At 45.6% G+C, this 72,089-nt stretch overlaps 2 protein-coding genes across 8 annotated transcripts; one reads left to right on the top strand and one right to left on the bottom strand.

The window, feature by feature from the left end:
• The first annotated feature begins 25,032 nt into the window (after window positions 1-25,032).
• On the top strand, window positions 25,033-31,210 carry LOC109778835 (serine/threonine-protein kinase GRIK1). Its single transcript, XM_020337418.4, has 12 exons — window positions 25,033-25,329; window positions 25,521-25,936; window positions 27,047-27,121; window positions 27,204-27,248; window positions 27,619-27,693; window positions 28,516-28,603; window positions 28,728-28,837; window positions 29,330-29,425; window positions 29,974-30,040; window positions 30,414-30,529; window positions 30,608-30,686; window positions 30,804-31,210. Exons 2-12 carry the CDS (start codon window positions 25,547-25,549, stop codon window positions 30,941-30,943), a joined length of 1,281 nt encoding a protein of 426 aa, XP_020193007.1. The 5' UTR covers window positions 25,033-25,329; window positions 25,521-25,546; the 3' UTR covers window positions 30,944-31,210.
• A 73-nt stretch (window positions 31,211-31,283) lies between these two features.
• On the bottom strand, window positions 31,284-36,034 carry LOC109778834 (chaperone protein ClpB1). 7 transcript variants are annotated; one of them, XR_002236695.4, is made up of 10 exons: window positions 35,664-36,034; window positions 34,651-35,485; window positions 34,173-34,339; window positions 33,743-34,083; window positions 33,359-33,638; window positions 33,086-33,283; window positions 32,785-32,962; window positions 32,072-32,140; window positions 31,843-31,956; window positions 31,284-31,495 (listed from the first exon to the last, which is right to left on the bottom strand). XR_002236695.4 is itself a non-coding variant. In XM_040386484.3 (8 exons), exons 2-7 carry the CDS (start codon window positions 35,480-35,482, stop codon window positions 32,789-32,791), a joined length of 1,992 nt encoding a protein of 663 aa, XP_040242418.1. In that variant the 5' UTR covers window positions 35,483-35,485; window positions 35,664-36,034; the 3' UTR covers window positions 31,284-31,495; window positions 32,785-32,788. The 7 variants fall into 7 exon arrangements, 2 of the variants coding, with proteins under 2 accessions (XP_040242418.1, XP_020193006.1); XR_002236694.4 differs by having other exon boundaries at window positions 31,703-31,956; XR_006662126.2 differs by having other exon boundaries at window positions 31,664-31,956.
• Window positions 36,035-72,089: the final 36,055 nt, after the last annotated feature.

A 72,089-nucleotide genomic window follows, 5' to 3' on the forward strand; every position in this document is an offset into this window, starting at 1 on the left:
GAAGGGATGATGCAGCACAGCAGCAGTAGGTATTTCCCTCAGTGATGAAACCAAGGTTATCGAACCAGTAGGAGAACCAAGCAACACAACGTAAACAACACCTGCAGACAAATAACAAATACTCGCAACCCGACGTGTTAAAGGGGTTGTCAATCCCTTTTGGGTAACGGCGCCAAAAATTGGCACGAGGATGGGAGAAAGTTGTAATAGATTGATAGATCGAACGCCAAACAAAATAAATTGCAGCAAGGTATTTTTGTATTTTTGGTTTAATAGATCTGAAAATAAAAGGCAAATAAAATAGATCGCAAAGGCAAATAATATGAGAAAGAGACCCGGGGCCGTAGGTTTCACTAGTGGCTTCTCTCGAGAAAATAAAATGGTCGGTAAACAAATTACTGTTGGGCAATTGAAAGAACTTCAAATAATCATGACGATATCTAGGCAATGATCATTATATAGGCATCACGTCCAAGATTAGTAGACCGACTCCTGCCTGCATCTAGTACTATTACTCCACACATCGACCGCTATCCAGCATGCATCTAGTGTATTAAGTTCATGGAGAAACGGAGTAATGCAATAAGAACGATGACATGATATAGACAAGATCTATTTATGTAGAAATAGACCCCATTGTTTTATCCTTAGTAGCAACGATACATACGTGTCGGTTCCCCTTCTGTCACTGGGATCAAGCACCGTAAGATTGAACCCACTACAAAGCACCTCTTCCCATTGCAAGATAAATAGATCAAGTTTGCCAAACAAAACCCAAATATCGGAGAAGAAATACGAGGCTATAAGCAATCATGCATATAAGAGAACAAAGAAGACTCAAATAACTTTCATGGATAAAAAGATATAACTGATCATAAACTCAAAGTTCATCAGATCCCAACAAACACACCGCAAAAAGAGTTACATCATATGGATCTCCAAGAGACCATTGTATTGAGAATCGAACGAGAGAGAGGAAGCTATCTAGCTACTAACTACGGACCCGAAGGTCTACAAAGAACTACTCGCGCATCATCAGAGAGGCACCAATGGAAGTGGTGAACCCCTCCGTGATGGTGTCTAGATTGGATCTGGTGGTTCTGGACTCTGCGGCGGCTGGAATTGATTTTCGTCGACTCCCCTAGGGTTTCTGGAATATAGGGGTATTTATAGAGTAAAGAGTCGGTTCGGGAGGCACCCGAGGTGGGCACAACCCACCAAGGCGCGCCCTGGTGGATTGTGCTCCCCTCGGAGCACCCCCCCAGGCGCTTCTTCGGCCCACTGGATGTCTTCTGGTCCAAAAAAAATCTCCAAAAAGTTCCGCTGCATTTGGACTCCGTTTGGTATTGATTTCCTACGATGTAAAAAACATGCAGCAAACAGCAACTGACACTTAGCACTATGTCAATAGGTTAGTACCAAAAAATGATATAAAATGACTATAAAATGATTATAAAACATCCAAGAATGATAATATAACAACATGGAACAATCAAAAATTATAGATACTTTGGAGACGTATCAGCATCCCCAAGCTTAACTCCTGCTCGTCCTCGAGTAGGTAAGTGATAAAAACAGAATTTTTTATGTGGAATGCTGCCTAACATGTCATATCATATTCTTTTCTTTATAGCATGGACATTTGGACTTTTATATGTTTCAAAGCAATACTCTAGTTTTGACATGATGACTTAAATACTCAAGCATATCAATAAGCAACCATGTATTTAAAAATATCAATGCTAAAATAAGTTATCCCTAGCCCATCATGCTCAACCATTGATCCATTCATGAAACACACTCGCATATTAGCTACACCAAATACTCAAGTATGATCATAGTGCCTCTTAGTTAGTGCTTTTATAAGAGAAGATGGAGACTCAAATTCAAAATAAAAATTGCATAAAGTAAAAGAAAGGCCCTTCGCGGAGGGAAGTAGGGATTTGTAGAGGTGCCAGAGCTCAAAGCGAAAAACTTAGAGATAAAAACATTTTGGGAGGTGTGCTTTTCCCACCAACAAAAATGACTTAGAGTTTCCAACACTTTCCATGCTAAATATATCATAGGCGGTTCCCAAATAGAAAATAAAGTTTATTCCTTTTTCCACCATACTTTCACTTTCCATGACTAGCCGAATCCACGGTTGCCTTCCATACCAACACTTTCCAAGGAATTTATTATTTGCCAACATAAAGTAAATTCATTTTTCATTCCGGGACTAGGCATCCCTAATACCTTTGCCTTCCTCTCGTGCAATGACAAGTGAATAAACACTCATCGTGAGAATAACACATCTAGCATGGAAAATATTAGCCACCCCTCACCTCCTTGCGAGCGGTACGAACACACAAAAGAGAAGTTTATTTTGAAAATTAGAGATGGCACATACAAATTTGCTTAGAACGGCAAAAGAATACCGCATATAGGTAGGTATAGTGGACTCATGTGGCAAAACTGGTTTAAAGGTTTTTGGATGCACAAGTAGTGATCATACTTAGTGCAAAATGAAGGCTAGTAAAAGATTGAGAAGCGACCAACCAAGAAAAGAATAATCTCATAAGCGAGCATTAAGCATAATTAACACCGAATAATGCACCACAAGTAGGATATGATTTAATTGCATGACTATTGACTTTCGTGCTTGCATAGGGAATCACAAACCTTAACACCAATATTCTTACTAAAACATAATTACTCATCAACATGACTCACACATCACATCATCATATCTCAAAACTATTACAAAGAATCAAGTTTATTTTGTCCAATGATCTTCATGAAAGTTTTTATTATATCCTTCTTGGATATCTATCAGTTTGGAACTAATTTTCATGTGTTGCTTTTTGTAAGCTCAAACAAATATAAGTGAAGACCATGAGCATAAATTTTTCTTTCTCTCAAAATTTTACTAACTATCAAATAAATCTAAGTGAAGAAAGAGAGCATTTCTTCAAAAATAACTAAGCACACTGTGCTCAAAAAGATATAAGTGAAGCACTAGAGCAAATCCATAGCTCATAAAGATTTAAGTGAAGCATAGGAACAATTCTAACAAGTCATGGCATAATTTTGGCTTTCTTAAATAGGTGTGTCCAGCAAGGATTCAAGACTTAAAAAGAAAAACAAAACAAGAAAAGACTCATATCATACAAGATGCTCCAAGCAAAACTCATAGTATGTGACGAGTAAAAATATAGCTTCGAGTAAAATACCGATGGTCGTTAGAAGAAAGAGGGGATGCCACTCGGGGGCATCCCCATGCTTAGTTGCTTGCTTCTCTTTGGATAATAACTTGGGGTGCCATGGGCATCCCCAAGCTTGGGCTCTTCTTACTCCTTATTCCTTCATCCATCGTAAGATAACCCAAAACTTAAAAACTTCAATCACACAAAACTCAACAAAACCTTCGTGAGACCCGTTAGTATAAGAAAGCAAATCACTACTATAAGTACTGTATCAAACCAATTCATATTTTATTCTTGCATTATATCTACTGTATTCCAACTTTCCTATGGCAAAAACTCATCAAAGAAAACCATAGAATCATCAAAACAAGCACACAACGCAAAGAAAACAGAATATGTCAAAAATAGAACAGTCTGTAGCAATCTGGATATTTCGAATACTTTTGTAACTCCAAAAATTCTGAAAAATTAGCACGACCTGAGAAATTTTTATATTAATCTTTTGCAAAGAGAATTGGTATTTTAGCATGCTCTGGTTAAAAATGAGAATTATTTTCGTGAGCGCAAAAGTTTCTGTTTTTCAGCAAGATCAAACAACTATCACCCAAGAAGATCCTAAAGGCTTTGCTTGGCACAAACACTAATTAAAACACAAAAAACACAATCATAACAGTAGCATAATTGTGCAAACACTCAAGAACGGAAAGCAAAAAGCAAAAATAAATTGTATTCATTGGGTTGCCTCCCAACAAGCGCTATCGTTTTATGCCCCTAGCTAGGCATAAGATTTCAGTGATGCTCACATGAAAGATAGTAATTGAAACACAAAGAGAGCATCATGTAGCATGTGAAAAACAAATTTAAGTCTAACATACTTCCTATGCATAGGCATTTTATAGGAGAACAAATTTTCAAGACAAGAAAAGCCTAGCATATGCAAGGAAGGAGAAAGAAACAATAGCAATCTCAACATGAAGAGAGGTAATTTAGTAACATGAAAATTTCTACAACCATATTTTCCTCTCTCATAATAATTACATATAGGATCATATTCAAATTCAATAATATAGCTATCACACAACATATTCTCTACATGATCCACATGCATGCAAAGTTGACACTCTTCCAAAATAGTGGGATTATCATCAAATAAAGTTGTGACCTCTCCAAGCCCACTTTTATAAAAAAACATAAGATTGATCACTCTCCAAAGTAGTGGGAAAATTATTACTTAAAGTTGACACTCTTACAAACCCACTTTCAATATTATCGCAAACATATTCATCTTGAGGCTTAAATAAATTTTCAAGATCATAAGAATCATTATCACCCCAATCATGATCATAACAATAAGTAGTGGACATAGCAATATTAGCATCCCCAAGCTTGGGGTTTTGCATATTATTATCACAATTGACATTAATAGAATTTATAGTAAAATCATTGCAATCATGATTTTCATCCAAGGAGCTATCATGAATCACTATATAAATTTCTTCATCACAATTTTCAGATTCACGAATCTCAAGCAAAACTTCATAAAGATATCTAGTGCACTCAACTCACTAGCAATTGCTTCATCATGATTGGATCTTTTAAAAAGATTAGCAAGTGGATGGGGATCCATATCAATAGATTTTTAGCAAGCGAAGATGCAAGCAAATAGAAGGCACATGGCAACACAAGCAAACATGAGATCTGACGAGAAAAATGCGAACGAAAAAGAAGGCGAATAAAACGGCAAATTGTTGTGAAGTGGGGGAGAGGAAAATGAGAGCAAATGGCAAATAATGTAATTGCGAGGAGATGAGATTTGTGATTAGGAACCTGGTATATGTTGAAGATCCTCCCCGGCAACGGCGCCAGAAATTCCTTTTGATGTCTGCTAGGACTAAGTCGGTATTTCCCCAAAGAGGAAGGGATGATGCAGCATAGCAGCGGTAGGTATTTCTCTCAGTGATGAATACAAGGTTATCGAACTAGTAGGAGAACCAAGCAACACAACGTAAACAACACCTGCAGACAAATAAGAAATACTCGCAACCCGACGTGTTGAAGGGGTTGTCAATCCCTTTCGGGTAATGGCGCCAGAAATTGGCACGAGGACGAGAGAAAGTTGTAATAGATTGATAGATCGAACGCCAAATAAAATAAATTGCAGCAAGGTATTTTTATATTTTTGGTTTATTAGATCTGAAAATAAAAGCAAAGGAAAATAAATCGTGAAGGCAAATATATATTAAAGAAGAGACCCGAGGGGCGTAGGTTTCACTAGTGGCTTCTCCCGAGAAAATAGCAAACGGTGGGTAAACAAATTACTGATGGGCAATTGAAAGAAAATCAAATAATCATGACGATATCCAGGCAATGATCATTATATAGGCATCACGTCCAAGATTAGTAGACCGACTCCTACCTGCATCTACTACTATTACTCCGCACATCGACCGCTATCCAGCATGCATCTAGTGTATTAAGTTCATGGAGAAACGGAGTAATGCAATAAGAACGATGACATGATGTAGACAAGATCTATTTATGTAGAAATAGACCCCATCGTTTTATCCTCAGTAGCAACGATACATACGTGTCGGTTCCCCTTCTGTCACTGGGATCAAGCATCGTAAGATCGAACCCACTACAAAGCACCTGTTCCCATTGCAAGATAAATAGATCAAGTTGGCCAAAAAAAACAAATATCGGAGAAGAAATACGAGGCTATAAGCAATCATGCATATAAGAGATCAAAGAAGACTCAAATAACTTTCATGGATAAAAGGATATAACTGATCGTAAACTCAAAGTTCATCAGATCCCAACAAACACACCGCAAAAAGTGTTACATCATATGGATCTCCAAGAGACCATTGTATTGAGAATCAAACGAGAGAGAGAGGAAGCCATCTAGCTACTAACTACGGACCCAAAGGTCTACAAAGAACTACTCGCGCATCATCGGAGAGGCACCAATGGAAGTGGTGAACCCCTCTGTGATGGTGTCTAGATTGGATCTGGTGGTTCTGGACTCTGCGGCGGCTGGAATTGATTTTCGTCGACTCCCCTAGGGTTTCTAGAATATTGGGGTATTTATAGAGCAAAGAGTCGGTTTGGGAGGCACCCGAGGTGGGCACAACCCACCAAGGCGCGCATGGGCCTCCTGGCGCGTCCTGGTGGGTTGTGCTCCCCTCGGAGCACCCACCAGACGCTTCTTTGGCCCACTAGATGTCTTCTGGTCCAAAAAAAATCTCCAAAAAGTTTCGCGGTGTTTGGACTCCGTTTGGTATTGATTTCCTGCAACGTAAAAAACATGCAGAAAACAGCAACTGGCACTTGGCACTATGTCAATAGGTTAGTACCAAAAAATGATATAAAATGACTATAAAATGATTATAAAACATCCAAGAATGATAATATAACAGCATGGAACAATAAAAAATTATAGATACATTGGTGACGTATCAGCTTCTAGCAAGAACCGTTCTTACCTACGCATCAAAAACACAACGGTGATTTATCAAGTTTGTTGTTTTAACCTTCAACAAAGACCGGCTGCAGTCAAATTCGATTCAACTAAAGTTGGAGAAACAGACACCCGCCAGCCACCTTTATGCAAAACTAGTTGCATGTGTGTCAGTGGAGCCGGTCTCATGAACGTGGTCATGTAAGGTTGGTCTAGGCCGCTTCATCCAACAATACCACCAAATCAAAATAAGACATTGGTGGTAACGATCACCGCCCACAACTCTTTGTGTTCTACTCGTGCATATCATCTACGCATAGACCTGGCTCGGATGCCACTGTTGGGAAACGTAGCATGCAATTTCAAAAAATTTCCTACGCTCACGCAAGATCTATCTAGGAGATGCATAGCAACGAGAGGGGCAGAGTGTGTCTACGTACCCTCGTAGACCGAAAGTGGAAGCGTTTGACAACGCGGTTGATGTATTCGAACTTCTTCTCGTTCCGACCGACCAAGCACCGAACGTACGACACCTCTGAGTTCTGCACACGTTCAGCTCGATGACGTCCCTCGAACTCTTAATCCAGCAAAGTTTCGAGGGAGAGTTCCGTCAGCACGACGGCATGCTGACGGTGATGGTGAAGTGATCCGCGCAGGGCTTCACCTAAGCAGTACGAAGATATGACCAAAGGCGTAAACTGTGGAGGGGGCACCGCACACAGCTAACAATTGTTGGTGTGTGTTCTAGGCGCCCCCTCTCCACGTATATATAGGTGGGAGGGGGAGGGGGACAGCCAAGGGGCGCCCCAAGTAGAAGGAATCCTACTTGGGGGCCTTGTCCAATTCGGCCCCCCTTACCATATTTTTCGGAGGGGGAAGGAAGGAGGAGGGTGGAGGGAAGGAAGGGGGGCGAATCCCTCCCCTTCCTTCTCTCTTTCCCTCTTTCCTTCCCCTCCTATTTCGGCCTATATTGGGGTACAATAGCCCATGTTGGCTGCTGCGTTTCCCCTCTTGGCCCATTAGGCCCATATAGTTTGCCGGGGGATGCCCGGAACCCCTTTCGGTGACCCGATACGTACCCGGTATCCCCGGAACACTTCCGGTGTCCGAATACTATCGTACTATATATGAATCTTTACCTCTCGACCATGTAGAGACTCCTCGTCATGTCCGTGATCTCATCCGGGACTCCGAACAACATTCGGTCACCAAATCACATAACACATATAATACAAAATCGTCATCGAACGTTAAGCGTGCGGACCCTACGGGTTCGAGAACTATGTAGACATGACCGAGACACCTCTCCGGTCAATAACCAATAGTGGAACCTGGATGCTCATATTGGTTCCCACATATTCTACGAAGATCTTTATCGGTCGTACCGTAATGACAACATACGTTATTCCCTTTGTCATCAGTATGTTACTTGCCCGAGATTCGATCGTGGGTATCTTCATACCTAGTTCAATCTCTTTACTGGCAAGTCTCTTTACTCGTTCCGTAATACATCATCCCGCGACTAACTCATTAGTCACATTGCTTGCAAGGCTTCTTATGATGTGTATTACCGAGAGGGCCCAAAGATACCTCTCCGATACTCGGAGTGACAAATCCTAATCTCGATCTATGCCAAGCCAACAAACACCTTTGGAGATACCTGTAGAGCATATTTATAATCACTCAGTTACGTTGTGACGTTTGATAGCACACAAGGTATTCCTCCGGTATCCGGAAGTTGCATAATCTCATAGTCAAAGGAATATGTATATGACATGAAGAAAGCTATAGCATTAAAACTGAACGATCAATATGCTAAGCTAACGGATGGGTCATGTCCATCACATCATTCTCCTAATGATGTGATCCCGTTCATCAAATGACAACACATGTCTATGGTTAGGAAACTTAACCATCTTTGATTAACGAGCTAGTCTAGTAGAGGCTTACTAGGGACATTGTGTTTTGTCTATGTATCCACACATGTATCAAGTTTCCGGTTAATACAATTCTAGCATGAATAATAAACATTTATCATGATATAAGGAAATATAAAATAACAACTTTATTATTGCCTCTAGGGCATATTTCCTTCAGTAATGATATCATCAGCACAAATAAGAATAAATAGTGTGATGTCATGTTTAAGATAAAAAGTGTAAAGGGTATCACCTTTGGAGGGAGTAAAGCCAAGTCCCTGCAATTTTGAAGATAACCGATAATACCAAGCTCATGGCTTGTTTCAAACCATATAAAGCTTTATCAGGCTGGCACACATAGTCTAGATGGGCTAAATGTTCATAAACATGTGGTTGCCTCATAAACACCTCCCGCAGAAAATCAGGAAATTGCCAGAAAATTTAGGAAAAGGGTATTTTATACTAGAAAAACCCAAAAGATAGAAAAATATGGGAAGAGTCTAAAAAATAAAAGGAAATACCAGGATGTTGAGAAAAATATGGGCATTTTTCTAGAGACTCTTTTCTTCCTCTTCGGCATCCTTTCTCTTATCCTCCGCTCTCATGAGACATTCAGAAGCCCAACAAATACTGACAAAAATAGGGGATTTTTTCTAGGAAAATGGGAGGAGCCATCTAAGTACCCTGAGACTCCTCCTTCTCCCTTTTTTGGTGGTGTTTGCCTCAGATCTTTCACCACCTCAAGAAATGAGTCTCTCTTCATCTACAACACCCATGCATGGACTCGCGAAAGCTGGATTCTCACCCTAAGGGTAGGGTGACCTCAAGGCTGGTTATCAGGAAAATCAAGGAGTATCAAACACGTAGGGATGTTCGAATCAATAGGGGAGGATGCTCCAGAGATCAAGGGGGCTTGCAAGTGCCAAAGTTTTTTTCCCTCCCTTCTCCGGTGGATGCCTTGCCCTAGCCATCATCGACAAGCAACACAAAAGCTCATTAGGGTCCTTCATCTCATGCAAAGAAGATGTAAGTGCCCCAACAAGGCCTATAATTCAAGAGAAGATTGCAAGGTTCAACAGTTTCCTGACATCACAAGCGACGATCTTTATGACTACAGGTCAAGGGGGCTCCTGTTGTGGGAAAATAAATAATCACACCCGAGGGTCCCACCTGGTCCTATGTGTCCAATCAAGACAAGTAAAAAATGGTCAACTAAAGTACAAGAAAGTGACTGATAACCCACAAGTATAGGGGATCACAACAGTTTTTGAGGGTAGAGTATTCAACCCAAATTTATTGATTCGACACAAGGGGAGCCAAAGAATATTCTCAAGTATTAGCAGTTGAGTTGTCAATTCAACCACACCTGGAAAACATAATATCTGCAGCAAAGTATTTAGTAGCAAGGTAGTATGGAAATAACGGTAACAGTGGCAAAAGTAATAGTATTGGTTTTGTAGTAATTTTAACAGTGGCAATGGAAAAGTAACTAAGCAAAGATCAATATGTGAAAAGCTCATAGGCATTGGATCAGTGATGGATAATTATGTCGGATGCGATTCCTCATGCAACAGTTATAACATAGGGTGACACAGAACTAGCTCCAGTTCATCAATGTAATGTAGGCATGTATTCCGAATATAGTCATACGTGCTTATGGAAAAGAACTTGCATGACATCTTTTGTCCTACCCTCCCGTGGCAGCGGGGTCCTATTGGAAACTAAGGGATATTAAGGCCTCCTTTTAATAGAGTACCGGACCAAAGCATTAATACTTAGTGAATACATGAACTCCTCAAACTACGGTCATCACCGGGAGTGGTCCCGATTATTGTCACTTCGGGGTTGCCAGATCATAACACATAGTAGGTGACTATTGACTTGCATAATAGGATCAAGAACTCACATATATTCATGAAAGCATAATAGGTTCAGATCTGAAATCATGGCACTCGGGCCCTAGTGACAAGCATTAAGCATAGCAAAGTCATAGCAACATCAATCTCAGAACATAATCGATACTAGAGATCAAACCCTAACAAAACTAACTCGATTACATGATAAATCTCATCCAACCCATCACCGTCCAGCAAGCCTACGATGGAATTACTCACGCACGGTGGTGAGCATCATGAAATTGGTGATGGAGGAAGGTTGATGATGACGACGGCGACGGGTTCCCCTCTCCGGAGCCCCGGACGGACTCCATCAGCCCTCCCGAGAGAGATTAGGGCAGATAATATGCCCTCGAGGCAATAATAAAATGGTTATTATTATATTTCCTTGTTCATGATAATTGTCTATTGTTCATGCTATAATTGTGTTATCCGGAAATCGTAATACATGTGTGAATACATAGACCACAACGTGTCCCTAGTAAGCCTCTAGTTGACTAGCTCGTTGATCAACAGATAGTCATGGTTTCCTAACTATGGACATCGGATGTCATTGATAACGGGATCACATCATTAGGAGAATGATGTGATGGACAAGACCCAATCCTAAGCATAGCACAAAGATCGTGTAGTTCGTTTGCTAAAGCTTTTCCAATGTCAAGTATCATTTCCTTAGACCATGAGATCGTGTAACTCCCGGATGCCGTAGGAGTGCTTTGGGTGTACCAAACATCACAACGTAACTGGGTGACTATAAAGGTACATTACAGGTATCTCTGAAAGTGTCTGTTGGGTTGACACGGATCGAGACTGGGATTTGTCACTCCGTATGACGGAGAGGTATCTCTGGGCCCACTCGGTAATGCATCATCATAATGAGCTCAAAGTGACCAAGTGGTTGGTCACGGGATCATGCATTACGGTACGAGTAAAGTGACTTGCCGGTAACGAGATTGAACAAGGTATTGGGATACCGACGATCGAATCTCGGGCAAGTAACGTACCGATTGACAAAGGGAATTGTATACGGGATTGATTGAATCCTCGACATCGTGGTTCATCCGATGAGATCATCGTGGAACATGTGGGAGCCAACATGGGTATCCAGATCCCGCTGTTGGTTATTGACCGGAGAGTCGTCTCGGTCATGTCTGCATGTCTCCCGAACCCGTAGGGTCTACACACTTAAGGTTCGGTGACGCTAGGGTTGTAGAGATATTAGTATGCGGAAACCCGAAAGTTGTTCGGAGTCCCGGATGAGATCCCGGACGTCACGAGGAGTTCCGGAATGGTCCGGAGGTGAAGAATTATATATAGGAGGTCCAGTTTCGGCCACCGGGAAAGTTTCGGGGGTTATCGGTATTGTACCGGGACCACCGGAAGGTTCCCGGGGGTCCACCGGGTGGGGCCACCTGTCCCGGAGGGCCCCATGGGCTGAAGTGGGGAGGGGAACCAGCCACTGGTGGGCTGGTGCGCCCCCCTTGGGCCTCCCCTGCGCCTAGGGTTGGAAACCCTGGGGGTGGGGGGGCGCCCCAATTGGCTTGGGGGCAAGCCACCCCCTTGGCCGCCCCCCCCTCAGATGGGATCTCCAGGGGGCCGGCGCCCCCCCAGGACCCCTATAAATAGTGGGAGGAGGGAGGGCAGCCGAACCACAGCCTCTGGCGCCTCCCTCTCCCTCCCGTGACACCTCTCCCTCCCGCTTGCGCTTGGCGAAGCCCTGCCGGGATTCCCGCTACTTCCACCACCACGCCGTCGTGCTGCTGGATCTCCATCAACCTCTCCTTCCCCCTTGCTGGATCAAGAAGGAGGAGACGTCGCTGCTCCGTACGTGTGTTGAACGCGGAGGTGCCGTCCGTTCGGCGCTCGGTCATCGGTGATTTGGATCACGACGAGTACGACTCCATCAACCCCGTTCACTTGAACGCTTCCGCTCGCGATCTACAAGGGTATGTAGATGCACTCATTCCTTCTCGTTGCTAGTAAACTCCATAGATAGATCTTGGTGATGCGTAGAAAATTTTAAATTTCTGCTACGATCCCCAACAGTGGCATCATGAGCCAGGCCTATGCGTAGTTTCTATGCACGAGTACAACACAAACTTGTTGTGGGCGTAGATGTTGTCAATTTTTCTTGCCACTACTAGTCTTATCTTGTTTCGGCGGCATTGTGGGATGAAGCGGCCCGGACCGACCTTACACGTACGCTTACGTGAGACAGGTTCCACCGACTGACATGCACTAGTTGCATAAGGTGGCTAGCGGGTGTCTGTCTCTCCCACTTTAGTCGGAACGGATTCGATGAAAAGGGTCCTTATGAAGGGTAAATAGAAATTGGCATATCACGTTGTGGTTTTACGTAGGTAAGAAACGTTCTTACTAGAAACCTATAGAAGCCACGTAAAAAAACTTGCAACAACAATTAGAGGACGTCTAACTTGTTTTTGCAGCATGTGCCTTGTGATGTGATATGGCCAAAAGGATGTGATGAATGAGATATATGTGATGTATGAGATTGATCATGTTCTTATAATAGGAATCACGACTTGCATGTCGATGAGTATGACAACCGGCAGGAGCCATAGGAGTTGTCTTTATTTTTTGTATGACCAGCGTGTCATTGAATAACGCCATGTAAATTACTTTACTTTATTGCTAAACACGTTAGCCATATAAGTAGAAGTAATCGTTGGCGTGACAACTTCATGAAGACACGATGATGGAGATCATGGTGTCATGCCGGTGACGAAGATGATCATGGCGCCCCGAAGATGGAGATCAAAGGAGCAAAATGATATTGGCCATATCATGTCACTATTTGATTGCATGTGATGTTTATCATGTTTTACATCTTATTTGCTTAGAACGACGGTAGTAAGTAAGATGGTCCCTTATAATAATTTCAAGAAAGTGTTCCCCCTAACTGTGCACCGTTGCGAAGGTTCGTTGTTTCGAAGCACCACATGATGATCGGGTGTGATAGATTCTAACGTTCGCATACAACGGGTGTTGACGAGCCTAGCATGTACAGACATGGCCTCGGAACACACGCAATACACTTAGGTTGACTTGACGAGCCTAGCATGTACAGACATGGCCTCGGAAGACCGAAAGGTCGAGCATGAGTCGTATAGAAGATACGATCAACATGAAGATGTTCACCGATGTTGACTAGTCCATCCCACGTGATGATCGGACACGGCCTAGTTAACTCGGATCATGTTTCACTTAGATGACTAGAGGGATGTCTATCTGAGTGGGAGTTCATTGAATAATTTGATTAGATGAACTTAATTATCATGAACTTAGTCTAAAATCTTTACAATATGTCTTGTAGATCAAATGGCCCACGTTGCCCTCAACTTCAACGCGTTCCTAGAGAAAACCAAGCTGAAAGATGATGGCAGCAACTATACGGACTGGGTCCGGAACCTGAGGATCATCCTCATAGCTGCCAAGAAAGATTATGTCCTAGAAGCACCGCTAGGTGAAGCACCCATCCCAGAGAACCAAGACGTTATGAACGCTTGGCAATCACGTGCTGATGATTACTCCCTCGTTCAGTGCGGCATGCTTTACAGCTTAGAACCGGGGCTCCAAAAGCGTTTTGAGAAACACGGAGCATATGAGATGTTCGAAGAGCTGAAAATGGTTTTCCAAGCTCATGCCCGGGTCGAGAGATATGAAGTCTCCGACAAGTTCTTCAGTTGTAAAATGGAGGAAAATAGTTCTGTCAGTGAGCACATACTCAAAATGTCTGGGTTACACAACCGCTTGTCTCAGCTGGGAGTTAATCTCCCGGATGACGCGGTCATTGACAGAATCCTTCAGTCGCTTCCACCGAGCTACAAGAGCTTTGTGATGAACTTCAATATGTAGGGGATGGAAAAGACCATTCCTGAGGTATATTCAATGCTGAAATCAGCGGAGGTGGAGATCAGAAAAGAACATCAAGTGTTGATGGTGAATAAAACCACTAAGTTCAAGAAAGGCAAGGGTAAGAAGAACTTCAAGAAGGACGGCAAGGGAGTTGCCGCGCCCGGTAAGTCAGTTGCCGGGAAGAAGCCAAAGAATGGACCCAAGCCTGAGACTGAGTGCTTTTATTGCAAGGGAAGTGGTCACTGGAAGCGGAACTGCCCCAAATACTTAGCAGACAAGAAGGCCGGCAACACCAAAGGTATATGTGATATACATGTAATTGATGTGTACCTTACCAGTACTCGTAGTAGCTCCTGGGTATTTGATACCGGTGCGGTTGCTCATATTTGTAACTCAAAATAGGAGCTGCGGAATAAGCGGAGACTGGCGAAGGACGAGGTGACGATGTGCGTCGGGAATGGTTCCAAGGTCGATGTGATCGCCGTCGGCACGCTACCTCTACATTTACCTACGGGATTAATTTTAAACCTCAATAATTGTTATTTAGTGCCAGCTTTGAGCATGAACATTGTATCTGGATCTCATTTAATGCGAGATGGCTACTCATTTAAATCCGAGAATAATGGTTGTTCTATTTATATGAGAGATATGTTTTATGGTCATGCCCCGCTGGTCAATGGTTTATTCTTAATGAATCTCGAACGTGATGTTACACATATTCATAGTGTGAATACCAAAAGATGTAAAGTTGATAACGATAGTCCCACATACTTGTGGCACTGCCGCCTTGGTCACATTGGTGTCAAGCGCATGAAGAAGCTCCATGCAGATGGACTTTTAGAGTCTCTTGATTACGAATCATTTGACACGTGAGAACCATGCCTCATGGGTAAGATGACCAAGACTCCGTTCTCCGGAACAATGGAGCGAGCAACCAACTTATTGGAAATCATACATACCGATGTGTGCGGTCCAATGAGTGTTGAGGCTCGCGGAGGCTATCGTTATGTTCTCACTCTCACTGATGACTTGAGTAGATATGGGTATGTCTACCTAATGAAACACAAGTCTGAGACCTTTGAAAAGTTCAAGGAATTTCAGAGTGAGGTTGAGAATCAACGTGACAGGAAAATAAAGTTCTTACGATCAGATCGTGGAGGAGAATATTTGAGTCACGAATTTGGCACACACTTAAGGACATGTGGAATAGTTTCACAACTCACGCCGCCTGGAACACCTCAGCGAAATGGTGTGTCCGAACGTCATAATCGCATTCTATTGGATATGGTGTGATCTATGATGTCTCTTACCGATCTACCGCTCTCATTTTGGGGCTATGCTTTAGAGACTGCCGCATTCACTTTAAATAGGGCTCCATCGAAATCCGTTGAGACGACACCGTATGAATTATGGTTTGGGAAGAAACCTAAGCTGTCGTTTCTAAAAGTTTGGGGATGCGATGCTTATGTCAAGAAACTTCAACCTGAAAAGCTCGAACCCAAGTCGGAAAAATGCGTCTTCATAGGATACCCTAAGGAAACCATTGGGTATACCTTCTACCTCAGATCCGAAGGCAAGATCTTTGTTGCCAAGAATGGGTCCTTTCTGGAGAAAGAGTTTCTCTCAAAAGAAGTGAGTGGGAGGGTGGAACTTGATGAGGTGATAGTCACCCCTTCCGAACCAGAAAGTAGCGCAGCGCGGGAAGATGTTCCTGTGGTGCCTGCACCAACTGGGGAGGAAGTTAATGATGATGATCATGAAGCATCAGATCAAGTTACTGCTGAACTTCGTAGGTCCACAAGGACACGTTCCGCACCAGAGTGGTACGGCAACCCTGTCATGGAAATCATGTTGTTAGACAACGGTGAATCTTCGAACTATGAAGAAGCGATGGCGGGCCCGGATTCCAACAAATGGCTTGAAGCCATGCAATCCGAGATAGGATCCATGTATGAAAACGAAGTATGGACTTTGACTGACTTGCCCGATGATCGGCGAGCCATAGAAAATAAATGGATCTTTAAGAAGAAGACAGGCGCGGATGGTAATGTGACCATCTATAAGGCTCGACTTGTCGCTAAGGGTTATCGACAAGTTCAAGGGGTTGACTACGATGAGACTTTCTCACCCGTAGCGAAGCTGAAGTCCGTCCGAATTATGTTAGCAATTGCCGCATTCTATGATTATGAGATATGGCAAATGGACGTCAAAACGGCATTCCTTAACGGCTTTCTTAAGGAAGAATTGTATATGATGCAGCCGGAAGGTTTTGTCGATCCTAAGAATGCTAACAAGGTATGCAAGCTCCAGCGCTCCATCTATGGGCTGGTGCAAGCATCTCGGAGTTGGAACATTCGATTTGATGAGATGATCAAAGCGTTTGGGTTTGCACAGACTTATGGAGAAGCCTGTGTTTACAAGAAAGTGAGTGGGAGCTCTGTAGCATTTCTCTTATTATATGTGGATGACATACTATTGATGGGAAATGATATAGAATTCTTGGAAAGTATAAAGGCCTATTTGAATAAGTGTTTTTCAATGAAGGACCTTGGAGAAGCTGCTTATATATTAGGCATCAAGATCTATAGAGATAGATCAAGATGCCTCATTGGTCTTTCACAGAGTACGTACCTTGACAAGATATTGAAGAAGTTCAATATGGATCAGTCCAAGAAGGGGTTCTTGCCTGTATTGCAAGGTGTGCAATTGAGCACGGCTCAATGCCCGGCCACGGCAGAAGATAGAGAAAAGATGAGTGTCATCCCCTATGACTTGGCCATAGGGTCTATTATGTATGCCATGCTGTGTACCAGACCTGATGTAAACCTTGCCGTAAGTTTGGTAGGAAGGTACCAAAGTAATCCCGGCATGGAACACTGGACAGCGGTCAAGAATATCCTGAAGTACCTGAAGAGGACTAAGGATATGTTTCTCATTTATGGAGGTGACGAAGAGCTCGTCGTAAAGGGTTACGTCGACGCTAGCTTCGACACAGATCTGGATGACTCGAAGTCACAAACCGGATACGTGTATATTTTGAATGGAGGGGCAGTAAGCTGGTGCAGTTGCAAGCAAAGCGTCGTGGCGGGATCTACATGTGAAGCGGAGTACATGGCGGCCTCAGAGGCAGCGCAAGAAGCAATCTGGATGAAGGAGTTCATTACCGACCTAGGGGTGATTCCCAATGCGTCGGGCCCGATGACTCTCTTCTGTGACAACACTGGAGCTATTGCCCTTGCCAAGGAGCCTAGGTTTCACAGGAAGACCAGGCATATCAAGCGTCGCTTCAACTCCATTCGTGAAAGTGTTCAAAATGGAGACATAGATATTTGTAAAGTACATACGGACCTGAATGTAGCAGATCCGTTGACTAAACCTCTCCCTAGAGCAAAACATGATCAACACCAGAACTCTATGGGTGTTCGATTCATCACAATGTAACTAGATTATTGACTCTAGTGCAAGTGGGAGACTGTTGGAAATATGCCCTAGAGGCAATAATAAAATGGTTATTATTATATTTCCTTGTTCATGATAATTGTCTATTGTTCATGCTATAATTGTGTTATCCGGAAATCGTAATACATGTGTGAATACATAGACCACAACGTGTCCCCAGTAAGCCTCTAGTTGACTAGCTCGTTGATCAACAGATAGTCATGGTTTCCTGACTATGGACATTGGATGTCATTGATAACGGGATCACATCATTAGGAGAATGATGTGATGGACAAGACCCAATCCTAAGCATAGCACAAAGATCGTGTAGTTCGTTTGCTAAAGCTTTTCCAATGTCAAGTATCATTTCCTTAGACCATGAGATCGTGTAACTCCCGGATGCCGTAGGAGTGCTTTGGGTGTACCAAACGTCACAACGTAACTGGGTGACTATAAAGGTACACTACAGGTATCTCTGAAAGTGTCTGTTGGGTTGACACGGATCGAGACTGGGATTTGTCACTCCGTATGACGGAGAGGTATCTCTGGGGCCACTCGGTAATGCATCATCATAATGAGCTCAAAGTGACCAAGTGGTTGGTCAAGGGATCATGCATTATGGTATGAGTAAAGTGACTTGCCGGTAATGAGATTGAACGAGTTATTGGGATACCGACGATCGAATCTCGGGCAAGTAACGTACCGATTGACAAAGGGAATTGTATACGGGATTGATTGAATCCTCGACATCGTGGTTCATCCGATGAGATCATCATGGAACATGTGGGAGCCAACATGGGTATCCAGATCCCGCTGTTGGTTATTGACCGGAGAGTCGTCTCGGTCATGTCTGCATGTCTCCCGAACCCGTAGGGTCTACACACTTAAGGTTCGGTGACGCTAGGGTTGTAGAGATATTAGTATGCGGAAACCCGAAAGTTGTTCGGAGTCCTGAATGAGATCCCGGACGTCACGAGGAGTTCCGGAATGGTCCGGAGGTGAAGAATTATATATAGGAAGTCCAGTTTCGGCCACCGGGAAAGTTTCGGGGGTTATCGGTATTGTACCGGGACCACCGGAAGGTTCCCGGGGGTCCACCGGGTGGGGCCACCTGTCCCGGAGGGCCCCATGGGCTGAAGTGGGGAGGGGAACCAGCCACTGGTGGGCTGGTGCGCCCCCCCTTGGGCCTCCCCTGCGCCTAGGGTTGGAAACCCTGGGGGTGGGGGGCGCCCCACTTGGCTTGGGGGGCAAGCCACCCCCTTGGCCACCCCCCCCCCTCAGATGGGATCTCCAGGGGGCCGGCGCCCCCCCAGGACCCCTATAAATAGTGGGGGTAGGGAGGGCAGCCGAACCACAGCCTCTGGCGCCTCCCTCTCCCTCCCGTGACACCTCTCCCTCCCGCTTGTGCTTGGCGAAGCCGTGCCGGGATTCCCGCTACTTCCACCACCACGCCGTCGTGCTGCTGGATCTCCATCAACCTCTCCTTCCCCCTTGCTGGATCAAGAAGGAGGAGACGTCGCTGCTCCGTACGTGTGTTGAACGCGGAGGTGACGTCCGTTCGTCGCTCGGTCATCGGTGATTTGGATCACGACGAGTACGACTCCATCAACCCCGTTCACTTGAACGCTTCCGCTCGCGATCTACAAGGGTATGTAGATGCACTCCTTCCTTCTCGTTGCTAGTAAACTCCATAGATGGATCTTGGTGATGCGTAGAAAATTTTAAATTTCTGCTACGATCCCCAACAGCGGGGTCCTATTGGAAACTAAGGGATATTAAGGCCTCCTTTTAATAGAGTACCGGACCAAAGCATTAATACTTAGTGAATACATGAACTCTTCAAACTACGGTCGTCACCGGGAGTGGTCCCGGTTATTGTCACTTCGGGGTTGCCGGATCATAACACATAGTAGGTGACTATTGACTTGCATAATAGGATCAAGAACTCACATATATTCATGAAAGTATAATAGGTTCAGATCTGAAATCATGGCACTCGGGCCCTAGTGACAAGCATTAAGCATAGCAAAGTCATAGCAACATCAATCTCAGAACATAATCGATACTAGGGATCAAACCCTAACAAAACTAACTCGATTACATGATAAATCTCATCCAACCCATCACCGTCCAGCAAGCCTACGATGGAATTACTCACGCACGGTGGTGAGCATCATGAAATTGGTGATGGAGGAAGGTTGATGATGACGACGGCGATGGGTTCCCCTCTCCGAAGCCCCGGACGGACTCCATCAGCCCTCCCGAGAGAGATTAGGGCTTGGCGGTGGCTCCGTATCGTAAAACGCGATGAATCCTTCTCTCTGATTTTTTTCTCCCCGAACGTGAATATATAGAGTTGGAGTTGAGGTCGGTGGAGCCTCAGGGGGCCCACGAGACAGGGGGCGCGCCCAGGGGGGCAGGCGCGCCCCCACCCTCGTGGACAGGGTGTGGGCCCTCTAGTCTTGATTCTTTCGCCAGTATTTTTTATAAATTCCAAAAATATTCTCCGTGAAGTTTCAGGTCATTCTGAGAACTTTTATTTCTGCACAAAAATAACACCATGGCAATTCTGCTGAAAACAGCGTCAGTCTGGGTTAGTTCCATCCAAATCATGCAAGTTAGAGTCCAAAACAAGGGCAAAAGTATTTGGAAAAGTAGATATGATGGAGACGTATCAGTGACCATGGTGAACTAATGTCCAAGCAACCCTTGAAAGTAAAAAAGTTCAAGCAAGACACCATGGTTAACAAGTCAAAGGAAGAGGGATACGTAAAAGACCAAGTACAAAATAAAGGCAAAGAAGCTCAAGCCATGAGAGGCCCAATCAACCAAGGTCCATTCATGAATGAATGGCAAAGGGTGGGTCATAATGAGCCCTGGACACCCACACCTTTGACAAGCCTTGATAGACCTATCGACCATCTTTTACCAATGTAACTCTCCACCTTTCCCGATTGAGGGTAGCCTTAGTCATTTGTGAAGGACCCCTAGACTATAAATAGCCCCAACAGACATGTACTCTCATTCACTCTACTTGAATAAACTCAATAGGAGAGTCACTCCCTCCTCCTTTAAACTAAGGTTTAAGGAGGTCGGGTTTTGGAACCTGAGGGACCTTATAAGGCCTGAACTATCCGGAGTTATGGGACTGCAAAAATGGCAAAGTTCTCAATGTTTCGTGTGCCGAGCACTTCTCTCAACGTCTCTTGTGTAGGATGTAGGTCACACTCCTACAAGGAGTTTGAGCCTCATTTTTTAAAATACCATGTCACCTAGTCGGTGTATGCCGACTTTCGCTATAAGGCCATCATACAAATCCCTACTAAAATTTTCTCTAACCACACTGCTAAGGATGACCCTTATCGAAAGTTGTTTCTATAACAACAACACAAACCAATTTCTTAAACATAATGAATATTCTATCTATAAATTATAAAAACAGTTATAAAAAATTATAGACGAATGGAATATTTTACATAATACTTCCACCATAGTAGACCATGGCTTTCAGCCTTCCACCACCAGATAAATATTCTCTCATAACATATTCTCACACTGTAGTCCAGAGGTTGGTGCAAACGAGATCAATAAGGGAAGAAAACTAGAGGATTAATGCAAATTGAATAGAAGTGTGGAGAACATGGTTGTTGTTTGAGTCGCCCTTTCATCGATATTACCAGTCGGTTGGATAGAAAATGCTTAGTAGGCAAACAATTCCGGTATAAGAACATCTCCAACAGATGATGTATAATAAGGCAACCAAAAAAAGTTTTAGGGCACCATTTTTTTGCCGCAACAGATGATGTAAAATATGACACCAAAAAAAATTATGTCGTAGTAGATGATGTAAAATAGGGCACCAACTATGTTTCTCTTTTCCACAACTGCATGCATATTGAAACAAAAAAAGTTATGGATACAATTTAAACTTCGCAAGATCACCGCACACATATCAACAAAATATTAATTTTCTTTAAATCCACACATCAGATTCAAATTCAGAGCATAACATAGTGCAACACATACACAAATGAAAGCATAGTTCATACAAACACACCACAATCATAGAACAATGCATAGCCACTGAAATTTCATTGCCTCCACTGAATTAGCTAGAGTTGCATGATCTTCAAGATTTGATGCCTCTTCATTAGCACCATTGGCACCCACGCCACCTCCCATGCCTCTTCCCATGGTACCACCCATGGCACACATGTCTCCTCCCATTCCACCCGTAAATCCTCCCATGTCGCTTCCCATGCCTCTTCTAATGGAATCACCCATGGGACCCATGCCGCCACCCATGTCACCCAGGCCTTCTCCCATGAATCCTCCCGCCACGGCCATTGAACTAATATCCAACACTTGGTAGCGACAAATATTAATGTATGTTTTTTTGCTTATCATCAATACCACATGTGTCCATGAACATTAACTTCTGCTCTTGTTCCATTGCTTGGATTCTTTCTTCCATGGCCACCTTCCTCTCCTCCTCTGCCACTTTCCTATCCTCGGCCACAACCTTTAACTCCTCGGTCGTCGCCAACCTCTCCTTGGTCGTTGCCTTCTGCTGCTCGGCCGTTATCCTCTCCTCCATTTATTTTATCTTCATAAATTTTCTTTCTTCGGATGTGATAGCCTAACTTAATAGGGATGATAGACTACTCATAGCAATGAGGAATTCCTTCTTTTCCTGGAGCCCATTCGGAAAGAACTCCAAAGTTATGCGTGCTCAACTTGGAGCAATTTCAGGATGGGTGACCGGCTGGGAAGTTGGTCCTAGGTGCGCATGAGTGAGGACAATATGCGTAGGAAAGACTAGTGTTGATTTGTGGGGCTAGTATAGATCTTGTCAGGAGTAACAGCCAATAAACGGCGGGCGTGTCCGGGGCGTTACAAGTTGGTATCAGAGCCGACCCTCGCGGATACACGGATATTTGCGACTCAGGCGCGCAGTCACATTGTGCATGACGTTTGTGGCCCGTCGTGGCACACGACATGGCACATATGCCTGACTGGACACAAAGACGTGTGCCAAGAGGGAACATTCTTGTGGGCCGACGAGGATGTTGGTTCCTTTGAGTGGGGGTGTATGTGATAGCCTGGCCTAATAAGGATGATAGACTACTCATGTCAATAATGAATTCCTTCTTTTGGGCACCCCATTCAGAAATAACTCCAAACTTAAGTGTGCTCACCTTGGAGTTCAGAATGGGTGACCAACTGGGAAGTTGGTCCCAGGTGTGCATGAGTGAGGACAATGTGTGCAGGAAAGATTAGTGTTGATCTTTGAGGCTAGTCTAGATCCCGACAACAGTAACGACCAGTAACCGATGCGTGTGTCCAGGGCGGTACATCAGACATGTCTTCTCTTGCATTCATGATGGCGTCCAATGATTCCTTCACATCATTGTCTTCGGCTTTCATGCCCTTTTCTTTGCCATTATTTCTTCCATTGGGCATTCTTGTAGGAGCAACCGAGTTGGGAGTGGGGTTTCTTTTTTCCTTCTTTGCAACTTGATGCATCATCATCATCACCACACCACCAACCATTGTTGCATTTCCAACCAAGCTCTTAGAGTTCTTCCTATGAGCTTCATATGCCTCTCAGTTCTTCCACTTCTCATTTTCAAGATCCTTCCAACAATGATGCAAGGTGAATGTTTTGCCTTTCTTTCTTTTCGCCCTTTTCCTTTGAACAAAGCATGAGCAATGTTGGCCTAAATAGCACAATTAACAAAACAAGATAGCCACCAATACATATGAGAGGTAATGAGATAAAGAAAATAATTGATTAATTTGAGCAAACAATCACCTTGTCTCTGTCAATTGTGGCACGTGGGATCTAACATAAGCGACCAAGGGGAGGGCTCTCTCACCGTAAAAACTGGGAGCCTTACATCTTGGAAGGCATACATGTAACCCTCAACTCCAACAATGCATCTACCTATGTATTTGTCCTCTTCTTGTTACACGGTTAAGAGAGCAGGATGCATTTGACACTTGGTTATTATGTTGATAGAATCATGCATGGAAGTCATCTAGGCATGGCCCCCTTTATATGCCCAATTTGAAAATAATGTGTAAGAGATTTTTTATCTAAAATTTCTATACGAAGATCATCATCCATTTGCTTCGTCTGGTGCATGACAATGTCATTGGTGAAGATGATGGCGGCCGGAGGGATCATCGGTGTTTTCAGCCTGGAAGGATCGTCAGAGAAGAGGGTGTCGATGCCAAGTTCTATATAGTGGCAAGCTCTATATCAGACCCGACCACATCGTACATCAAGATGGGTGATTTTTTCGAGGTTTTCTGTAGGGAGTCTTCGTGTTAGATTTGGGGCGGCAAAGCAGTGGCGTTGCCCCAGGGTAGGAATAATGTTCTCCTTGCTGTATCCCGGTTCCGTTGGTGCGCCTTTCGTTGAAGGAGAGGGCCCTGGAGCCGTGTCTCCGGCGGGTCTTTCGGGATTCGTTCAATTTAGATTTTCATGGATCCGTATGGATTTAGACTGTTTTTGTGGTCTTCAGAGTTTCTACATGTCTGATCAACGTTTCTGTCTCCAAGGTGGCGGTTTGCTTTGCGTGTCGTAGCCGCCGACGCCTCATGGTCTGTATCGACGATTTCTCAGTCGTTGCTTCTACAAGCTCTTGGTTTTCAAAAAGTTTACTCAGCCAAGGCGGAGGCCTAGAGGCAGCATCAAGCTATGCTCACAACACGCCTTCCGTGGATGCCGAGGAAGAAGATTTCGATACCCCCATGAATTTGTATATTTTTCTTTTTTTTGTGTGTGTAAGGAGTAGTATGACATTAGGCCTTTTCTAAAAAAATATTGCAGTAGATTGTAGTATAGAACAATTCCCCCAAATGGAGTAGAAGTAGATAGAATAAATTAAAGCACAACACTGTCCAACAATCACAAGCTGAACGCGAACCAACCTGTGGTTGGATGGTTAGAGGGACTGTGATATCCTCAGCCCACCAGGGTTCAAATCCTGGTGCTCGCATTTATTCCTGGATTTATTTCAGGATTTCCGGCGATGCGCATTCAGTGGGAGGAGACGTTCCCATCGACGACGAGGCGCCTACGGTGACTTCGTAAATCTCAAGATGAGATGCCGGCTCAGTCTTTCAGAGGTGCTCATAGGGGTAGGGTGTGCGTGTGTGCGTTCATAGGATATGAGCGCTTGTGTCTGTACTGATGCTAAAAAAAAATCGCAAGCTGAACCTGTCAAAAATACAGATCGAGAAAGAGAAAAAGGCGCCTCACGTGTCAGGTCGCAGTCGTCTCCTCTCCTCTGTACCCCACCGCGCCGTCTCCACCGTGCTCCTCCCACCCCGCCGCCCCCCTTGCGACCACCAACGTGCCGCCCCGTGCTCCTCCCGACGCGCTTCCCCCCACCCTGCTGCCCCGCCCCAACCCACCCACCATCCAACTCTCCACGTCCCCTCCGCCGCCCTCCTCAACAACAACCTCAATTGCGGCACGACGGTGATCCAGCGGCGACGGCGTGCTCGAGCGGCGACTGCGACGACGGCATCGGAAGACACGCGTGGTACGCTGCTCCTGTCCTGCGCCTTTAGCGAATCGAACAGCGAATCAGGGGAGCGAACTCGAGCCGCGATCCAGATCGATCGGTCGGGATCGGGGAGGGGGGTTCGACGAGGGCCTGCCAAATCCGGTCACTACGAACCGAAGCTGATCCCTTCACTGACGCGTTCTCCTTCTCCTGTTTTGTTCGTCCAGGATTTCTGGTGCGCGGCTCCTTCTGAATGGCAGACCTCACGGACATGGGCTGCTGCAGCTGTTTCAGTTTCCTAAGGAAGCCCAGCGTGAAGGTAGGTCGGCCTCGGGACACTGATGGCATGTTGTCCAAAGATTTGTTGAAGCGCCAGACTAGTGAAGATTTCGATGGGAGCTTCTACACTGGAGATGATCCTGACCTAAGCTTTTACAATGGGGATGGCATTGATAGAAGCTTCTTTAATGGTGATGATCCTGATAGAAGTTTCTATGAAAGAGATGGTACTGATTATAATCATGAAAGTGACGATGAGCCCCCACGGAAGAGGTCTGAAGATATTATTCTGACAAGGGCTCAAAGTGGCTTTGCATGTAGAGAAAGCCTGGTTAAGGAGACTAAAAAAGTTGTTCGCTCAGAGGTACCGCCTTGTTAGACATCAATTTCTACCAGTATCTTTCTACTCGCGTCCATCGAAAACATTCTGTCTAGGCAACACTTTAAAAGTGTATGCACGAGCCAGTTCAATTTCTATTAAGGAATCGTGTCGTATAAGGCAACTGAATTTCATTCAAAATTATCGTTAAGTTTATCTTGTTGAGAAGTAGAAGTACTCTCTCTTTCCTTTTACTTGCGATTTGCTTCGCTTTCAGAATTAATGAGTTATTATGCCTGTTTTTGCTCGTCACTTCATGATTGTGTTGATTATTTGTCTGACGATGTTAAGATTATAAATGGACTCTTATATTGCTTTCCTATATGAAGAACCAAAACCAGTTACAGGAGTTACCCTAAGAATTTTCAAAAATCTTTGGAAAACGAAGATGCATCTTCCTCTGTTACCTAAAATGTAGATACATATTATGTTTGCATTTATTTTTGTATTTATACATCTTATAGTGTTGCATGGTCCATAATTATGGAGACCAGATTCTGTTAGCAGTTTTACTATAAAACATGCAAAGATGGCCAGTTCAGGTGATTGGATCATTTATGCAAATTGCCTCGATTGAACTGAATTGAACTTGGTTAAACTGGCCATGGCCCTCGAGTAAATTGATCATGTTGGACTTTGTTAAAGTCCACCACACGCAAAGTTTAATCGAACGCCACTGTGAGGGCCAATAGTTTTAACTGTCATCTGCTAGTACAAAACAACACACCTAATACACTGTCTGGCTATGGTTCTTATTTTCTTTATTTTTGGAATGGCTAGCCATTAATCCTCTTATTGATAACGATTGATATAATTGACCTAGTTTTAGCACCAATGTGTTCTAAGCAAGCAAAAGTAATACTACATGTGCTCCGCTGGAACTAATCTGTAGCATTCATGTAAAACATATACTCTATTATTTTAAACTCAGTGTATTTGGTGATCACTGTTCTGACGGGTGATCTAAGACTGTGACCAAGTTTTTTTTTGCTATGCCATGGCCGTTGCATGTCTAGTGAAGAGTCGAGGAGCTGCGCGAGAGCATTTACCTTTTGCACTGAGCTGTATAATAACTTTCTCCTTTGGCATGTTTAGGACGATCTTGGCAATAAGATGATCAATCAGTATGTTCACCTGGGCAAGATCGGTGCTGGAAGCTATGGCAAAGTGGTAAGACCGCTTAAATGTGCTATTAATGAACTTCACTGAGTAGCTAGCTGATTCCTTTCCATTTCTCTTTGCTTCTAAAAAGGTTCTATACCGAAACATTGAAGATGGGAAGTTATATGCAGTGAAGGTAATGCTTTCCACTGTTCTCTGGTGTTGGCAACACAAGTGCCTTTTTTAGTAACTACTTTGATGATGTTGATAACTGAGGTTTATTGATACATTTTTTTATTGAATTGCATGATTCAGTACTCTTTTGTTGTGACACCCCCCCCCCCCCCCCCCCCCCCCACACACACACACACGCCTTTCTAATACGTTGTGCCCTTTGCATGTTTGTTGCTAGCTACGAAACCTGCTTGCATCAGAACTCACTATTGGACATTTGTTATTTTTAGCACAATGTTTTTCTTGCTCAGTCTTTAGACTTTACTTTGTGCCCCTTGCGCACAGTGCTATGTCTAGCTGATGTAGTTGTGGATTTTTCCTTGTTATTTCAGGTGCTGAATAAACCTCACATGATGAAAGTACGTGTCGTACGGTCAGAAACCGCCATGACAGATGTTATTCGGGAAGTGAGTAACAAGAGTATTAACACTTGTGACTTTGCGATTTTGTTATGGCATGTGCAAAGTTCTCTGGGAAAGTAATCATGTGGGCTTGGAAGATACTAAATTATTAATCCTACATGACCTATCACACATAAGTAAACCAAGCTGGTCATGCCCACGGATCACACTCTGTTTAGCACCTCAATAAAAAACTCAAAATTGCTTGGTTTTCATATATTGCTTCCTATATGGATACCCATTATCACCACTTCATAGCATATGGAGAATGTATCTGTCGTAGATCCAGAATGCATTTATCTGATAAGTAAGTTAACAATGACATATATGTGCAGTGCGGTGCAATTTTTACTGTGGCGAGCAGTCGAGAACATCATTAATTCATTCCCCCGGCTACTGACAAGCACTTAAATGCCACATTTTAAGGCACTTAAATGCCACATTTTAAGTGCAAGCATAATACATATTACAGAACACATGTGTTTTTTTGTTTATTTCGTAATTACATGTTCCTTTTTTTCTTTACTTCAATTCCATTGGCTGTCTGATATTCATCGAGAAAGCTGCATTTTAGCAAATTTTCATTTAGATGCTCCAAAGTACTTCCTCCGTAGTATATCGATGTAATATCTTATATTATTGGACGGAGGGAGTATTAAATAGATGGCCATTACCTCTATATAGGTGCTCTAAAGATTCAATTATCTTTTTTATCGCAGAAGCATGTGATTAGCAGCACTAACCAAATAGCATAAATTTTGCATATATAATAATTTTACATGCGATAAACTGTGTTATTGAGTTACCTCTTTATTGCATTGGTGACAGGTATCCCTCATGAAAATGTTGAGTCATCCCAATATCGTAAATCTCATTGAGGTGATTGATGATCCAAACTCAGATAAATTCTACATGGGTATTTATTGACGCTCTCATTGTTTTGCTTTATTGTTCCAATAGGATGTTATTTTAGCAGGCTAGTTGGCATATGTTAATATTTTATATGATTGCAATTTAGTCTTTTACCTTTTTATTGCCAGTTCTTGAGTATGTGGAAGGAAAAATTGTGTGGGATAAAGGTATAGGAGAAGCTACTTGCAGAAAGTACTTGCGGGACATTATTTCTGGTGTTATATATCTTCACTCTCATGTAAGATTCAGTTCTCTTAATTCTTTTCAGTATCAACTGATAACTGGTTCATGATGGTGAATTATGTGCTAAAATAATTTAGTGTCTGTGTCACTACTCATTAGCTTATCAATTGTGTGAAGTAGATCAGCAAGCTCACATACTTGCACAAATTGTCTCAGCAGATAGATTTTACTCTCACCCCTGTTTGCTTTGGCTACTTATCGAGTTGTTCTGTCCTTGAGCCCCCTGATTGTACTGACAAACAATAGTTTGGGTTTGTAAATCCATGCTCACCTCATGTTTTAGTAAGGATCAGAGGCTGTTTCGAAAAGTTTGCATAATATGTCTCAATTTTTCGCTTCTTAAGTAGTTGCTTATTGATGTTTCTGGTTCCCCTATTTTCTCATATTTACATGTGCTTGCTATTCATGTCTTAAATGTATTCATTTTTCACAGAGTTATATTCTTCCAGCTTGATAGAAACACCTAATTTCTTGTTTTTTTACACAGAACATTATTCATAGTGATATTAAACCAGATAATCTCTTGGTCACAAGTACTGGCAATGTGAAGATAGGGGACTTCAGTGTTAGCCAGATTTTTGAGGTGGTTAATTTATCTTGTAATTTTTTGTATTCCAGTAATTTTGTTCTCACTGCCAGGTCAAAGGTTTTTTAGTTGAATGAGCCAAAAGGGGCAAGGCCCAGTTTGTTCTTTTTGTTACCCTGTTCTAAAAAAGTATAATACTGAGATTCAAACTTTGTATCTTATAAAGTCAGATTGCATACTTGAATAATATTTTCACTTCCTGCCTTCATGAGAAATTTGAAATTAGTCGAGTAGACATGAACTCTGATGATCCAGTGTTTTGAACTATTTTAGTAGGCCTGCATTTTTTTATAGAGGGCAGATTACGTAATATGTATTATATTTCATTATCTTCAACTGAACAAGTATTCATGCCTAACAATGTACTACCTCGTTCCCAAAATAAGTGTTGTTGATTTAATACTACTTTGTACTAGCTTTGTATTAAACCAGGGACACTTATTTTGGGATGGAGGGAGTATGTGTTTTGAGGCAAATTTCTAAGGATTGTCGAGCCTTATAGCACAGTGCTTGACTGATATTCCATACTTGACTACATATTGCAGGATGATGATGATATGCTTCGGAGATCTCCAGGCACTCCTGTTTTCACTGCACCGGAGTGCTGTCAAGGTACAATTGCATGACTTTGGTTTGAGTTATAAAAGCCGCATGCATAATCAGCCAATTACCAAACAATCTACAGTACAACAGTCCGTGTTATTTTTTAATATTGGGTAGCATGGTACTTTAGAAATTCCACACCTAAATGATCGCACAATTACAGATGTCCATAGAAATGAGGCCACCACTAGTAGTATGCATTTGTATTCAGATTATGGTGTGAAGCAACCGAAGCTTGGGTTACCAGTGTGATGCCAATGTATAAAATAAAAAATGCAACGATTCCGGTTCCTTTGCCATTGCTTTGAAGTACCCGATATTCCCTGACCATTGGCAGTAGCTGCTAAATACGATGAACCATTTTCTGTTTCTTCCACTGCAGGTTCAGCTTACCATGGTAGAGCGTCTGATACATGGGCAGTCGGTGTTACTCTGTATTGTATGATTACTGGGCGCTATCCATTTCTAGGAGAAACTTTGCAGGAAACATACGACAAGGTTCATACATATATTCCTCCCTTCTCCTCTTGATTTACCTGTGGCAGAAAACTCACCAAAGACACTGCTGTCGAATAGATTGTCAATGATCCAGCGGATATACCCAGTAACGTGAGCCCCCAACTTGTTGATTTGCTGGAAAGGCTTCTCTGCAAAGGTTTTGTTTCCAAATAAGTGTTTCCTTTTCCCTTCATCCTATTGGTTTTGATATGTGGGAGGAGGATGTGCTCTATTAATGGTGTTCCTTGTATTGACACAATTAGTTTTGTTGCAGATCCCGGAGACCGTATCACCCTGGAAGCTGCGGCTGCGCATCCTTGGGTTGCTGGGGATGAGGGGCCAGTCCCCGAATACATGTGTAGATGTGGTTTTGGCCGCAGGAAGAGAAATGGTTCACAAGAAGCAGTACAATAACACAAAGAGTCGTTCAGAACCGGTTGTTGGGTGGTTTAGTGTAGTGTAGATAACTGATCAAAGCGAAAACTGGCGAGACGGACGATGACTGATGTGTTTCTCTCTTTCCCCTTTTAACTTTTGCGTTGGTTTGGTGGCTTGGTGCTCGGCTGAATTTTTTGGGTACATAATAGAGTGCAATCTGGTTCCCCGTTCAGTTCCTTCTTTCTGTATGTACGTACGATAAACATCATATTGCAAAGCTTATACGCCTTACGTTGTTGTGTATGTTGGCTATTGTGATGTATGTTTGTTGTTTGTCGATAGATAAATATCGTGGCTGGTAATGCACACAACATTATTGACTAAATTTTGCCAAACCGGGTTATGCAAATCCCGTTATTTGCTTTGTTCACGTCAATCTTGTCTTGTGAACTGGCATACGCAGTACACACAATACATAGCGTACTGTCACAGGCGAGAGCGTACTGTCACTCGATAACACAAGCACAGCATGAAGCGCGGCGAGCGAGGCCAGCAACAGTCGCAGCCGATTCTTCAAAGAAACAGAGCCTGCAAAATGCACAGCGCCATTAGTTAGTTAGCAGTCCATGTCCTCTCTTCATTCATGCTGGCTGGAGATGGAAGGAAAATCGATGCAAGGCTGTGTGTCCGAGTGTATGCTGTGATGATCTCGACGGATGGAATGGAATGAGTTGGATCGGATGGATGGTGCATTGCCTTTGGTGCTGGAGGTGGAGGGAGCGCCGTTGGCATTACCAGGTGGTGTCGCAGGGCTGGAAACTGGGCAGCCGTTGTCGTCGGTGGCACCCCGCTCAAGCAGCAAGTTTCAAAACAACAAGAAGAAAAGTAGTCTTCAATTCAATGTTGAGACAACTTTTTTCAGACGGGGGTCTTACAGTTGATGCAAGGGATGGAAGGGTTGCCTTTCACATTGGTTGCGCCGGGCACTGGTACTGGTGGCCCTCTCCCCTCACGCACGTGCCTTCCGAGCGAGTCAGTGTATGAGCAGGCTGACACAAAAAGAGCCAAAGGAAAATCAGTCCATATCATTGCCTGATGAACTAGTCGATGGATCGCTGGTTATCAAGGTTTGAATCGTGGTGCAGGTTGGGAGAGTTTACTCACGGTCTAGGGTTGCGTTGGCGGGATTTGGCGGCTTCGGCCTGTAGCAGGTGAACTCCGATATCGATAGACCTGAATCAACAAAGGAACGATTCAAAGCAGGTTTTAAACTTGGCAGCATGGTGTAGTGATCAGCAGCCCTTAGAGGTTAATCATACTGTATGATGCATGGTGTGATCATATCAATCGCTTTTGCTTACAGGTGGGGACGGCGCAGGGCAGAAACAGGTGCGGCGGCAATGGGGGTGGAAAGGTATTTTTTTGTATGGTTATTAATCAAATAGTGAAGGAGTTAGATGATACTTTGTTAAGAACCTATATTTTAGGAAACTCCATGCCTTTCACAATCCTAGCGAATTTCTGTAGGACTCAACATGATGTAACATCTCAATGCTATGTTTTCTTCCTACTGCATTTTGGGAATATTCCTGAGAAGCAAAGAAGCCCGCAATCTTCGAGACTATGAGATCATGACAGGGGCATCACTACCATGAGATAATTTGCTATGGGAGTGATATGACCAAATCATTGCTATAACGGGTAAGTTTCATGACTAGCCTCAACTGTATTTATAAGTTCAGCAACCAAAAAAAAGTTAAGCAGCCTGAGTGAGCTATCTCCTGAAAATATGAATATGGTCATTGTTCATAAACTCCTTGAAAATTTGACAAACTTATTATCAGTCCTGCAAGCTCCATGTGTTCTAGAGCTAATACCAGGTTAGTGTAGGCTCGCCTCCTTCTTCACCACTTCATACTCCAGCCCCTTCTTGTCGTCAGTAGCTTCAATGCAGATTGTTGAGCCTTCACTGGCTTGTCCTTTGACCAACATCTTGGAAAGCGTTGTCATCACATTCTTTTGCATCCACCTCCTTATGGGTCTTGCACCGTAGGTCTACGAGAGATGTTGATGCATGGTTACCGAAACATACGAACATGCGGAGAAGAAACAATCTTCGGTCATATGAAAACAGTAGGCTTTAACCGTGTGATAATTGTGAACAGAAGATATACTCACTGGGCTATATGATTCCGATAAGATAGTGTCCAATGCGGCATCACTAATAGAAAGAGAGATGCCCTTGGTAGCTACTCTGGCCATAATGCTCTTCATCTGGATTTTCGTTATCTCCTTCAGTTTGTCATGCGAAAGCGGCTCAAATATGACGATCTCACTCAGTCTGTTGAGAAGCTCAGGCTTGAAGTGCTTGCAAACCTATACGAACAAATACATATAATAATTAGCAATTGCTGCTGCAGCTTTCACAGGGGCTGTCTGGGACTCACAAACCTGTTCCATGAGAAGGTCCCGTGTAGATTCCGTTGTGTTTTCTCTAGCCGTCTTTGATATTAGGTAATCAGATCCAAGATTTGAGGTCATGATGATGATGGTATTCTTGAAATCTACAGTCTGGCCTCTGCCATCAGTCAACCTGCCATCATCAAGGATTTGAAGAAAAATATTGAACACCGAGGGATCTGCTTTCTCCACCTCATCAAAAAGGATGACACTGTACGGGTTCCTCCTAACTTTCTCGGTCAGTTGTCCACCATCTTCATAGCCACGATAGCTTTAAGAATGTTAAAGAGACCAGTCAAACTTCAGATTAAGACTAGGTACAATAAGATAATGTAATGCAAAAAAAAAAAGAAGCAAGCAGTATACGAATTAAACCTTGGAGGTGCTCCAACGAGACGCAACACAGAACTACTCCCAACATATTCAGACATGTCAAAGCGAACCAACATCTTCTCACTATCAAATAGCTGTTCGGCAAGAGCTTTTGCGAGCTCTGTCTTTCCAACACCAGTTGAGCCCAAGAAGAGGAAAGAGCCTATGGGTTGGCCAGGATGATCAAGGCCAGCTCTAGAGCGTAACACTGCTTCTGCAACTAGGTTGACGGCTTCATCCTGGCCAACAACTCGCTCATGCAGTCTGTCCGCTAGACAGATTAACTTATCCTTCTCCTCTTGATTAAGCACGGTGACGGGAATTCCAGTCCATCGGCTCACAACCTTTAAATAACAACATAGGAACATTCATGTCAAGCATGACTCGTCGATCCAACGATAGACAAGAATATCATTAAGAAAAGAATGCCTACTTGTGCAACATGATCTGGGGTGATAATTGCTTCCTTCATTGCATTTGCAGAGCTACTTTTTGTAGTCTTCATTTCCTCCTTTTGGCGGTTAATCTGCCTCATCTTTTTGTTTGCAGTGGCGCATGCCTCATCAATCAGATCAATTGCCTTGTCAGGAAACTGACGACCTGCAGTACAGATAGAAAAAACATCCATCAATTTTCTCGAACATATACATTCTCGCCACTAATGAATGCATTTATGTACCCAATGCAACAAGGGTGCTCCAATGTGATTATCCTCTCCCTTGAATTCTACAGCACAACTTTCATGTAAATAGCTTAAATTGGCAAGTGAGCCTTAACAAAGATGAACATCTGACTATAACAAATTAAGATCATATATACTCCAACTTCTTCCCTTTCTTATTAATTATACTTCCCAAGTGACTAGGTGGGTGCACATCAAACAACATGAGTAAAACTGATGGGCTCCTCACCAGTGATATAGCGGCCAGCAAGCTGTGCAGCAGCAACAAGAGCTGCATCCTGGATTTCCAAGCCATGGTACTTTTCATGCCGTTTCTTTAGCCCCTGCAGAATCTCAATGGTTGTGTGCATGCTCGGCTCCTCGACCTGCACCTTTTGGAACCGCCGCTCCAGTGCGGCATCCTTCTCGACATACTTACGGTACTCATCGAAAGTTGTCGCACCCACGCAGCGAATACGCCCACGGGCCAACGCTGGCTTCAGCATGTTGGCAGCACCCATGGCACTCCTCCTGGACCGCCCTGCACCAAGAAGCATGTGCATCTCGTCGATGAATAGAATCACCTTGCCGTTCGAAGCCTCCACCTGCTTTATCACGTCCTTCATGCGTCTCTCGAACGAGCCACGGTACTTGGTCCCAGCCACCAATTCCCCGAGATCGAGCTCAATGACGCTCGCACCGGCGAGAACGTCAGGGACCATCCCGGCGGCAATGCGCTGGGCGAGGGCCTCGGCGACTGCCGTCTTGCCTACCCCTGCAGCACCGACGAGCGCAACGCAGTTCTTGGTCCGGCGGCAGAGGATGGAGATGACGCGGTCAATCTCGTCATCGCGGCCAATCACCGGATCAGCTTTTCCAGCCAATGCCGTCATGTCCCGGCCGAACTTCTGGAGGCACACATGACGTTGGTAGTACCTCCACGCTGCCCAGCCCAAAGCAGCGGCTGCCCCAAGGCAGAGGACGGCTTTGGTGTCGCTAGACACGTTTCCGCTGGAGCGCGACACGGAGGCTCCCAACCGATCGCAGGCTGCACTCCTTGCCATGGCCCTATCGAAGTCCATAACCTGAACAAAGCAAAACACCGGACTGCTTCATACACACATCTTCTTCTACATAAAAGATCACAAGTGCTTGTCGTACAGGGACTAAACTTTATTTTGTGTATGGTGTGGAGTATTACTGAAACTAATTTGACAACATCAAGAATGCAGGATATGGCACATTGAGGGACAGAAAGTTAACCTTTTTTTTTTCTTCAGAAAACAGGGGAAAGTAATTATCAGGACTCCTGAGCGAAGCTGCTCCGATGATCCCCGCCGCTGCTCGCCCCAACTCCCAGGGCCTCTCGTCGCCTCGATCTGGTTAGGGTGCGCGCAGCCGCCGTTCGAGTCCCCAATCCACCGATGGGTGCTCCGCCGCTCACCACCAGGAACCCTCGCCGCCTCGATCTGGTCAGGTGCGCGTCGGCGCTGCTCCAACTTCAATCTACCGGTGGGTGCTCCACCGCTCACGCCTAGGACTAGGAGCCCTCGTAGGCAGACCTGGTGAGGCGCGCCGGCGCCGCTCGGTCTGCTCTCGCACGCACTTTCCTTTTTTTTCGATATAACCGACACGCACGAATATCCCCAAGTCGAGAAGTAAAAGCCACTCTCGTGGGCTACCCTCCTAATTGGACCGTAAGGCCTTCAATTGAGATGCTGGTAAAAGCCCGATTACGCACTAGCATCCGTCTCGTCTGAAGCTCTTCTGCAGCGCGCGTGTATGAGCCGGCCCAATCGCGTGTTACTCTCGTTCGTTCGTCTGCCTATTTGCTGATGTGTTCTTTTGGGTTTTTTTTTGGGAAACGTTACCTTTCAGCCGATGGATCGCGCGAGAAGTCCGCCGTGCGTGGAGCCGTTGGATCACTTTTGATCCGACAGACCACGTGTACCAACAGATTCTACGCCTCGCGTCTGCCGCCCTCGGAAGCCAACTACGTGTGGATTAGTCCCACCCACCTTATGTATTAGGATTCTGCAACATCCTCCATGTTTCTAAAACATGGGGAATATTTCAGTGGCAACACGGCCTCGAGAGCCAACCACAATGCGGACAAAAAAATTCTGCAACATAATCTTTGTTGCAAAAAAAACTCTGCAACTTTGTCCTTGTTGCAAGAAAAATCTACAACACAACCTTTGTTACAAATGTTTTCTGCAACATCAGGCCTGTTGCAAAAAGTTCCACAACAAAACCTATGTTGCAAAAGTGGGAGAAGTGAAGGACGACCCTTGACTCAGGATTACACCAGATTTGACGGCTCACGAGGCGGCGGATCTTTTAAGAAGATCCGTCGGCCGACGCGTAGCACACCAATCGATCTTTAAATTTTTTGCAACAAGACCTTTGTTGCAAACCTCTGTTGCAAAAAATAAAAAAGTACATGCTCGTGTCGCGTGATCTTTAAAATTCTGCAACAAGACCTTTGTTGTGAAAAAAAAAATCTTAAGCAAGATCTCTGTTGCAAAAAATTAAAAAAGTACAGGCACGGTTGATCTTTAAAATTTTGGCAACAAGATCTTTGTTGCGAAAAATTCTTGCAATAAGATCTTTGTTGCAAAAAAAATAAAATATAAACACGCTCGGGTGATTGCAACAAGCAGACTGTTGCGGAAACACCACACTTGTTGCAAAGGATGGTTGCTTACATTGGTAGATCGGACAGCCATTAATGTGTCCATCCAATGGTCAGCGAGGCGGCGGATCCTTTTTCAATTTCCGTCGGCGGACGCGTAGCGTCGCCCTTTTTTCTGTTTTTTGTTTGGTTTTCTTATTGGGAAACGTTACACATCACCCGACGGATAATCATGTTTGTGTCCGCCCCCACGCGTCCCCTGTGGACCGCACCAGCACATTCTTTGCAACAACCATGGCTCGTACCTTATCCTCATCTCCTCAATCTCCTTCCTGAATCAGCGGTGCCAAGCGAGATGGTCGTCTGCACCATGAGTGTGCCCTTGCTCGCCACCGCCACGTGTTGGCAGCCATCCTTACCGGCTAGGCAGGCCTTTGCCGTCGTCACCGGTCGCCGCGGCGGTGCGCCGTTGCAGCTAGGCCTCGCACCGTCGTCGCCGTTGTCACCCGCTTCCACCATGACGGTCGGCCGCGTGCGGTGCGCCACCTCGCCGGTGAGGTGAGCTTGTCGTCGCTCCTCCCTCACCACCATTCGACGGAAACAACATGGTAGTTGTTTCTGCAACGCAACCGTTGTTTCAGGAATTGTTTCTGCAACGCGGCCGTTGTTTCAGGAATTGTTTCTGCAATCTCCAAATTTTTGCAACATGGTAGTTGTTTCTGCAACGGAGCCGTTGTTTCAGGAATTGCTTCTGCAACGCGGCCGTTGTTTCAGGAATTGTTTCTGCAACGCGATCATTGTTTCAGGATTGTTTCTGCAATGCGGCCGTTGTTTCTGCAACTGGTTTGTTGTTTCAGGAATTAGTGTGTCGGGAAGGCAATGAGCCGCGTGCGAGGAGTTAGATCGGACGGCTCGCGCGCGGAGATCCGACGGCTGTCGAGGTGGTGGATGTTTACTAGACGTCTACCGGTAGACGCGTAGCGCTCCCCTTTCTTATTTCTTCTCCGATTTTTTTTGGTTTTTTGTTGGACTTTTTCTTCTTTTTTCTTTCGTTTTTCTTTGGTATATCTTTGTTTCTTTCATGGCTTCTTCAGTTTTTCTTTTCTTCCTTATTTTCCTTCTTTTTTCTTGGGTCGTCTTCAACGGTATTCTTTTGTTTTGCTTTGTTTTTTTATCAATTTTCACTGTCTTTCATTCTTTTGTACTCCCTTCGTAAATAAATATAAGAGCGTTCAGATCACTACTTCTTTACGGAGGGAGTACTTGCTTTTTAGGTTTTCTTCTTTGTTTTCTTTTTTCTTTGATCTATTTTGTTTCTCTTTCAGTTTTCATTGGTTTTCTTGTTTTTCTTTGTTTCTTTGGTTTTTTACTCTACATTTTTGTATGTGTCAATTATATTTTTGTAATACACGTTTAACATTTTTTTTCAAATACAACTTTAACATTCTTTTACTACATGTTCAACATTGATTCTATACATATTTTAATCTTTTCTCAAATGTTGATTAAAAAAATTCAAATAAAAAATTAATACATTTTGAATACATGGTTGACATTTTTTCTATCCAAAATTTTCAAATGCTTACTTAACATTTTTCATACATGGTTAATATTTTTTCTATACATAGTTAATATTTGTCAAATTCTATACATGGTCAACATTGTTAAATCTTGCATTTAAAAATGTTAATCTTGCATAGTTAACATTTGGTTAATATTTTTTCTATACATAGAAAAAATGTTGAACATGTATTTTTAAATGCAAGATTTACATTTTTTTAATACATGGTCACATTTTTTCTATACACAAAAATGCTTAATTGGCATTTTTAAAATAATTGTTTAATATATTTTTAAAATACTTTATTAATTTTTAAAAATACATTATCAACTTTTTTCACACGCATTGTAATTTTTTCGTATACAAGAGAAACATTTTTCTCTATACACATTTAATATTTTTTAAATGCTTGGTTAACTTTTTTTCAAATGTTTTATGTAAATATTTTTTGTAATATATTTTATTTATAACATTTGGAAGTATAAATAAAAGCAAAAAAATAAAAAAATGTGAAGTTGTGGCCTCATGCGCACCTGAGCTGGCCCATCTCGCGCTACCCTTGACGCGAGACTTCCCTAGGTCTCGCTATAAGCGAGACATAGGGGCGCCCGGATTTTAGCCGTCCACACACCTAGGAAAGCTCATTCATCAGTGAAATCATTGCAGAGTGCGATGGTTAACTATAAATTCAGTTTTGAAGGGCGTGCCGCCAATGTAGAAGCTTATAATTTAACTAAGTTTTTTCATACTCTTGATCAGGAGCGTCATGTTTGGTTAGTCCAACCCCATGACCCTTTTTTTATCGCACTCTCTGTTGATTTTGATTAATAAAGCTTGGTGATTATCCCCCAAAAGGTATTATCCCTGATACAAATTAACGTGGCCTCTATACAATGAGGTTGCATCAATTAATTTGGACTGGAGAGAGTACATAACCGTTAACCCTAAAAAATGGTACCAAAGTCCTTTTCACTCGGCAAAATAGCCCCGTAACTTCGGGAGAAGGGATGCCCCCTCACAAAAGGGGGCCGAGAAAAGGAAATACCTCTTTGTTTACCTTGGAATGAATTGCTCAACTACTTAGGTAAGGAAACGAAACGTAACATTTCAGAAAAAAAAGGAAAGCCTTCTTTCGCTCAAAAGGATCATTTTTTTAGCATTGATGCGGAGTATTCAAACTCTCCAAAAGGGTTGCATAAGGTTTAGCAAGCAATTTTTTCATAATACCAAAAGAGATTTCATAATAAACTTTTTCAGTAGGTACGGGAGCGGCTCTTACAATTTTCGGTCGAAATGACGATACTCCGAGAATCCCCTCAAAGGATTATCGTCTATAGTGACAAATGAAGATAAAATTCAGCACGTAATATAAATGTTTCCTTACCAAATTCCTCTTACAAAGCGCTGCACTCCCCGGCAACGACGCCAGAAAAGAATCTTGATGACCCACAAGTATGGATCAATCATAATCCTTTTGATAAGTAAGAGTGTCCAACCCAATGAAGAGCAGAAGGAATTGATAAGATGTTTCAACAAGGTATTCTCTGTAGGTGTTGTAAAGTAGTAGCAAGAGATAGTTTGATAGCAAGATAATTGGATATCAAGTAACAAGTAACCAAGGTAACAAGGTGCAGCAAGGTGGCCCAATACTTATAGTGCAAAGGACAAGCCAAAAATACTTCTTATATTGAGCAAAGCGTTTTCGAGGACACATGGGAATTTCGTCTAGTCATGGTCATCACTATTCATCGACTCGCACTCATTACTTTGATAAATTGTTATGTGACTGTACCGGTGCTAGGGTGTTGTTCTTACTTAAGCAAACAACTCACTTATGATTTCCCCCTCCCGCACGCATCATAACTACGAAAGAAGAATTAAGATAAATCTAACCATAATGTGAAACATATGGATCCATATCAGCCCCTTACAGAATAGTGCATAAACTAGGGTTTAAACTTCTGTCACGCTCAAAACCTATCATATACTAATCCCACAATGCCTTCCTCTAGGCCCAAGCATGGTAATGTGTCATGTAGTTGACATTCACATGACACCACTAGAGAAAGAACAACATAACACATCATTAATATATTGAACAGAAATCAACTTCACAGGATTACTTATAACAAGACTTCTCCCGTTTCCTCAAGAATAAACGAAACTACTCACAAATCATATTCATAATCATGATCATAGGAGAATAATATATAATTAACAATCTGAACATATAATCTTTCGCCAAATAAACCAACTAGCATCAACTACAATATGTAATCAACACTAATTGCAATCCACATGTACCAATCTGAGATTTTGGACAAAGATTGAATACAAGAGAACCCACCTGCACCAATTTGAGGTTTTGGACAAATATGGAATACAAGAGATGAACTAGGGTTTGGAGATGAGATGGTGTTGGTAAAGATGTTGATGGACATGAGTCTTCCCACGATGAGAGGAACGTTGGTGATGACGATGGCTTCGATTTCCCCCTCCCGGAGGGAAGTATCCCAAACGGAATCGCTCCGTCGGAGGGTAAAAGTGCTCATGTCCAGATTCCGCCTCGAGAGGCAGTGCTTCGTCTTGAAAGTCTTCTCTTGATATATTTTTTCTAGGGCAAATGGCTTCATATAGGAGAAGGGGGGCCATGGAGGCCTGCTGGTGGGCACACAAGCTCAAGTGGCACGCCCTAGGGGGTGGGCGCGCCACCTGAGCTTGTGGCTCACTGGTGGGTCCCTTCCTAGTGATTCTTCTTTCAGTATTTTTTTATATATTTTAAAATAAATCTCCAGAAATTTTTAGGCCATTTGGAGCATCTCCAACAGACGTGCGGTTACGCGGCACGCTAAATTATTTTTTCAACGCCGAAATAGCGCTTTTTAGCGCGCATGAGGGCGTTTGCTCCAGCAGGCGCTGCAAAATCCAGCGAACGCGAGCAGAGCAACACATACGAAAAACATGAAACAACACATAGATTAAATTCATAGCATAGTACAAGCCCAACACCACAAGCTAGTCCATACGATACAAATAAAATCTAGATAACAAATATAGTAGATAAACGCGTAGATGATAAATTAGATAACTACTCCTCGTCCTCCTCGGTGGTGTAGTGCGACGACAGAAACGCGTCGACCCACCGAGGATCATTCTCGTCCTAGGTCGACGCAGGTCCCAGTTCACACTGGGTTTTCGCCAATGCCTTCCGCTCACGCCTGTCCGCCCGTTCCGCGGCTCGCTCCGTCATCCTCTGCGCCCAGAACTTGTTCTTGTCGGCGACATCATGCGGGAAGCGCTCGCGCCACACCACCATGGTGTGCTCATCCGCCTAGTGATGAGGAGGCGGCGCTCCCACCTGGCTCACGCCTGTCCGCCCGTTCCGCGGCTCGCTCCGTCATCCTCTGCGCCCAGAACTCGTTCTCGTCGGCGACATCATGCGGGAGCGCTCGCGCCACACTACCATGGTGTGCTCATCCGCCTGGTGATGAGGAGGCGGCGCTCCCACCTCTGCTGGATGCGGCGGTCCTCCATGGTGTTTAGTCGCGGGGGAGGCGCGAGGTCCTGCGCGTGCTTGCACGTCCACACATCGGAGAAGTTCATCCGCGCCCATGGCCTCTACTGGCGCCACGCCGCCGCGTCGTACGCGTGGACGGCCTCCTGAGCGCATGGGGGAGCCAGGATTTGAACATAGGAGGGGCCAGGCAGAAAAAACTAGTAACTACAAAAAGTGTTGTCATATCATTTTCTTTTCACTTTGAGCTTGCGTTGAACTTCTACGGCCGGCTTACACAATATTTTAATCGGGAGTTTGCATACCACGTGAATTGAGAACAGAGCTATCTGCATCTCCTCAGAATCTCATCAAAAATAAGGTGCCACTTCATTGTTCATCTTCATCTTGAAAAATAACGAACTTTAAAACTAATTAAACTAGACTTGCAAATCAATCATTTCGATTTTGCCTTGTGTAATTCTAGTATACACGCCTTTTTTTTTTGCGGGTATAATAGTATACAAGCCAGCAGGCTAAAAATTCCTAGCTAGTACTCTGGATCAATCTAACTAGTATGTGTAATTCAAAGTAGATTTAACAGAAAAAAATAACCGTTCTTAAGTCTACAGATTACTCGCCTGAGCTTTGCCGCCATGTTCAAAGACTGGACTAATGCGTCGTGGAAGACGCCGCACGGCAAACGCGCCTTTGTGAAGACCGATGTTTGCAACCCTCCACCAAGTGCTCAAGCGCTAGGCCGCTAGCAGCCCTAGGATGACGGCAACAATCAAATCTAAATGGAGGTTTCTACTATATCCAGCCGGCGGCAGCGGCAAAAACCCCAGCGGAAGTGCAGACTTACGCATACGCAGGACATGAACTGATCGTTTCATCAGTCATCATAGCCACGACCGTAGATGGGCTAATTCACTGTTGGCTCATCATTAACATATATGGGCTTATGAGTAATTAGCGCGGCAGCCGGCCATTAGCCCCTCCCTGTCTCCGCCCTTGCGAGGGCGGTCTCAAACATCCCGAGCAAGGCGTGTATAACTGAAGCGGATCTCCACGTAATACATTTCGGAGGGGCGGCGACGGACGCCGCAGAAGCCGCAGCTGCTCCGGTCCGGAGGTGCGGGGGAGAAGGCGCGGCGGCGGAAGCCGGAACTGCTCCGGAGGCGCCGGGGTGCGGCGGTGGACGCCGCGGAAGCCGGAACTGCTCCGGAGGCGCCGGGGCGCGGCGGTGGACGCCGCGGAAGCCGGAACTGCTCCGGAGGCACCGGGGCGCGGCGGTGGGGGGGGAGGCGCGACGGTGGGGGGGAGGCGCGGCGGCGGCCAGGGTTGCTGGAGGCGAGAAAGAAGGGCGCTGCGGTGGCGGGGCACCGACGGAGGCGAGGAAGAAGGGCGCGGTGGGAAGAGAGGGGCAATAGAGAAGGCGGTTAGCGGGCGCCCGCGCTCGGGTTTTATAGAGTGCGATGTACGCCGCGCGTAGTTTTTTTGGCGCGTCGAACTTTCGCGCGTCTGCTGGAGCGCGTCAACCGAGCTCACGCGCGCAAAAGCAGCATTTTTTCCGCGCGCGTCAAATCTAGCGCGCCTGTTAGAGATGCTATTGAAAGCTGAATAAAACTGTTTCTTATTGATGATTTGGTGCGGCATACAAGAGTATATAAGAGGGTACAAACCGACTTGGGGTAGGGGTACAAAACTGACTTGGACTAGAAGTCGTATACCATAATGACTACTCTAACATCCCCCCGCAGTATCAACGGCAGGCTCGACGACGTTGAGACTGAAACAGATATCTTGAAACGGCTTAGTAGGCAGTGCCTTGGTGAAAATGTCAGCAAACTGAGCCGTAGAGGGAACATGAAGCACCCGAACCTGACCAAGAGCAACCTTTTCATGAACAAAATGAATATCAATCTCAATATGCTTTGTGCGTCGGTGTTGAACTGGATTGCTGGTCATGTAGACTGCTGATATGTTGTCACAGTAGACAATAGCGGCCTGCTCAATAGGCCTGTGTAGCTCAGAGAGTAACTGCCGAATCCAGATTGTATCTGCAACGGCATGTGCCACAGCGCGATACTCAGCCTCGGCCGACGAACGTGAGACTGTAACCTGTCTTTTCGAAGACCAAGAAATCAAATTGTTACCAAGAAAAACACAAAAACCGGAAGTGGACCTTCGAGTGTCAGGACAACCAGCCCAGTCTGCATCAGTGCGGTAAGCGAGTTTGGAGAAGAATTATTGAGGTGGAGACCATGATTGAGAGTTCCTTTTAAATACCGAAGAATGCGTTTAACATGATTATAGTGAGGAACCCGGGGATCATGCATATAGAGACATGCTTGTTGAACAGCAAAAGAGATTTCAGGACGAGTAATGGTGAGATATTGGAGAGCACCTGTTAGGCTACGATAGAGAGTAGGATCGGAAAAGGGTTCACCGGTAGCCGAAAGTTTAAAACTAGTATCGACAGGAGTGCGAGATGATTGACAGTCAAGCATACCAGCACGATTAAGAAGATCAAGAATATACTGGCGTTGGGAAAGAAAAAGGCTGCAGGAATCTCGAACAACAGCAATGCCTAAGAAATGATGAAGGAGTCCTAGGTCAGTCATAGAAAATTCAGATCTAAGAAGAGAGACAATATGATCTAAGAACTTTTGAGAGGAGGCGGTAAGAATGATATCATCTACATAGAGAAGTAAATAGGCAGTGTCAGAAGTTTGATGATACACAAAAAGTGAGGTGTCGGAGAGAGATGGAGTGAAGCCTATTGTTTGAATGAAGGAGGAGAAGCGTTGAAACCAAGCTTGTGGGGCCTGTTTAAGACTGTAGAGAGATTTCTGAAGAAGACATGCATGAGTTGGAAAGGATGGATTTTCAAAACCCAGAGGTTGCTGGCAGTAGACAGTTTCTTGAAGGGAACCATGGAGGAAAGCATTTTTAACATCAAGTTGGTGAATGGTGTTGGGAATCGTAGCATAATTTTAAAATTTTCCTACGCTCACCAAGATGCATCTATGGAGTATACTAGCAACGAGGGGAAAGGAGTGCATCTACATACCCTTGTAGATCGCGAGCGGAAGCGTTCCAATGAACATGGATGACGGAGTCGTACTCGCCGTGATCCAAATCACCGATGACCGAGTGCCGAACGGACGGCACCTCCGCGTTCAACACACGTACGGTGCAGCGATGTCTCCTCCTTCTTGATCCAGCAAGGGGGAAGGAGAGGTTGATGGAGATCCAGCAGCACGACGGCGTGGTGGTGGATGTAGCGGGTCTCGGCAGGGCTTCGCCGAGCTTCTGCGAGACGGAGAGGTGTAGTAGGGGGAGAGGGAGGCGCCCAAGGCTGTTGGTTGCTGCCCTCCCTCCCCCCTTTATATAGGCCCCCTGGGAGGGGGGGCGCCGGCCACAAGCCATCTTGGGCAAGGGGCGGCGGCCAAGGGGGGTGACTTGCCCCCCAAGGCAAGTGGGAAGCCCCCCCACCCTAGGGTTCCCAACCCTAGGCGCATGGGGGGAGGCCCATGGGGGGGCGCCCAGCCCACTAGGGGCTGGTTCCCTTCCCACTTCAGCCCACGGGGCCCTCCGGGATAGGTGGCCCCACCCGGTGGACCCCCGGGACCCTTCCGGTGGTCCCGGTACAATACCGGTAACCCCCGAAACTTTCCCGGTGGCCGAAACTTGACTTCCTATATATAATTCTTCACCTCCGGACCATTCCGGAACCTCTCGTGACGTCCGGGATCTCATCCGGGACTCCGAACAACTTTCGGGTTTCCGCATACACATATCTCTACAACCCTAGCGTCACCGAACCTTAAGTGTGTAGACCCTACAGGTTCGGGAGACATGCAGACATGACCGAGACGCCTCTCCGGTCAATAACCAACAGCGGGATCTGGATACCCATGTTGGCTCCCACATGTTCCATGATGATCTCATCGGATGAACCACGGTGTCGAGGATTCAATCAATCCCGTATGCAATTCCCTTTGTCAATCGGTATGTTACTTGCCCGAGATTCGATCGTCGGTATCCCAATACCTTGTTCAATCTCGTTACCGGCAAGTCTCTTTACTCGTACCGCAATGCATGATCCCGTGACTAACACCTTAGTCACATAGAGCTCATTATGATGATGCATTACCGAGTGGGCCCAGAGATACCTCTCCGTCACACGGAGTGACAAATCCCATTCTCGATCCGTGCCAACCCAACAGACACTTTCGGAGATACCCGTAGTGCACCTTTATAGTCACCCAGTTACGTTGTGACGTTTGGCACACCCAAAGCACTCCTACGGTATCCGGGAGTTGCACGATCTCATGGTCTAAGGAAAAGATACTTGACATTGGAAAAGCTCTAGCAAACGAAACTACACGATCTTTTATGCTATGCTTAGGATTGGGTCATGTCCATCACATCATTCTCCTAATGATGTGATCCCGTTATCAATGACATCCAATGTCCATAGTCAGGAAACCATGACTATCTGTTGATCAACGAGCTAGTCAACTAGAGGCTTACTAGGGACACGTTGTGGTCTATGTATTCACACATGTATTACGATTTCCGGACAATACAATTATAGCATGAACAATAGACAATTACCATGAACAAAGAAATATAATAATAACCATTTATTATTGCCTCTAGGGCATATTTCCAACAGTCTCCCACTTGCACTAGAGTCAATAATCTAGTTACATTGTGATGAATCGAACACCCATTGCGTCCTGGTGTTGATCATGTTTTGCTCTAGGGAGAGGTTTAGTCAACGGATCTGCTACATTCAGGTCCGTATGTACTTTACAAATATCTATGTCTCCATTTTGAACACTTTCACGAATGGAGTTTGAAGCGACGCTTGATATGCCTGGTCTTCCTGTGAAACCTGGGCTCCTTGGCAAGGGCAATAGCTCCAGCGTTGTCACAGAAGAGAGTCATCGGGCCCGACGCATTGGGAATCACCCCTAGGTCGGTAATGAACTCCTTCATCCAGATTGCTTCTTGCGCTGCCTCTGAGGCCGCCATGTACTCCGCTTCACATGTAGATCCCGCCACGACGCTTTGCTTGCAACTGCACCAGCTTACTGCCCCTCCATTCAAAATATACACGTATCCGGTTTGTGACTTCGAGTCATCCAGATCTGTGTCGAAGCTAGCGTCGACGTAACCCTTTACGACGAGCTCTTCGTCACCTCCATAAACGAGAAACATATCCTTAGTCCTCTTCAGGTACTTCAGGATATTCTTGACCGCTGTCCAGTGTTCCATGCCGGGATTACTTTGGTACCATCCTACCAAACTTACGGCAAGGTTTACATCAGGTCTGGTACACAGCATGGCATACATAATAGACCCTATGGCCAAGTCATAGGGGATGACACTCATCTTTTCTCTATCTTCTGCCGTGGCCGGGCATTGAGCCGTGCTCAATTGCACACCTTGCAATACAGGCAAGAACCCCTTCTTGGACTGATCCATATTGAACTTCTTCAATATCTTGTCAAGGTATGTACTCTGTGAAAGACCAATGAGGCGTCTTGATCTATCTCTATAGATCTTGATGCCTAATATAGAAGCAGCTTCTCCAAGGTCCTTCATTGAAAAACACTTATTCAAATAGGCCTTTATACTTTCCAAGAATTCTATATCATTTCCCATCAATAGTATGTCATCCACATATAATATGAGAAATGCTACAGAGCTCCCACTCACTTTCTTGTAAACACAGGCTTCTCCATAAGTCTGTGTAAACCCAAACGCTTTGATCATCTCATCAAAGCGAATGTTCCAACTCCGAGATGCTTGCACCAGCCCATAGATTGAGCGTTGAAGATTGCATACTTTGTTAGCATTCTTAGGATCGACAAAACCTTCCGGCTGCATCATATACAACTCTTCCTTAAGGAAGCCGTTAAGGAATGCCGTTTTGACGTCCATCTGCCATATCTCATAATCATAGTATGCGGCAATTGCTAACATGATTCGGACGGACTTCAGCTTCGCTACGGGTGAGAAAGTCTCATCGTAGTCAACCCCTTGAACTTGTCGATAACCCTTAGCGACAAGTCGAGCTTTGTAGATGGTCACATTACCATCCGCGTCCGTCTTCTTCTTAAAGATCCATTTGTTTTCTATGGCTCGCCGCTCATCGGGCAAGTCAGTCAAAGTCCACACTTTGTTTTCATACATGGATTCTATCTCGGATTTCATGGCTTCTAGACATTTGTCGGAATCCGGGCCCGCCATCGCTTCTTCATAGTTCGAAGGTTCACCGTTGTCCAACAACATGATTTCCAGGACAGGGTTGCCGTACCACTCTGGTGCGGAACGTGTCCTTGTGGACCTACGAAGTTCAGTAACTTGATCCGAAGCTTCATGATCATCATCATTAACTTCCTCCCCAGTCGGTGTAGGCACCACAGGAACATTTTCCCGCGCTGCGCTACTTTCCGGTTCGGAAGGGGTGACTATCACCTCATCAAGTTCCACTTTCCTCCCACTCAATTCTTTCGAGAGAAACTCCTTCTCCAGAAAGGACTCGTTCTTGGCAACGAAGATCTTGCCTTCGGATCTGAGGTAGAAGGTATACCCAATAGTTTCCTTAGGGCATCCTATGAAGACGCATTTTTCCGACTTGGGTTCGAGCTTTTCAGGTTGAAGTTTCTTGACATAAGCATCGCATCCCCAAACTTTTAGAAACGACAACTTAGGTTTCTTCCCAAACCATAATTCATACGGTGTCGTCTCAACGGATTTCGACGGAGCCCTATTTAAAGTGAATGCGGCAGTCTCTAAAGCATAGCCCCAAAACGAGAGCGGTAAATAGGTAAGAGACATCATAGATCGCACCATATCCAATAGAGTGCGATTACGACGTTCGGACACACCATTTCTTTGAGGTGTTCCAGGCGGCGTGAGTTGTGAAACTATTCCACATTTCCTTAAGTGTGTACCAAATTCGTGACTTACGATTTGATTGTAAGGATTTTATTTTCCTGTCACGTTGATTCTCAACTTCACTCTGAAATTCCTTGAACTTTTCAAAGGTTTCAGAATTGTGTTTCATTAGGTAGACATACCCATATCTACTTAAATCATCAGTGAGAGTGAGAACATAACGATATCCTCCGCGAGCCTCAACACTCATTGGACCACACACATCGGTATGTATGATTTCCAATAAGTTGGTTGCTCGCTCCATTGTTCCGGAGAACGGAGTCTTGGTCATCTTACCCATGAGGCATGGTTCGCACGTGTTAAATGATTCGTAATCAAGAGACTCCAAAAGTCCATCTGCATGGAGCTTCTTCATGCGCTTGACACCAATGTGACCAAGGCGGCAGTGCCACAAGTATGTGGGACTATCGTTATCAACTTTACATCTTTTGGTATTCACATTATGAACATGTGTAACATCACGTTCGAGATTCATCAAAATAAACCATTGACCAGCGGGGCATGACCATAAAACATATCTCTCAAATAAATAGAACAACCATTATTCTCGGATTTAAATGAGTAGCCATCTCGAATTAAACGAGATCCAGATACAATGTTCATGCTCAAAGCTGGCACTAAATAACAATTATTGAGGTTTAAAACTAATCCCATGGGTAGATGCAGAGGTAGCGTGCCGACGGCGATCACATCGACCTTGGAACCATTCCCGACGCACATCGTCACCTCGTCCTTCGCCAGTCTCCGCTTATTCCGCAGCTCCTATTTTGAGTTACAAATATGAGCAACCGCACCGGTATCAAATACCCAGGAGCTACTCCGAGTACTGGTAAGGTACACATCAATTACATGTATATCACATATACCTTTGGTGTTGCCGGCCTTCTTCTTGTCCGCTAAGTATTGGGGCAGTTCCGCTTCCAGTGACCACTTCCCTTGCAATAAAAGCACTCAGTCTCGGGCTTGGGTCCATTCTTTGACTTCTTCCCAGTAACTGGTTTACCGGGCGCGGCAACTCCCTTGCCGTCCTTCTTGAAGTTCTTCTTACCCTTGCCCTTCTTGAACTTAGTGGTTTTATTCACCATCAACACTTGATGTTCTTTTCTGATTTCCACCTCCGCTGATTTCAGCATCGAATATACCTCAGGAATGGTCTTTTCCATCCCCTGCATATTGTAGTTCATCACAAAGCTCTTGAAGCTTGGTGGAAGCGACTGAAGGATTCTGTCAATGACCGCGTCATCTGGGAGATTGACTCCCAGCTGAGACAAGCGGTTATGCAACCCAGACATTCTGAGTATGTGCTCACTAACAGAACTGTTCTCCTCCATTTTACAGCTGAAGAATTTGTCGGAGACATCATATCTCTCGACACGGGCATGAGCTTGGAAAACCAATTTCAGCTCCTCGAACATCTCATATGCTCCATGTTTCTCAAAACGCTTTTGGAGACCCGGTTCTAGGCTGTAAAGCATGCCGCACTGAACGAGGGAGTAATCATCAGCACGCTGCTGCCAAGCGTTCATAACGTCTTGGTTCTCAGGGATTGGTGCATCACCTAGCGGTGCTTCTAAGACATAATCTTTCTTGGCTACTATGAGGATGAGCCTCAGGTTCCGGACTCAGTCCGTATAGTTGCTGCCATCATCTTTCAGCTTGGTTTTCTCCAGGAACGCGTTGAAGTTGAGGACAACGTTGGCCATTTGATCTACAAGACATAGTGTAAAGATTTTAGACTAAGTTCATGATAATTGAGTTCATCTAATCAAATTATTTAATGAACTCCCACTCAGATAGACATCCCTCTCGTCATCTAAGTGAAACATGATCCGAGTTTAACTAGGCCGTGTCCGATCATCACGTGAGACGGACTAGTCAAGATCGGTGAACATCTCCATGTTGATCGTATCTTCTATACGACTCATGCTCGACCTTTCGGTCCTCCGTGTTTTGAGGCAATGTCTGTACATGCTAGGCTCGTCAAGTCAACCTAAGTGTATTTCGTGTGTTCCGAGGCCATGTCTGTACATGCTAGGCTCGTCAACACCCGTTGTATTCGAACGTTAGAATCTATCACACCCGATCATCACGTGGTGCTTCGAAACAACGAACCTTCGCAACGGTGCACAGTTAGGGTGAACACTTTCTTGAAATTATTATAAGGGATCATCTTACTTACTACCGTCGTTCTAAGCAAATAAGATGCAAAAACATGATAAACATCACATGCAATCAAATAGTGACATGATATGGCCAATATCATCATGCTCCTTTGATCTCCATCTTCGGGGCACCATGATCATCTTCGTCACCGGCATGACACCATGATCTCCATCATCATGATCTCCATCATTGTGTCTTCATGAAGTCGTCACGCCAACGATTACTTCTACTTCTATGGCTAACACGTTTAGCAACAAAGTAAAGTAATTTACATGGCGTTATTCAATGACACGCAGGTCATGCAAAATAATAAAGACAACTCCTATGGCTCCTGCCGGTTGTCATACTCATCGACATGCAAGTCGTGATTCCTATTACAAGAATATGATCAATCTCATACATCACATATATCATTCATCACATCTTCTGGCCATATCACATCACATAGCACTTGCTGCAAAAACAAGTTAGACGTCCTCTAATTGTTGTTGCAAGTTTTTTACGTGGTTTGTAGGTTTCTAGCAAGAACGTTTTCTTACCTACGTATGACCACAACGTGATTTGCCAATTTCTATTTACCCTTCATAAGGACCCTTTTCATCGAATCCGTTCCGACTAAAGTAGGAGAGACAGACACCCGCTAGCCACCTTATGCAACTAGTGCATGTCAATCGGTGGAACCTGTCTCACGTAAGCGTACGTGTAAGGTCGGTCCGGGCCGCTTCATCCTACAATGCCGCCGAAACAAGAAAAGACTAGTAGCGGCAAGAAGAATTGGCAAACTCAACGCCCACAACTGCTTTGTGTTCTACTCGTGCATAGTAACTACGCATAGGCCTGGCTCTGATACCACTGTTGGTAATCGTAGCATAATTTTAAAATTTTCCTACGCTCACCAAGATGCATCTATGGAGTATACTAGCAACGAGGGGAAAGGAGTGCATCTACATACCCTTGTAGATCGCGAGCGGAAGCGTTCCAATGAACGTGGATGACGGAGTCGTACTCGCCGTGATCCAAATCACCGATGACCGAGTGCCGAACGGACGGCACCTCCGCGTTCAACACACGTACGGTGCAGCGACGTCTCCTCCTTCTTGATCCAGCAAGGGGGAAGGAGAGGTTGATGGAGATCCAGCAGCACGACGGCGTGGTGGTGGATGTAGCGGGTCTCGGCAGGGCTTCGCCGAGCTTCTGCGAGACGGAGAGGTGTAGTAGGGGGAGAGGGAGGCGCCCAAGGCTGTTGGTTGCTGCCCTCCCTCCCCCCTTTATATAGGCCCCCTGGGAGGGGGGGGCGCCGGCCACAAGCCATCTTGGGCAAGGGGCGGCGGCCAAGGGGGGTGACTTGCCCCCCAAGGCAAGTGGGAAGCCCCCCCACCCTAGGGTTCCCAACCCTAGGCGCATGGGGGGAGGCCCATGGGGGGCGCCCAGCCCACTAGGGGCTGGTTCCCTTCCCACTTCAGCCCACGGGGCCCTCCGGGATAGGTGGCCCCACCCGGTGGACCCCCGGGACCCTTCCGGTGGTCCCGGTACAATACCGGTAACCGCCGAAACTTTCCCGGTGGCCGAAACTTGACTTCCTATATATAATGCTTCACCTCCGGACCATTCCGGAACCTCTCGTGACGTCCGGGATCTCATCCGGGACTCCGAACAACTTTCGGGTTTCCGCATACACATATCTCTACAACCCTAGCGTCACCGAACCTTAAGTGTGTAGACCCTACGGGTTCGGGAGACATGCAGACATGACCGAGATGCCTCTCCGGTCAATAATCAACAGCGGGATCTGGATACCCATGTTGGCTCCCACATGTTCCACGATGATCTCATCGGATGAACCACGGTGTCAAGGATTCAATCAATCCCGTATGCAATTCCCTTTGTCAATCGGTATGTTACTTGCCCGAGATTCGATCGTCGGTATCCCAATACCTTGTTCAATCTCGTTACCGGCAAGTCTCTTTACTTGTACCGCAATGCATGATCCCGTGACTAACGCCTTAGTCACATAGAGCTCATTATGATGATGCATTACCGAGTGGGCCCAGAGATACCTCTCCGTCACACGGAGTGACAAATCCCATTCTCGATCCGTGCCAACCCAACAGACACTTTCGGAGATACCCGTAGTGCACCTTTATAGTCACCCAGTTACGTTGTGACGTTTGGCACACCCAAAGCACTCCTACGGTATCCAGGAGTTGCACGATCTCATGGTCTAAGGAAAAGATACTTGACATTGGAAAAGCTCTAGCAAACGAAACTACACGATCTTTTATGCTATGCTTAGGATTGGGTCATGTCCATCACATCATTCTCCTAATGATGTGATCCCGTTATCAATGACATCCAATGTCCATAGTCAGGAAACCATGACTATCTGTTGATCAACGAGCTAGTCAACTAGAGGCTTACTAGGGACACGTTGTGGTCTATGTATTCACACATGTATTACGATTTCCGGACAATACAATTATAGCATGAACAATAGACAATTACCATGAACAAAGAAATATAATAATAACCATTTATTATTGCCTCTAGGGCATATTTCCAACAAATGGGCCATGAAGAGGAGACAGCAACACTAAGAACGGTGCGAATGGTGCTAGGTTTAACAACAGGAGAGAAGGTTTCTTCGTAATCAATTCCTTGTTGCTGTGAAAAGCCACGACAAACCCACCTGGCTTTATATCGTGAGAGGCTCCCATCGGAGTGGAACTTTTGGCGAAAAATCCATTTGCCAGAAACAATATTTGTATTGGGAGGACGAGGAACAAGTTGCCAGGTGTTGTTTTGAAGTAAAGCATTATATTCTTCTTGCATGGCAGCGGCCCAATTGGGATCAAGTAGAGCAGGTTTGTAATTCTTTGGAAGAGAAGTGAGAGATACGGAGGTATGAAGGTTTAGGCGGTCTTGGGGTTGATGAAATCCTGATTTGGCCCTAGTACGCATGCGATGATCATTAATCGGGGCTGCTGTAGGAATAGCATGAGGGGGTAAGGTGGGTACTGGTGAGTCCGGCGCAGCGGAAGAGTCGGACGAAGGAGTAGGGCTGGGTAGTGGAGTGGGAGCAGGGCTGGGTGGTGGAGTGGGAGTAGGGGCCGGGGGTGTTGGGGAGGGAGCATGGGTCGGGGGTGTTGGGGACGTCTCGGGTGGGGTGAGTGTATGGTTGGGATTGGCTATGGTGGGTGTTAATGGTGGTGGTGATAAGTTGTGTTCGGCAGGTAGGGGAGTATATAGTTGGAAAGGACGGGGAGAGGGGGGTGTTTGCGGAGCTAGGGGTGTTGGATGGTGTACTAGTGCGTTGTGAGAAAGGAAAAATGTGCTCAACAAACGTGACATGACGAGAGACATGAACGTGTCCGGTGTGAAGGTCGAGACAGCGATAGCCTTTGTGCTCGTCAGAGAAGCCGAGAAAAGCACATGGGATAGAGCGTGGTGACAATTTATTTGCAGAAGTGACGTAGGCATTGGGAAAACAGAGACAGCCGAAAACACGAACCGCGGAGTAGTCGGGGTGGGAAAGAAAGAGGGAATAATAGGGAGTAGTGTTGGGTTTAGTTTTGGAAGGTCGAATAGAAGGAAGGTGGCCATGTGTAGGGCTTCAGCCCAAAACTTGGGAGGCATAGATGATTGAATGAGGAGAGTGCGAACTATATCATTGAGGGTGCGAAGAGAGCGTTCTGCTTTACCATTTTGAGGGGAGGTGTAGGGACATGAGAACCTAAGCAGGATGCCATGTTGTAAGAAGAAAGTACGATTTTTAATGTTATCAAACTCGCGACCATTGTCACATTGGATAAAGCGAATTGGGAGGAAGAAGTGAACAGACACATAGCGTTGAAAATTAAGGAAAAGAGAATGGACCTCGGATTTGTTGCGTAGAGGAAAAGTCCAGACAAAGTGGGTGAAATCATCTAGGATAACAAGGTAGTATTTAAAAACCGAAACACTTGCAATGGGAGAGGTCCATAAATCACAATGTATTAATTCAAAGGGATAAGTGCTACAAGAACTAGAGGAACTAAAGGGAAGACGCACATGTTTGCCTAATTGACAAGACTCGCAAAACACAGAATTATGAGAGTCCCTATTACATGGTATGGTAAATTCACTAAGCATATAAGCTAAGACGGCGGGGTTGGGATGGCCCAAGCGACGATGCCAGAGATCGACGGAGGCCAGCATGGATGTTGGAGGGGTGGCGGCAGGAACTCCATTAAGAGAATAAAGATCACCGGAGCTATTGAAGCGAGCGATCTCGGCCTTGGTCAGGTAATCCTTCACAGATAAACCAAAAGGGTCAAATTCAGCCGAAACTAGATTGTCGCAAGTAAATTGGCGAACAGAGATAAGATTTTTAATGAGTGCGGGTGCGACTAGAACATCGCGAAGTAAAAAAGGTTTGGTGGAAGAGGGAAGTTGAGCCTGACCAACACAATATATAGGAATAGATGATCCATCTCCAAGGATAATGGAAGGGAAAGGAGATTTAGTGCAAGAAGATAACCAATTACTAGATGCAGACATATGACTAGAGGCCCCTGAATCAAAGATCCAATCCGTACCCGAGTTTCCTTGTGCAGCAAAGTTATTCATGGCCTGGAGAAAGGCAGCTTGATCCCAGCTCGGCTTCGTAGGTGAGGGTGGCATCGGAAGCAGTGCCGGCGGATACGATGGTGAAGGCAGTAGGGCCGGCAGGGGAGTGTAGTAGGCATTGGCCGACTGTGGTGGGGGTGGCGTCGGGAGCACGGCCGGCTGAGGTGTGTAGTAGGCGCCGCCGTCGGTGCTGTAATGACCATAAGGAGCATACGTCGGGGCAGCCTGATAGGCATTGGCCAGCTGTCGGGGGTTGAGAACCCCGGGAGCACCAGTAGGCGGCCGAAGGCCGGGTTACCAGGCACCTGAGTATGCCGGCGGAGCACCGAGGGTGGACGGAGCGGACCAGGGCATGGGCCATGCTTAAACAAGCCCCGTCCAAGGATCATGAGGAGGCTGCCATGCAACCGCAGATGGAGCACTGGTGGGTGGTGCAGGACTCGGTGCTGGTGATGTCGTAGGCGGAACCGAACGAGTCGACGGTGGCCTGTAGATAGGGTTTTTGCCGCGGTAGTTCGGACTAGGACGCCAGCCTGGGGGCGGTTGAACAGATGACGATGCGGACGGCCCGGCGGCAGGAGCCGGCGCTGGTGTAGACGACAGAGGAGGATGAGCCGCAGCATGAAAGACCTTGGGGCGAGAGTCCTTGCGAGCTTGTGTTTCCGCCGCGAGTTGTAGCAAGGAACGAATTTCAGCGAAGGTAGGAGGGGGCCGTATCATCGGTATGAACGAGGCTTGCTTGTCAAAGTCTTCGCTGAGGCCGACGACGACGATATTGATTAGCTGTGAGTCGCTAACTGTATCGCCGAGTTCGCGGAGCTCATCACCAATGGTCTTAACGCGCTGGCAGAACAGGTTCACCGGGGCGTCTCCTTGCACCATATTGCGAAGCTCGGTGTGGAGAGCGTTTTTCCGAGCGTCGGTGTTGCTTTGGAAGAGCTGACGGAGGGAGTGCCAGATGTTGGCAGCGGTGGCGCCGTCGTGATCGAGCATGTTGAAGATTTCGGTGGTGATGCGGGTGTAGAACCACTGGACGGTCGCGAGATCATCTTTCAACCCCTTGCGGATCGTCGGGGCGGGGAAGACAGTTGGCGGCGACGTGCGAGCGCAGGTTGCAGCGGCCGAGGTGGAGATCGAAGAGATGTCTCCAATGGTAGTAGTTGTGGGCGGCGAGATCAAGAACTATGGGGATGTAGGGGCTGACGTCGGAGATTGTGTCAGCAAGAGATATTGGTGCGGCGAGGATGGGTGCAGGGTAGTTTTGTGGAGCTATGGTAAAGGCCGAGAGAGAAGCGGCCGCGGCGTTGGCAGCCTTGGCGATGAGTGCGGCCCGGCGCTCGAAGTAGCCGGGCGGCGGCGGCGGCGGTGGCGTTGGCGGAGCCATATCCTAAACCCTGGGATCGGTCTCTGATACCATGAAAGCTGAATAAAACTGTTTCTTATTGATGATTTGATGCGGCATACAAGAGTATATAAGAGGGTACAAACCGACTTGGGGTAGGGATACAAAACTGACTTGGACTAGAAGTCGTATACCATAATGACTACTCTAACAGCTATAAAGAAAGAAAAGGCATTAGAATAGTACCTAAAAGTGAAATACAACTTTAATTTTATACTCGGTTATCTTCCAATCAATGAATTTGACAGATCAATTGCCAATATTCAAAAAATAAATAAATATGGAAAGGCTACGATGGCATCCCAGCGAGCACATTGTATTAACCGGAAGGCTCACCATTCAGTCGCATCACGGGTAGTTTGGGGTCACAATGTGCTCGCCCTCGTTCCTTCCGGCGGACCAACGATACGCCTTGGGTGGGTGGGGACCTGTCTGCCCTGCAGCGATGTGTCCGGGCTCGGGAAGACAAAATTTTGCCATGATAAACTGGCCAAGCCCGTAGGATTGCTCCCACGAATGCCCCTCGGCTATTCAAGGTGACCACACCTAAACATAAACATAGAGAGCTCAACAGGATCACGTCCGTCGCCAGACTGTCCAATCCTGCCCGGCTCCCGTTTAAACTCATCAACCTTCCGACCTCGTCGTCTCAGGTGCACCTTGAACAATCAGCCAGCCTGTCATGGAGAGCCAGCCGGCTTGCCGCATCCAGTACTTCTTTCTTGGGTCGTACTCGATATTCGACGCTTTGCCCTGCCATCCCCACCCCGAGTCAAAAAGCATTCCGGCTTCTTTTCTTTTCTTTTTTCGGCGAACCTGGCTTGGCAAATTTGACAATTTTGACCTCAAAACGAAACCAATTCACAGAATGAACTGCCCGTGAAACTATTTCACTCCCCTGACCTTTTTGTGCAGCGCCCGCCATGCCGGCGTCACACCCAACTGTGCAGCGCCTAGCTCTGGTGCGTTGCACTCCAGTCCACCATGGCAGCCCTGGGCCCCGGACCCAGCAGTGCAGCGCCTACGAGGTAGGCGCCACACATGTAATGTGCAGCGCCTAGCCCTTAGGCGTTGCACTGTGACTTAGATGCCAGCCGCCCGCTCCCCCTCCCCCCACCCCACCCATTCGTTCCAGGAGTTACAGAACAGCGCCTAGCGGCTTCCTCCTCTCCCCCTCTCAATCCCCTCTTCCAAATCCTTCAGATCCGACGATTTGGTCCGTGAATTTCTTCACCAATCCATCCTAGAAGGTACTCTCCTCCGATCCCCTTCTTTCTATCCATACAAAATATGGTATTTCAAAGATTTGGGGAATCCTTGTTTGATTTGATTAGATATGAATCTTGCATGTATTAGAAATTTGCATGTATTACAACCCTTGTTTGTTTGATTTGTGAAACCCTAGTGTATTTTATTTTATTGAAAAGATATGTTTGAATATATAGATTGACATGTTATTTCTATGGAAAAGTTATTTGTATGAAGTAGGCCTAGTTTAGTTTTGGATACATATGCTTTGAATTATACTTGTATTGAGAAAAATGCTTTGGATACATATGCTTTGAATCTTGCATGTAGTAGGCCTACTTTAGTTTTTTTGAATTGAAAAGATAATCGTGTTGACAAGAATGCTTTGTTGAAATTGTTAGGATGGTTTGGCTTCTCGATGATCATTGGGACAAACAACACCGGTCGTACGCTATGTCGGTGCAGCAGCGGGTAATACTGAAAGTGGCCGGTGTTATGAATTTCGTATTTTTTTTCAAACACAAATGCCCCATATGTAATGTTATGATTTGTTTGTTTGTAGGAGCTTGCACCTCTGAAGCTTCGGTCTCACGGGATCAGCCTTGGATGGATGCGCTATGATGAGCGGTACACACCGTATGTAAGGGAGGCAGGACTTCTCCCTTTCATTCAGTTGGTCCGCCGGTCGATGCCACCCAACAATGCTGCAGCACTCACCGCGCTTATTGATCATTGGAGGCCGGAGACACACACTTACCATCTTCGGACCGGGGAGATGACCGTGACGCTGCAGGATATTGCTATGATCACCGGTCTTCCTATCGATGGCAATCCTTTATGTATGAACACCGATTCTGATGGGTGGCGCGCGCAGATGCATGCCCTTATCAGTATGGTTCCTCCGGAGCCTCGGGAACCAGAAGCAGAAGATAAGAAGAAGGAAAGAGTCGCAGCGGGCGCTACTTTCACGTGGATATCATCGAACTTCAGTCATTGCCCTGAGGATTCTAATGAGGACATGGTGAAGACATATGCTCGTGTCTACATGTGGTACGTGATATCCAGGACAATGTTTGCTGATGGCACGGGCAAGAATGCTCCATGGATGTGGCTGAAGGCGTTGACCGTCTTCGATAGCAAATGGAGTTGGGGTTCGGCGACACTGGCTTACTTGTATCGACAGGTATGAAGTTGTTTCCTTTTCACTTCATTGATACATTATCAATGCGCTCTTGCAGCAAATTTGACCATGTTCTCTTTTATGTGCAGTTGGACGAAGCCTGTTGTAGGCACACTGGAGGTATTGGTGGTTGTCTGCTCGCACTTTCCATATCGAGCTGGGAGCGTTTGCCGGTTGGACGACCGAAGACCGTGAAGTACGAGGATTGGGACGATAAAGACGACCCACTACGGCTCCCCACTTGGGCTTACAAGTGGGATGTGTTAAATGAGACGACGGATGATCCCTCGGTAATGTACAAGTTGTACAAGAGCGAGCTGGACGCGATCACGCCTGAGCAGGTGAACCGACATTGCATAAGTGATTATCATGCTTGTATCGTAACTCGATATCAATTTTGCATTCAATCCCATTTTGCAGGTGGAATGGGAGCCGTATGGAAAAGGAGAGAGTTTTGGTAACCCTATGGAGTTTAGGCTGAATCCATGTGCACTAGGGATAGGGATCTCTGGCATATGCGGTGCCCACTGATATGCAACTGGGCGGTTGAGCTTCACCTGCCACATCGGGTGTTCCGCCAGTTTGGTTTGTTCCAGCCACACCCGCCGGAGTGGGAGGACACAGACAAGTTGCTACACGTGTAAGATATAATTAACCTTGAGCACTTAGCAGCTTCTCGACGGTTTCGATGATGCTAATATTCTGTTTCTAACTTGCAGGTTGGATAGGAAAAAGCAGCGGAAGATCAAGGATTGGGCCAAGCATCACAGCAAGTATGTCGTGCAGTTCGCTCTTAGTGTGGAGCAAGCAAGGGCTGGAAAACGAGCCCAGCTTCGTGAGCACTGCCCGATCGCGTTCAACAACTATCTCACATGGTTTCTTGCAAGTACCCGCGTGGAGGTATGCCAGCCGGCGTATGCTGAGGAGATTCTGGAAGAACCCACCGTTTTTGATGAGGTAGCCCAGCACCAGTACAACGCATTAGTCAGGAAAGGCAACTCAGTGATCCCTTCAGCTCCAATGATGAACTTTGTGGTTAGCCCTTTTTGCTTTTCCATTCGCACTATTCACATCTTCGCTTGCCTAACACTTTGATAGCGTTTCTGTTCATGGCGTGCCCAGATCAAGAAAGCAGCTGATGAGACCGAGACTATTCTGGAAACAACCCTGGCTGGCAAAAGCGATGGGGAAGGTGCACTTCGAGCATTCATTAAGGTTCACATCTCCTTCAAACTAGCACTTAACATCTGTTGCTACCTTCCATGTCTCATTCAATTATACATGTTGCAGCACCAGGGCCAAAAGTTAAGGCGGCTATCAAACCTTTTCGGTTGTCGTGACCCGGAGTATGTATCACCAGAACGGTCTAGGTCGGCAACACCATCAGATCCCGCTTCGGGGCAGGGCCATGGTGAACCTTTCGAGGATGAGGACGTGGGTGTGGTCACCCAAGAGGTATGTCACGACGATATATATCCATTTGTTGATGCATTGCTAACTATATCCTCACACACGGTCTTTCCATATCTTCTGTTGATGCATAGGTTGCTGATGATATGACCGTGGGGAGGTACCAGGCTCGGTCTGCATACGAGTTGAAGCCTAGGACGGGAATCAACAAGTACACACCTGAAGACTTCACCCAAAGAGGCCAAAGAGGCAAAAGGACGGTCGGCACCTCGCGGATGGCGTCTTTGGATGACTATTTGGATGACGTGGACGAACCGGAGCCGGAGCCGGAGCCGGAGCGGGTTCCTCTTCCTAGGAAGGTGAAGAAGATAAGCGTCAAGAGGGGGGAGGAGCCAGCAAGCGTGGAAAGCACTAGTCATTTTTTATGTCGTTGAACTTGGAGTGGTCGTACCTATTAGTAGAGTGGAATTTGTTATGTCGTTGAACTTGGAGTGGTGGTAGCTCTATGTTAAACTTGAACTTATTGTGATGGTCCTTTCTAAGAAATGATGTATGTGGTGAACCCTTTTTGAACCTTAATGTTTGTTATACAAATTGTTGAACTGTGGCTGAAAATGACCCAGTAGAGGGGGGGAGGAGGCACAGAAGGTAGGCCTCCAGTTTGAGGTAAAAAATTTGCTAAGTGTTTGTGCAGCGCCTAGCTCTGGGGCGCCACACCATACTGTGCAACGCCTAGCTGCCAGGCGCTGCACAGTAGAGTGTGGCGCCTCCAGGCTAGGGATTCGGTTGTATGCAATGTTACCTTGGATATGAGGCTCGACCAATGGCACCAAACAACGGTTCATGAAGGAAGGAAAGTCAGAGTATTTGGCCGTGCTTTTTGGGCGTTCAAGCAATGTGTGAGGGCTTTCGAACATTGTAGGCCAGTCATCGCAACTGATGGCACGTTCTTGACCGGACAATACAAGGGCACCTTGTTGGTTGCGATAGCAAGTGATGCCAATAACCGGGTGTTGCCATTGGCATTTGCTTTGGTTGAGGTGGAAAACAATGACAACTGGGAGTGGTTTCTGCATCTTTTGAGGACGAAGGTGTTACCCGCTCAAAGGGAAATTTGTGTCATATCGGATCGGAATCAAGGAATTCTTAACGCCGTGGAGATTGACATTCCTCGGCATGCTCCGTTGCACCATCGATGGTGCATGAGGCACTTTTGTTCGAACTTCTATAGGGCATGTGGCCTTAAGGAGTTGGCCGATGATCTTCAAGATTGTTGTCTCGCTTTCTCCGATAAGCGCTTCGCCACTTTGTACAACAAATTGCTCGCACACAAAAAACTTGATCCCGGGGGTCAAGAATTTCTCAATAGGCACATTCAATACCGGAACAAGTGGGCACGTGCTTTTGATGAAGATGGCCGGAGATACGGTCAAATGACAAGCAATATGGCCGAATGCTTCAATAGGGTGCTCAAAGGTGCACGTGGATTACCCGTGACGGCAATAGTTCAATACACATTTGACAAGATGAATGCATACTTTGTAAAGTACTCGATGGAAACCGATGCACAGATAGCGGGTGAGAACCCACGGAAGTACAAGTACAAGTTCCCACCCAAAGTTGATGAATGGTTGGTATTTCAATCACGGAAGGCGGACTCAGAAGAAGCTATATTATATGACAACGAAGAGTGGAAGTACGAAGTGAAAGAGCCAGGAGGAACCACAAACGATGCCCGGCAACATGGAGGTCGGGCTTTCAAGGTGTCGTTAACACAATGTGAATGCACTTGCGGGAGGCCATTGTTGCTTCATCTCCCATGCTCACACTTGTATGCCGCCGGCCGCGTTAGGAATGTGGACATCAATCACCCACGCACCGTGAGGGATTCGGAGTTCTCAATCATGACGGTCAAGAAAACATGGGCTCCCCGCTTTCACCCATACTTTGACCAATCACAATGGCCGGAGTATCATGGAGTTCAACTATGGCCGGATCCGGAGTTGAAGGTTGTTAAACAGGGTAGACGTAAGACAAAGCGTCTTAGAGGCGACATGGACGGATGGGGCCATGGTGGGCGCCGCGTAGCGGGCAACGACCAATTCCAAGAGCCTCGTGAGAGCTCCCGTTGTGGGGAGTGCAAAGGTCATGGCCACAACAAAAGAAAATGTACGAAACCAAGGAAAAGGTCCAACAAAAATGATGCAAGCACAAGCCAACAAGGAGCTACACAAGGGAGCCAACCAAGTGGTAGCCAACCTAGTGGTAGCCAACAAGTGCCAATCCAACCAAGTGGTAGCCAACCTAGTGGTAGCCAACAAGTGCCAAGGCAACCAAGTGGTAGCCAACAAGTGCCTAGCCAACCAAGTGTTAGCCAAAGAGGATCTAGGCAACAAAGAGGTCGGCAACTTGGACTTACAAGAGGCCGTGGTGGTGGTGGTGGTCTAGGCCGTGGTGGTGGTAGAGCTCGACGTGGTGGTAATGGCCGTGGTGATGGTCTCGGCCTTGGTGATGGTCTTTGCCTTGGTGGTGGACTTGGCCGTGGTGATGGACAAGCGCAAGTTCGTTATAGAGGAATGTTTGGATACCTAGATGGACCGTTTCCGTATGTTCCTCACTAACTATAATGTATCATATGTTCTTGTTTTTTCATATGTTCTTCTTTTTCATATGTGCTTCCATTTGTTCTTATTGTCCTTACTAACCATTATGTTTCACTCATTGTAGGTATGGCGGCTTCCCAACCCAACAAACCAACGATGAAGGAGGATGGCGAAGATGAGATGGCAGGATGGTGGGAGAAGGCTGAGAAGAAGCTTAGAGAGGAGGATGCAACCAAGCTAAAGAAGAAGAAGGAAGAGGAGCTTGAGAAGGAGAGGAAGCGGAAACAGACTGCGGCAAATGCGATGCGCGCTAGGGAGCAAGCGTTGATGAGGAAAGTTGAGGAGGCACATAAGAAGCGTCAACAGGATTTTGAAGAAAGAACCATGAAGCTTTGGGCAATTGCAGCTGAAAAAGAAGAGAGGGACAATCAGATATTCATGGAGAGGGTGGTTAAGGAGGCTCACCTCATAAGAAAAAGGGAGGAGGAAGAGGAAGAAGAAGAAGGGAAAGGGGCCTTGCTCTACGCAATAGAGCTATGTCATCCTCTTCGATTTGGTTGTGAACTACTATGTCTCCTCTTCGATTTGGTTGTGAACTACTATGTCTCCTCTTCGATTTGGTTGTGAACTACTATGTGCCGTGAACTACTATGTCTCCTCCTCGATTTGGTTGTAAGAACTACTATGTGTCGTGAAGTACTATGTGTTATGAACTACTATGTGTCGTGAAGTACTTCGTGCATATGTTCTTTCACAGTTGTTTGCTTGCTACGTATCAATCCTACTTCACATCTGGGTGCCGCAATCTATAGTTGTTACTTACTATGTTTGCATATGCTAAAAAATTCACTAAGTCCAAGTGCAACGCCTAGCATCTGGGCGCTGCAATCTACCGTGTGGCGCCTAGGTGCTGTGGCTCTCTGGATAGCTAAAAAATTCACTAAGTCCAAGTCCAAGTGCCTCAAACTGGAGGCCTACCTTCTGTTGCTGTCTGCATAGCTACAGACCTGTGCAGCGCCTAGCCTGGAGGCGCCACACTCTACAGTGCAGCGCCTGGCCGCTAGGCGTTGCACAAACACTTAGCGAATTTTTTGCCTCAAACTGGAGGCCTACCTTCTGTGGCTCTCTGGATAGCTACAGACCTGTGCAGCGCCTAGCATGGAGGCGCCACACTCTACTGTACAGCGTCTGGCAGCTAGGCGTTGCACAGTATAGTGTGGCGCCTCCAGGCTAGGCGCTGCACAGGTCTGTAGCTATGCAGACAGCAACACAAGTTACAGACCTGTGCAGCGCCTAGCCTGCAGGCGCCACACTCTACTGTGCAACGCCTGCCGGCTAGGCGTTGCACAGTACAGTGTGGCGCCTCCAGGCTAGGCGCTGCACAGGTCTGTAGCTATCCAGACAGCAACAGAAGGTATGGCAAGTTACAGACCTGTGCAGCGCCTAGCCTGGAGGCGCCACACTCTACTGTGCAGCGCCTAGCCTGGAGGCGCCACACTCTACTGTGCAGCGCCTGGCAGCTAGGCGTTGCACCGTATAGTGTGGCGCCCCCGAGCTAGGCGCTGCACAAACACTTAGCGAATTTTTTGCCTCAAACTGGAGGCCTACCTTCTGTGGCTCTCTGGATAGCTACAGAACTGTGCAGCGCCTAGCCTGGAGGCGCCACACTCTACAGTGCAGCGCCTGCCAGGCGCTGCACTGTAGAGTGTGGCGCCTCCAGGCAAGGCGCTGCACAGGTCTGTAGCTATCCAGACAGCAACAGAAGGTATGGCAAGTTACAGACCTGTGCAGCGCCTAGCCTGAAGGCGCAACACTCTACTGTGCAGTGCCTGGCAGCTAGGCGTTGCACAGTATGGTGTGGCGCCACAGAGCTAGGCGCCGCACAAACACTTAGCAATTTTTTTGCCTCAAACTGGAGGCCTACCTTCTGTGCCTCCTGCCCCCCTCTACTGGGTCATTTTCAGCCACAGTTCAACAATTTGTATAACAAACATTAAGGTTCAAAAAGGGTTCACCACATACATCATTTCTTAGAAAGGACCATCACAATAAGTTCAAGTTTAACATAGAGCTACCACCACTCCAAGTTCAACGACATAACAAATTCCACTCTACTAATAGGTACGACCACTCCAAGTTCAACGACATAAAAAATGACTAGTGCTTTCCACGCTTGCTGGCTCCTCCCCCCCTCTTGACGCTTATCTTCTTCACCTTCCTAGGAAGAGGAACCCGCTCCGGCTCCGGCTCCGGCTCCGGTTCGTCCACGTCATCCAAATAGTCATCCAAAGCCGCCATCCGCGAGGTGCCGACCGTCCTTTTGCCTCTTTGGGTGAAGTCTTTAGGTGTGTACTTGGTGATTCCCGTCCTAGGCTTCAACTCGTATGCAGACCGAGCCTGGTACCTCCCCACGGTCATATCATCAGCAACCTATGCATCAACAGAAGATATGGAAAGACCGTGTGTGAGGATATAGTTAGCAATGCATCAACAAATGGATATATATCGTCGTGACATACCTCTTGGGTGACCATACCCACGTCCTCATCCTCGAAAGGTTCACCATGGCCCTGCCCCGAAGCGGGATCTGATGGTGTCACCGACCTAGACCGTTCTGGTGATACATACTCGGGGTCACGACAACCGAAAAGGTTTGATAGCCGCCTTAACTTTTGGCCCTGGCGCTGCAACATGTACAATTGAATGACCTTCCCCATCGCTTTTGCCAGCTGGGGTTGTTTCCAGAATAGTCTCGATCTCATCAGCTGCTTTCTTGATCTAGGCACGCTATGAACAGTAACGGTATCAAAGTGTTAGGCAAGCGAAGATGTGAATAGTGCGAATGGAAAAGCAAAAAGGGCTAACCACAAAGTTCATCATTGGAGCTGAAGGGATCACTGAGTTGCCTTTCCTGACTAATGCGTTGTACTGGTCCTGGGCTACCTTATCAAAAATGGTGGGTTCTTCCAGAATCTCCTCAGCATACGCCGGCTGGCATACCTCCACGCGGGTACTTGCAAGAAACCATGTGAGATAGTTGTTGAACGCGATCGGGCAGTGCTCACGAAGCTGGGCTCGTTTTCCAGCCCTTGCTTGCTCCACACTAAGAGCGAACTGCACGACATACTTGCTGTGATGCTTGGCCCAATCCTTGATCTTCCGCTGCTTTTTCCTATCCAACCTGCAAGTTAGAAACAGAATATTAGCATCATCGAAACCGTCGAGAAGCTGCTAAGTGCTCAAGGTTAATTATATCTTACGTGTGTAGCAACTTGTCCGTGTCCTCCCACTCCGGCGGGTGTGGCTGGAACAAACCAAACTGGCGGAACACCCGATGTGGCAGGTGAAGCTCAACCGCCCAGTTGCATATCAGTGGGCACCGCATATGCCAGAGATCCCTATCCCTAGTGCACATCGGATTCAGCCTGAACTCCATAGGGTTACCAAAACTCTCTCCTTTTCCATACGGCTCCCATTCCACTTGCAAAATGGGATTGAATGCAAAATTGATATCGAGTTACGATACAAGCATGATAATCACTTATGCAATGTCGGTTCACCTGCTCAGGCGTGATCGCATCCAGCTCGCTCTTGTACAACTTGTACATTACCGAGGGATCATCCGTCGTCTCATTTAACACATCCCACTTGTAAGCCCAAGTGGGGAGCCGTAGTGGGTCGTCTTTATCGTCCCAATCCTTGTACTTCACGGTCTTCGGTCGTCCAACCGGCAAACGCTCCCAGCTCCATATGAAAAGTGCGAGCAGACAACCACCAATACCTCCAGTGTGCCTACAACAGGCTTCGTCCAACTGCACATAAAAGAGAACATGGTCAAATTTGCCGCAAGAGCGCATTGATAATGTAGCAATGAAGTGAAAAGGAAACAACTTCATACCTGTCGATACAAGTAAGCCAGTGTCGCCGAACCCCAACTCCATTTGCTATCGAAGACGGTCAACGCCTTCAGCCACATCCATGGAGCATTCTTGCCTGTGCCATCAGCAAACATTGTCCTGGATATCACGTACCACATGTAGACACGAGCATATGTCTTCACCATGTCCTCATTAGCATCCTCAGGGCAATGACTAAAGTTCGATGATATCCACGTGAAAGTAGCGCCCGCTGCGACTCTTTCCTTCTTCTTATCTTCTGCTTCTGGTTCCCGAGGCTCCGAAGGAACCATACCGATAAGGGCATGCATCTGCGCGTGCCACCCATCAGAATCGGTGTTCATACATAAAGGATTGCCATCGATAGGAAGACCGGTGATCATAGCAATATCCTGCAGCGTCACGGTCATCTCCCCGGTCCGAAGATGGTAAGTGTGTGTCTCCGGCCTCCAATGATCAATAAGCGCGGTGAGTGCTGCAGCATTGTTGGGTGGCGTCGACCGGCGGACCAACTGAATGAAAGGGAGAAGTCCTGCCTCCCTTACATACGGTGTGTACCGCTCATCATAGCGCATCCATCCAAGGCTGATCCCGTGAGACCGAAGCTTCAGAGGTGCAAGCTCCTACAAACAAACAAATCATAACATTACATATGGGGCATTTGTGTTTGAAAAAAAATACGAAATTCATAACACCGGCCACTTTCAGTATTACCCGCTGCTGCACCGACATAGCGTACGACCGGTGTTGTTTGTCCCAATGATCATCGAGAAGCCAAACCATCCTAACAATTTCAACAAAGCATTCTTGTCAACACGATTATCTTTTCAATTCAAAAAAACTAAAGTAGGCCTACTACATGCAAGATTCAAAGCATATGTATCCAAAGCATTTTTCTCAATACGAGTATAATTCAAAGCATATGTATCCAAAACTAAACTAGGCCTACTTCATACAAATAACTTTTCCATAGAAATAACATGTCAATCTATATATCCAAACATATCTTTTCAATAAAATAAAATACACTAGGGTTTCACAAATCAAACAAACAAGGGTTGTAATACATGCAAATTTCTAATACATGCAAGATTCATATCTAATCAAATCAAACAAGGATTCCCCAAATCTTTGAAATACCATATTTTGTATGGATAGAAAGAAGGGGATCGGAGGAGAGTACCTTCTAGGATGGATTGGTGAAGAAATGCACGGACCAAATCGTCGGATCTGAAGGATTTGGGAGAGGGGATTGAGAGGGGGAGAGGAGGAAGCCGCTAGGCGCTGTTCTGTAACTCCTGGAACGAATGGGTGGGGTGGGGGAAGGGGGAGCGGGCGGCTGGCATCTAAGTCACAGTGCAACGCCTAAGGGCTAGGCGCTGCACATTACATGTGTGGCGCCTACCTCGTAGGCGCTGCACTGCTGGGTCCGGGGCCCAGGGCTGCCACGGTGGACTGGAGTGCAACGCCCCAGAGCTAGGCGCTGCACAGTTGGGTGTGGCGCCGGCGTGGCGGGCGCTGCACAAAAAGGTCAGGGGAGTGAAATAGTTTCACGGGCAGTTCATTCTGTGAATTGATTTCGTTTCGAGGTCAAAATTGTCAAATTTGCCATTAAATTCATGTCATCTATTTGTCACCGTTGTACGTCAGGTAGAGCAGCTCTGCGAAAGCCGCCGGCCACCAGGATTAGGTACGTGAGCAGCTGCATTCATCCATCTTGCGAGTTAATTAGCATAAATAAATGCCCAACTGATTCCGTTACTTTGCAGATTCTGTAGTGCAGCCTTATGTGTGAAGCAAGAAAGTTATGATCTGGTGACAGAAGTCCTTTGAACGTGGACAAATCAGTACCAAAACTGATTTGGTTCTTCCAATCTGTGTGTACAGTGTTTTTTTCTGAGGAGCAAGTAGGTGGAGCACATGAGTGACGTGATACCCCAAACTCTCACTAACTCTTAGCATCTCATAATGTGATGTCTATAGGAGATGGAGCAGCGCCTCGTTGATGCATGAGCCGATGCGGTCTGAATCAAGCCTGTGCGCATCTTGGTGAGAATCGTTGGTCTGGTTTGACCATATTTTTGGACTGCATTTTGTGGTTGTGTGGGAAATTGTGTGCGGTGTAGGATATGTACTGTACATGGATTGCAATTGCAGGACTGATGGTAAGGTTTGATCAATGAACATCGACATAATTTATAGTTTGATCTTGATTAAGCACGTGCGATGGCATAGTCTCTCTCTGTGTCGCTGAAAGGCACTTGGTGGCAAGGGAGCACGCGGAGATGGGTTTAGTAGGGGCCCGACGGGTGGGTAAGGGCGGGCGTGGAGATCACTATTCATATGTCAGCGAACATACTGCAAGCGTGTGTGACGAGGACGAACTTGGCACATGCAATGGTGGGGAGTGGCGACGATGGTCAGGTGGAGGAGAACACAAGAAACGAAACCATGCGGCTGCATCAGGCATGTATAGCTGATCAATGACTATGCATATTTTTGCCCGAATGGTTTAGATGGTCTTAACTGGAGGTATGTATGTGCTTTCTTTGGATGCATGTATTCTCTTTTGATTATTGGAGAGAAGAGACCTAACTAGGTTTGCAATGGCACAAACGAAATATTTGAGTCTCGGTTTCTCATGTTCATGTAGTTAATAACACAACATATGGATTAAAGTAAAGATCGCTTGCATTAATTCGTCACTATGTATTTGTTGTAAGAGGAAATAAGTGAGTACAACGACATTGACTTTCAGAGTACAATGTTATGTATTGTATTCGTCAGTATATGGTCCTCCGACATGCATGTGCTGCCTTAAATTGTTTATTACACAGAACCCTTCAGAATTATCTTATAATTTGCTTATGCAAAACATGATTTCAGTTTGGTGCATTTTCTTGCTTTGTTAGGCTGCGTGGTGTATCAGATTTAGGTCGGTTCAGAGGAAATCTGCGGGAGATTTGCATGAGATAGCAATACTGTGGCCCATGAAACAGCAAAAAATTATCAACGTGGTGTATCAGATGTACATTGACTTTCAGAGCACCATCAACTAGCTTGATCTGGTGTCCACTCGAATAGAAAAGAAGATGAAGTGCGTGACCATTGTAGCTACTATTTAATTCAGGTATATACATTGATTGTTCATGCAAATTTTTTCTATCATTTAACCAAATGACGAATGTGTGCATCTGAAGAAGGACTGAGGGTGAGAAGAACAGTTTGTGCGGCTTGGAGTGGATGAGAATTTTCTAGCCGGTAATTAGGGATTTCCAGCAAACGTGGCAGAGCAAAATCCATGTGATCAACGTACCTCTGTTTCCTCAATCCTACCAGGAAAGTTTCCAGATAGTTGGATATTTAGTACCATACTCGGTTTTATATATTTAACTGGATTGTAAGTTCAGAAAGATTCAAGACGGATGGGCCGGCTCTGTATCAATAGAGTGTGTACGGTCTGTATAAAACGCATGTGGTTTAGTTTTTCTTAACCGGCTTCCTGCGTGTTCTCTTATCAGTGCATCAAGTCAAAAATATTGGTTCTAGCTGAAATATCTCCCCCCTGCAGTTTAAACCAAGTGCAGCATTATGGTTTTCTTAGTGGACCAACTGCGGCAAGATCGATCTGCCCAACAAGTCTGTTAATCTTTCCACGTTTCCAACGTGTGCCGGAGTCAATAGGTGCGATTTTTTTAAACCCTTATGCTAATTTAAGTAATTAGTGGACTTGTATTGAGAGTTTTATGGTTTGATTAGTGTCTCAAGGAAAATTTAATTGGTTAACTAATTAGCTCCAATGTTTCTAATTCTAGATGACTTCTATGTAACTAAGACCGTTTGTGTTCAGGTTAATATTACGATGGTAATTCTCCTCGTCGTATTTTTTTTTATTTCATGGAGTGATGATAAAGGAGTTCCTTTTTTCTAGGGCTTGTTTCCAGTATGTAAAATGTGTACCCCAACAATATGTGGTAACATATGCGCCATAGATTTGATGTGGGAACTGTCTATAACATCTTTCTTAACACCACAGACTTTTGGATAAATAATCCATATATATTTACGGTCACAAGCTTGTGAGCATAGCTAGCTGTTTATTGTAGTATTTGGTTATGTGTATATCTTTCGTTTGCCATACAAATAAATGAACGTTAGTTTTAATTAAGATAACATCTCAATTTGGTTTGTACATCGCGAAGCAAGTCGGAAAATATCTACTATGGGGAATGTTTTTGGGGAGGATTCTTGTGGTTTCGAATGAGGAGGTAGCACCCTGTTTTGTAATGCTCAAATATATTCTACTTAACAACCTAGATTCCCATTTGTAGAAATTTTACTTCCACGTTGTAAGGGCATATTTATCCCTAAGGTGTTTTGGTGATTGATGACAATGCTTTTGCGGACTAATCGTGTGCGTTGAGTGTTTTTCAGAGATTCATTCTTTTGGGCACGAGACGATATCCTCCCCTCGGGACTTAAAGCGAAGACGGTGTAGTCCTTTCGGATTAG

The sequence above is a fragment of the Aegilops tauschii genome, chromosome 4 (assembly GCF_002575655.3).
Source record: "Aegilops tauschii subsp. strangulata cultivar AL8/78 chromosome 4, Aet v6.0, whole genome shotgun sequence".
In the NCBI taxonomy this organism is placed as follows: Eukaryota; Viridiplantae; Streptophyta; class Magnoliopsida; order Poales; family Poaceae; genus Aegilops; species Aegilops tauschii.

Coding starts and splice junctions, on each gene's coding strand:
- LOC109778835 (XM_020337418.4), top strand. CDS start 25,547: ATGGCAGACCTCACGGACATGGGCTGCTGCAGCTGTTTCAGTTTCCTA. Junction 27,249..27,618: donor GGAAGTTATATGCAGTGAAG/GTAATGCTTTCC, acceptor TTGTTATTTCAG/GTGCTGAATAAACCTCACAT. Junction 27,694..28,515: donor TGACAGATGTTATTCGGGAA/GTGAGTAACAAG, acceptor CATTGGTGACAG/GTATCCCTCATGAAAATGTT.
- LOC109778834 (XM_040386484.3), bottom strand. CDS start 35,482: ATGGACTTCGATAGGGCCATGGCAAGGAGTGCAGCCTGCGATCGGTTG. Junction 34,340..34,650: donor TGCTGGCCGCTATATCACTG/GTGAGGAGCCCA, acceptor TCTGTACTGCAG/GTCGTCAGTTTCCTGACAAG. Junction 34,084..34,172: donor CCCCAGATCATGTTGCACAA/GTAGGCATTCTT, acceptor TGTTATTTAAAG/GTTGTGAGCCGATGGACTGG.